The sequence below is a fragment of the Schistocerca gregaria genome, chromosome 2, assembly GCF_023897955.1.
Source record: "Schistocerca gregaria isolate iqSchGreg1 chromosome 2, iqSchGreg1.2, whole genome shotgun sequence".
Taxonomy (NCBI): Eukaryota; Metazoa; Arthropoda; class Insecta; order Orthoptera; family Acrididae; genus Schistocerca; species Schistocerca gregaria.
Window position 1 is genome coordinate 445,363,528 of NC_064921.1, and position 72,089 is coordinate 445,435,616.

The window sequence follows — 72,089 nt, forward strand, 5'->3', positions numbered from 1 at the left end:
AAACGTACCGAAGGCATCCGTCCAGGTACTCTGTCACCATAATGGCAGTGAAACAGAGAATGGTAGAAGAATGTCCGAAATACTAAACGTCTCTTAGGAGAGGAAGATCGTCCTCTAAATCGTCGCACGAAAGACAGAATGATAGGCATCGAAATAAGTGACCAAAGGATAGAAGAGCAACTGAAATTACTCAAAGAGGAAAGGCCACTGGACCTGACGGGATACCGCTTCCATTCTACACAGAGTATGCGAAAGAACTTGCCCATCTCCTAGCAGCAGTGTGCCGTGAGTCGCCTAAGGAGCGAAACGTTCCTGACGACTGGGAAAAAGCAAACCACTGTTCGAACAGGCCTTGAAGGCCTAAGGTACCGACCGGCCGCCGTGTCGTCCTTAGACCTTAGGCGTCACCGGAGGGCCATGTGGACAGCACACCGCTCTCCCGGCCGTTGTCAGTTTTCGTGAATAGACAGACGAAACTATAGTCTTATATCTCTGACGTCGGTCTGTCGTAGAACTTTGGAATATGTTTTATACTCTCGTATAAGAACATTTTCCGAGAGCCACAACCAAGTCAGCAGTAGTGGCAGCAGTGGACCAGGCTGAATCTTAGGGGGAGCAGGGAGCTTCGGAACATTAGCAATCACAGACTTTTCCGATGTTCTGGGAGGAAGTGTAGTCTATGGATAGTTTCCTCTGTAGGAATCAGCACGGGTTCTAAAAACAACGATCGTGTGAAACTCAGCTCGCTGTTCGTCCACGAGAAACAGAAAGCAATAGGCACCCAGATACACACCATGTTCCCTGACTTCCGAAAGGCATTCGATACAGTTCCACACTGCAGCCTAAGGATAAAAACTGGAGTGAATGGAAACATCAGACCAACTGTGTGAGTGCACTGAAGAGTTTATAGCAAACAGAAAACAGAATGTCATTCTAAGTGGAGAGAAGTCTGCAGACGAAAAGAAACTTTAGGTCCACCCCAGGGGACTGTTACAGGACCGTTCCTTTTCACAATACAAGCAAATGACCAAGTAGATAATGTCGGAAGTCCCATGAGTCTTTTTGCGGATGGTGCTGTTGTGTACAGAGAAGTCACGACTCTAGAAAACTGTAGCGAAATGCAGGAATTCTTGCAGAAGATCGACTCTTGGCGAGGGAGTGGCAAATGACCCTCAACATAAACAAATGTAACCTATTGCGGATACATAAGCAGAAATAACCTTTGTTGCATGGTTAAAAATTGCAGAAAAATCACTGGAAACATTTTCTTACATAAAATATCCCAGAACAAGCGCACGGAATGATCTGAAGTGGAACGACCACATAAAATTAATCGCGACGAAGGCAGATGCCAAACTGGGGTTTATTGGGAGAATCCTCAGGAAATGTAGTCCATCAACAAAGTAGGTAGGTTGCAAAACACTCGTTCGGCCAGTACCTGAATATTGCTCGTCAGATCACAGAGAGTAGTAAGCTGCGGCTGGTCCCGGCGGAGGTTCGAGTCCTCCCTTGGACATGGGTGTGTGTGTTTGTCCTTAGGATAATTTAGGTTAAGTAGTGTGTAAGCTTAGGGTCTGATGACCTTAGCAGTTAAGTCCCATAAGATTTCATACACATTTGAAGATTTTTGATTAGTAAGCGCGAAATCTGAAAGCGTCACACAGATGCTCAGCCAACTCCAGTGACAGCCGCTGCAAAAGAGGCGTTCTGCATCACGCTGTGGTCCACTGTTGAAGCTCCGAGAGCGTACGCTCCTAGAAGAGTCAACAACCAGTGTATTGCTTCCACCTACATACATATCGTGAAAGACCTTGAAAATAAAATTATAGAGATTCGAGCCCACACGGATGCTTATCAGCAATCGATCTTCCCGCGAAGTGTACGCGACTGCAACAGGAAAAGAGGGAAGTAACACAGGTACATAAAGTACCCTTCAAATAGTTAAAATGTCTCTCAGCACTATGGGACTTAACATCTGAGGTCATCAGACCCCTAGAACTTAGAACTACTTAAACCTAACTATCCTAAGGACGTCACACACACCCATGCCCGAGGCAGGATTCGAAAAAAATGGTTCAAATGGCTCTGAGCACTATGGGACTCAACTGCTGTGGTCATTAGTCCCCTAGAACTTAGAACTACTTAAACCTAACTAACCTAAGGACATCACAAACATCCATGCCCGAGGCAGGATTCGAACCTGCGACCGTAGCGGTCGCGCGGTTCCAGACTGAAGCGCCTAGAACCGCTTGGCCACATCGGCCGGCTAAAGTACCCTCTGTCAAACACCGTAAGGTGGAAAAAGTAGGAAATTTGTGGTAAGTTCCAATAGGACCAAACAGCCGAGGTCATTAGTCCCTAGTCTTACACATTATGTAAGCTAACTTGAACCAACTTACACAAAGGACAACACAAACACCCATGCTCGAGGGAGAACTCGAACCTCCGACGGGGGCCAGGTGCGCGAACCGTGACAAGGCGCCCAAGACCGCGCGGCTACCCCGCGCGGCCAGTAAGGTGGCTTGCAGAATAGAGATATAGATGTAGAAGTCATGTCGTCTTAGAGACAATCTGCTTCATCTTCTGTTTCTCTGTCACTGGTATGATGCCTTTTCTCTATCACCAATGTTGTCATTCACCGTTATGGTTGCGGGTTTGTACGGCCAGCCTCTTGAGTATTCTTGAAATAGTTTCCATTGTTCTCTCTCGGTTTGCCCGTCCGTCTGAATTCCTTACATATATGCTGTCGTGTGTCATCCTGTGTCGTTCGGTCTGTGTATGCGCGATGCAGTGTAATATTACACGATTGGAGGAGCCAATTTCCCCGCATGGCTTGGGCGGATGTTTATCCGATGTAAGTATGTTGGATAAGAACCATGCCCGGTTAAGAAATCCATCATTCCGCGGTGTAGGCGGTGTGTTTTACTCATAATCTTTTCCTTGTGTTTGGAAAGAAGTCACAGGCTTCCCGGTGCTTATTGCATGCTTCCCACTCCCTTTGCCGTGTGCACAAAAAAAGGCACTAAGCACCATGGAACTTAACATCTGAGGTCATTAGTCCCCTAGACATAGAACCTAAGGACATCACACACATCCATGCCCGAGGCAGGATTCAAACCTGCGACAGTAGCAGCAGCGCGGTTCCGGACTGTAGCGCCTAGAACCGCTCGGTCACAGCGGCCGGCTGCCGTGTGCACAGCCGCCATCTTTTAACATGGCGTTTGTCGGGGTTGCCTTCTTCTGTGAGGGCTCTAATTTTATCCCTGGAACCTGTTTTCCTCCAATATGTTGCATCGTGCTACCTAATAGTAATTTCGATTGGAAAGGGCTTGAAGGGACTTAGTTAAAGACGCCTGTTAACCGTAGGAGCACACCCTTCTTTCTGCTCCGTACAGAAGTTCTGTTTGACACCACATGAAGTTTGTGTGTCCATGTGCTTGATGCAAAGCATATAATGGATTCAAATATTTTTCAGTGGTATTTTCTCTTGTGTGTTAGTGGAAGTCTGTAAACTGTTGTGTTCATTCTCGCCAGTTTTGTAGCAGCATTTCGGTCTTGTCTGCTATAGTGATCCTTGAAGGAGAGCCCTTTATCAGTCGTAATTCCCAAGTATCTTGTCGTCTTTTTTCTCGGTAAGTTTCTGTTTCGAAGTTTCACCGACTCGTTTTTAAAGAGTCTTTCTTCAATTAAGACCTAAAGTGCTTTGACTGAGGAACTCATCAGTTAATCTAGTGTCGTTAATATGTTGTAGAATAGCACTGGATTTCTCCCGCAGTTGTGCACGGGATTTGCCGAGACTAGCACCAGCGGGTAGACGGCATATGCCATGATTCCGTCGGCTGAGTCAAGGCTCTCCACGAGATGTAACAGAGACTCTGTTGCTATGTCCGAGAAGATGGGCTCACAGATCTATCCCTGTGAGCGTCCATTAGTGCATATTTTGAGCACATTCCGGCTGGATGCTCGCCACTCATCACCTCTGATCGTGCAGTAATCCTTCAGGCTGCGGTTCGGGGTGGCCGGTACGCGCAGCTCCCTAAGACGTGCGAACGTTGTCAAATGCGCCTGCGAAGTTTGTCATTATGGTTATGTGATATTTCCGATATTCTTTTTCTATTATGCCGAGGGACTGATGTATCGTTTAGTCAATTGTCTTGTTTTTCAGAAACCCATACTGATGTCGGCTAATTTCCAGTAGTTTCCTGTCTGTAGTCTGTCTCTGGGAAGGCTTTCCTGGACGCTAGCAAATGTTGCTATTTGGCTGGTATGATTTTGGGTCTTTCAGGTCTTGATTCGCAGCGCTCTTGAGGACTACAGTATTTGCCATTTTCCACAATGTGGGTATTCTCCCGAGCAACATGGCCTCGTTTAGAGTCTCGGTTACAAAGACGTGACGAGCGGCGCTATCTCTTGTGGGACTTCCGCGTGGATACCACCAGGTACAGGGACCTTTTTTCCTCTTTAGTCTTGTTATCACTCGCGCCAACTCCTCTCGCATAAGTCAAGTTCGATTTATGTTCGTAGATTAGTGATTTCCTGTAGATCTGTGTTTTAATCGTCATCAGTGCCTCCCACCTGTGCATTCATGTGTCGTCATAGTGGTTCAGCATTGAAAGGACGAGTCAGCTTTCATTTTTTCTCCTAAAGTTTTGAAACGGAATTGTGTTCGTGTAATTTTGCCGCAACGTTACTCCTCTGTGTGAAAAATGAGAGCTTGTTATCTGTTTATTGCCTGTCTGTATATCTTAAGTCTCACTTGTCTTACTCTAGCATTGTTTGCTCGTTGGCAGGACTTTCCAGTTTGTCTAGCTTGTTTGTGAACTCGTGTGACAGTGATATTTTCGAGCGTTGTTATGGTTTTTGTGTGGTATTACTGTCTTTTATGGCGTCTGTTTCAGTTTAGTCCATGCTTCCTGATATTTTTAATCTGTTATGATTTCTCGCAGTCTATTCCAATCTGTTTTATGGAGTAAGAGTCATCTAATAAGTAGCGTGACTGGGTTTTCATTGTGATGAAATTGTCATTTTGAGTGCAGCCCTCTTAAATGGTCCAGTTTCCTCTATTAGTCAGGGCCTTATTATTTACAGTAGAGATATCTATTTTCCATGATATGTTGGTGATTGTCATTTCACGTAAATAATTTGGAGATTCTGTTCATGTACTGTATCGTTCACTACTCTTCCTCTATGGTCAGTTGTGAGTGAATGCCACAACATCGATTTTGTGTTATATCTGCACATACTAAAAATTTTTTTGTGTCTTGCACCTTGTGCAACGTTCCTAACGTAGTGAACGTAAAGCTATATGTTGTCGAGGTATTGTGCCTAGAGGGATAACGCAGTTGGTATGTCCCCATGCGAGTTCTACTGTTACTATGTTCTTGTCAAAGTGTTTGGTTACTACAATGTCTTTATGCAATACTGTTATGAAGCCATTGACGTTTCGTCATCGGTAGTTCTTATTTTTCCTGGAGAATGACGTGCGAGTCTCACATCTTTGGAGTAATGTTCAAGGACGCAAATTACGTCTGTATCGAGTTCCGCCGAAACTTGTGCTAATTCCGTGCTTACTAGCTTCTTCCCTCATCCATTAAGCTGCATTATTTTTGTCACAGGCAGTTTGTAAAGACATAGTAGTGCAGATGTTGTCTTGGCGTGGTGCGCGTACAAGATTTTTCATATGCCTTCCTGATTAAGTCTCATAATTCTCGTGCGTTTGTGTGTAGGTTTTCTGCCAGTAGTAACGTTCTGTTTGTCTGCTCGGTAGAAGATTAACAAATTTTCGTCACGCTGTGGATATGTTAACCGTATCGCTGGTCTTTAGAGAGCCTGGCAGTCCTCTTAAACTTCTAGTCTTGTAGTTGTAACTCTTCTTCTAAACTGTCATAGTCCAGGCTGCCTGTTTTTTTCTTTTTTCTTTTTTGTGGTTCTGGGTTTGTGGTTGTGTCTTGCGCCAGTAGGCTGGGTGTTGCTGTATTGGTGACAGTACATTTCAGTACTGGGATTAGCAATATTTCTGTATGGGCAGACCCGTCATTTGTGTTTGTGTCATGTGTCTAAGTGGAACAGCCTGACGCATATCTAAGAGGCGTGATGTATTTTCTGCATTTTGTAGAGTCGCATTGCTACTGGTCCTCTATTTTCGGTGACGTTCTGCTACTGACACTTCTCTCTGAACTATTATCACATTGATTAGCCCTGCGATTCACTTTTGGCAATTCGACACTTCTCGGTATTTTCAGACCCATAGTCTATGCTTAGCAGCTCCACTTCAACCTCTTCCTCCCTATTCATTACGTTTGTTTTGAGTGTGGTGCACTCGAAAAATTTACGTTTTAGGTTGCGAGGTACTAGACACTCTATTGCGCTTTTGATTTTTATTGCGAGAATGGATGTTATAACTGGAGCAGTTTTCTTTTCCTGTTCGTTTCCTATAGTAAGGCGTATTTACTGACGCCGTGGCATGGCTCTGGGCCACGCTCGTGTCTTGGTCGATGGGGACTTATATTTTTGTTTGTTGCTGGTGGAGTATTGGTTAGTGGTGTTCGTTTCGTGACCTGTGTGACTGTTTTGTTGTCATTCCGTTTCGTAGAACTTAAGTTGTTCTGAATGTTCTTCGGTGAACCATACGTGAATGGAAAGAGAAAAAGTTCTAATAACTGGTACAATGGAAGATATCCCCTGCTGTATCCTACACACTAGCTTGCAGAGTATGGATGTAGATGTAGATGTAGAACAACTTTCCTTGCTCAGATCACTTATATCCTGTAATTTTCCTTGTGTGCTGCATCCCAGCATCCGTCACAACTGCCGATTATTGCGCGTGGATCTAAAAATGTTAATACATATGAAACTGAAAGAGTAAGTGATCTATCCAGTGATGCTGGTGATGTATCGTAGCATGTACGCAAGCGTATAACATGTTATTTCCTGCAATAGTGCTCGTGTCTTCTAGTACGCCACAGCATACAAGAAATGTGTTTTGAGGCGGGGTAGGGCGAAGTTGCTGTACTGTGCCACAAGACTGTAGCTGGCCTTAAAATCACCACCAGTACCGTCAAAATCGCTATCGTGGCCACTCCGATGCAGCGATGGTGGACCCTGCGGTGACACGGGTATCACATTGACGATTATACTTAGATACGAATACTGATCTAAAAGTACACCAGAGATTAGTAATAAATGTTTCTTAGTTGATATTTTAGTTGTGGTTATAATGGTAGTTGCTGCATTAGAGCGTTGAAGCGTATAGAGTTGACGTTACGACACACTGCTGGAAACTAGAGAGCGAGGAAAAATGAAACGCAGAAATGGAATATAAACACCAGGCGAATGTTCCCGATCACATAAAAACCACTGTGCTCGCGTAAGAAAATGATCTGGATTTCTAAACTTTTCTACAACATACCCTGATTCCAAAATTATATCTTATTAGATATTGTTTTCTATTTCGTACCGTAAAAAATATGTTTAGAAGTGGAGGAAGCGGGTTGGGAGTAAAACTGCGTTGACAGAATTCGTATTTTTTTGCTGCATATCAGGGTTGTGGAGTATCCAAAAGAAGAAAAGTAACTCGCAGCGCAGTGCGTCGTGATTTGTTTTTGCAAGGAATGTTTTACTTGCATTGGTAGTTACTAATCATACATTGACCTGTGTATATCATAAAACGACTGTGAGCAACGAAAAATTTTAATTCTGCATTGAAAACTAAATACTTGCACCTTGATGTTACTTGCAACAAGACACCGTTAACCTGGAGCGCGACTCGATGAATCCGGCTGTTTACCGAAAGCAGGTGCGAACCCTTTAGCGAAATACGGTAGTAGGAAAGCCAGAATTCAACGTGCCGTTGACATGGTGGCCATCTTTGTCGAGTTCGAGTCTCTGTCTGACATAAGTTTTTCTTTTGTCTCTAGAAAACGTACTTATTATATTTCACTGTCAGCATATACTGTTTCAACGATTTTCACTGTTTTTATTTCGTCTCACTGAATCTTCATTGATGTCACCCACACTGACATCTCCTTCATTTCACTGTATTTAATTCATTTTTAGTAACCAATGACATGTGGGGTTGCCTTGTTGAGCGTTCCAGACACAATCTCCAGTTCGTTCCTGCATGTAACAAATTTGTCTAATGGATAAGGATTTGTAGAGACGCCTTAATTGGATATTGTTGAGACCGTGTTGTCGCCAGCCCCATGTGCCCGTACAAAACTGGATTCATACTTTCAGTGCAAACAAGCAATACTCCTCAGCTTCGTAATCATATCTTCCTCAAATTAGTGGGCTGCAGTTAATTTTTGCGTACCAAAAGCAGCAAGGAAATATCCTGGACGTAAAATGCGTGTTAAAACTCGTTGATTGTAATTGTGATTTTTTTAGTAAAAATACACTCCTGGAAATGGAAAAAAGAACACATTGACACCGGTGTGTCAGACCCACCATACTTGCTCCGGACACTGCGAGAAGGCTGTACAAGCAATGATCACACGCACGGCACAGCGGACACACCAGGAACCGCGGTGTTGGCCGTCGAATGGCGCTAGCTGCGCAGCATTTGTGCACCGCCGCCGTCAGTGTCAGCCAGTTTGCCGTGGCATACGGAGCTCCATCGCAGTCTTTAACACTGGCAGCATGCCGCGACAGCGTGGACGTGAACCGTATGTGCAGTTGACGGACTTTGAGCGAGGGCGTATAGTGGGCATGCGGGAGGCCGGGTGGACGTACCGCCGAATTGCTCAACACGTGGGGCGTGAGGTCTCCACAGTACATCGATGTTGTCTCCAGTGGTCGGCGGGAGGTGCACGTGCCCGTCGACCTGGGACCGGACCGCAACGACGCACGGATGCACGCCAAGACCGTAGGATCCTACGCAGTGCCGTAGGGGACCGCACCGCCACTTCTCAGCAAATTAGGGACACTGTTGCTCCTGGGGTATCGGCGAGGACCATTCGCAACCGTCTCCATGAAGCTGGGCTACGGTCCCGCACACCGTTAGGCCGTCTTCCGCTCACGCCCCAACATCGTGCAGCCCGCGTCCAGTGGTGTCGCGACAGGCGTGAATGGAGGGACGAATGGAGACGTGTCGTCTTCAGCGATGAGAGTCGCTTCTGCCTTGGTGCCAATGATGGTCGTATGCGTGTTTGGCGCCGTGCAGGTGAGCGCCACAATCAGGACTGCATTCGACCGAGGCACACAGGGCCAACACCCGGCATCATGGTGTGGGGAGCGATCTCCTACACTGGCCGTACACCTCTGGTGATCGTCGAGGGGACACTGAATAGTGTACGGTACATCCAAACCGTCATCGAACCCATTGTTCTACCATTCCTAGACCGGCAAAGGAACTTGCTGTTCCAACAGGACACTGCACGTCCGCATGTATCCCGTGCCACCCAACGTGCTCTAGAAGGTGTAAGTCAACTACCCTGGCCAGCAAGATCTTCGGATCTGTCCCCCATTGAGCATGTTTGGGACTGGATGAAGCGTCGTCTCACGCGGTCTGCACGTCCAGCACGAACGCTGGTCCAACTGAGGCGCCAGGTGGAAATGGCATGGCAAGCCGTTCCACAGGACTACATCCAGCATCTCTACGATCGTCTCCATGGGAGAATAGCAGCCTTCATTGCTGCGAAAGGTGGATATACACTGTACTAGTGCCGACATTGTGCATGCTCTGTTGCCTGTGTCTATGTGCCTGTGGTTCTGTCAGTGTGATCATGTGATGTATCTGACCCCAGGAATGTGTCAATAAAGTTTCCCCTTCCTGGGACAATGAATTCACGGTGTTCTTATTTCAATTTCCAGGAGTGTAGTTGTTATTAATCAATTATAGTCTCTATCTTAACATCTCTGGCTCCATCATCATGAAAATTAATTTTTACTGCATCGTGCCAGTTCAGTCTTAAAATTCCTCATTCACTTAAAATGTATTTATATAACAGAATCAGCCACCGATGATGATGTGAGTCACAAACACACGAACGCGTTTCTCCATAAATAGTTATTAATATCTTCAAAGTTTCTATGTACTATTTTGCTATGAATATTTACTAGGATTTAAGAAATCGGAAGTCTATTAGCAGTATTTTTACTTTGCCTCATCAAAGTTAACAGTAAAACTCCGATCACCCATTTCGTAGCTGTGAGTGCTATTACTTGACAAAACATACTAAATTCTCTGGCGTTAAATCATTGTGCCTCCAACACATCACTGAAACCTTTCATTACCAGACAACTCTCCAGAACCACGTAACGAACTACATACATTTCACGCTAGCAAAATCTGGTAAAGGCAGAGATATGATCTTACATTTTGCGTTCGTAATAAGTCATGCCTAAGAATGTTCGCATTTCCTGTAAGGTGTCAGTATGAGAATATTCTCTTAAAGCTTCGAGAAAATTAACTCTCGAAGTCTATCGAAACTAAATAACTTAATAATTTTTTGATTGTATCTGCTCAGCGCTTCGAATTTCCACATTGTTTATCTTCCAAAACCATCTTCAATCACCACTAGTCATAAGACGAAGATTTTCTTTCTTTTTTATTTCTTTTAATTTTTTTTTTTACAAAGAACAACTTTTAAACTACTTCAGATGCAAAAATATTGAGAACGTTATTTCAATTTTAATGAAAGGAAAAGCACAACAATGTGTTTCATCTTCGCAGGAGCTCGATGGACGCTGGTCCAACTGCAATATCGTCCAGCTATCTCTGCCGCAGCAGCGCCCATAGCCGGCAGGAACACCTTGTCGTCTCTCGTTATTGGACATGAAACAGGTGCAGCACATACACAAAATCAGTACAACAACTGCAGTAACATTAACAATGTAATTACACAAACGTATATCAATACTTAGATGGTGTCGTTCTCCGGAAATTTTTTACTAAATATGCTATGAATGTTTCCTTTGTAAACATTTTGGGTTTTACCAGTAATAACTCCTCGATTTTCTAAGCCTGCCACTTTAAACAAGTTATACACGCGCGAACAAAGTTGACACTCGGCGCTGCGACTGATGGGGGCGACCGTGAAGGCATTTCCCATTTACAGTCGCTCCCATCAACCAACGCGCAGACTGTGAACTTTGCGCATGTAGTACACTAGCCGGGATGTCAGTTTAAACGACTTGCACGACTGTAATGTTGGTTGCCTGACTCTCAGCAAATTACCTGCTCGCTCTCTACCTAACAGGTGATTTCTGTGATAACTGTGAGCATTAGCTGTTATTACGAAGACGATTATTTCTGTTACTTTTAGCGTATTGCTTGGTAACCCTTTGTGTAAACCACCTTCAAATCCAGGTTTAAAAATGTATAATTAGTTTGTTACAGGAAGGGATGTAGTCACCGCAACGCCTTGTGTAGTAACACGTGTGGTGAACGTTTGCATGTATGCCAACTTTCATTATTTTATCGTAAGTGGTGTCCAGTTTGTTGCTGAATAAGTACAAGTCGACACCATTAGACGTACACAGGTTTGTCAACAATCTATTTTCATTTCAAATTGTAAGTACACAGATGATCCAAAAGCGATAGTGCGTGGCATGGATTGGACAAGTACGTACTTGCTAAATTAATAGATATTAGATGTCTACGCTCAGGTCACGCAATATCCATGAACTACAAGCCAGTGGTTTGCTGACGCGAGATTACCATTCGACATCGTCCCAGATGTGTTCCATCGGTTTCAGATCAGGCTAATCTGGTGGCCATCACATTAACGAAAGTTCACCACCGCGCTCATCAAACCATTGTAGCGCCATTTTGGCCTCATGACGGGCACAGTTGTCCTGCTCCAAGATACCATCGCCACCGCGGAACTCGTCAAGCATGAAGATATGCAGATGGTCCACAGTAATATTCGCGTTGACCACAGATGTCACAGTGCCTTCGGTTACTGCCACATCTCCCAAGGCAGCCAAGGTGAATTACAGCAACGGCACATTTCTGCCTCCACCTGCGTGCGTTCGGGTGGATGTCGGCCTATCTGGACATGATCAATGACAAGAAACCTCAGTCGACCAACCGGGCAAGACGTTTCTATTGGTCTCTTGTCTAATTTCATCGATTCAGTGCACACAGAAATCGTAATTGACGATGACTCGTTAAGTCAACATGTGAACACGTAGGGGTCGTCTGCTGCAGAGCCCCATGTTCAACAATGTGCACTGAGTCTCATGTTCCGAAACATTTGCGCCTGCACCAGGATTGTAATCTATCGTCAGATATACTATAGCTCGCGACCTATCCTTTTTTACGGAACGGACAAGTTAAAGTTCTGCGAAGAAGTGTGAAAGTCCAACATCTTTCGATCTACTCGTAGTTTCACCGTCCTTCAACCACTTTCCATAGGTAGTCACGCCAACAACACGCAAACAGCCAATCAGCTACGCCGTTTCCGAGACGTCCGTTCCCAGGTCCCGGACCAAAACGATCTGCCATTACTTGAAGTTGTTTATGTCAGACCGTTTCCCCACACGTGGCCTGTATCGTCGTTACACTGATTCCCCATGTGTCTCTGTTCAGCTTACATACCTTCCTTATCGCTTCATGTTCCTACAACACCAGCAGGCGGCGTGCAGCCTCGTGGTAGGCAGTGGTCATCATGTTTTGAGGTCATCAATAAATGTTTTTACGTGTACTCGCTGTTTGGACTCCAAGGAAATGGTGAAGTGGAATACAGACGTACAAACATCAACATCCAAGATTGCTAATTGTAATTTTACTAGCTTAGCGCCCGCGTCTTCGCTAGCGGAGACTGTATTTTCTGAACAGAATTTTTGTTTTTCTTTCTTATACGAATCTGTATTTTGTAAAGCCGATTGCTCATGTGCACATCTACGCAGTATAAAAACGTTAGTGACCCTTTACATGGTTTCCAATCTTTGCACAATTAAAGTGTTCCATGATATTTGATTTAATTGCATGTAACCAGCAGTCAAAAAGCAAAGATACAATTTGAATAAATGGTTCAGTAGTTATTAGCGCCAGTCTTACACCATGTACTGACCTCTCTCTCATCTCAAACGGGTATTACTACACACGGAATCGCATTTAAAAGTGGTATCTACTTGATTATCAGAAATGATTAACTTGCGTAGTAATTACAATAAAAATAGTTTTATAAACGTATATTGGGCCTACTCAGAAACTAATGTGTCGAAGATTCTTTCCTCTTTCTACGCCATTCTGACAAAGGCTATTCGTCGTGGTTACTGTTAAATAGCATTCTTTGATATAGTTCGCAAATTGAAAAACTGTTCACGCTAATGAAGGCCATAGGAGTGTGAACTTTTCCGAACCCGCTTCTAACCACAAAGCGATTCTACTTTCATAATGAAATATTTTTCATAAAAATTTTCATCTCGTGTTTTTGTAAAAACACCGAAACACCTTTTTCTTTTTGTTTGTAGCTGAGAATTCAAATACCAATTATCATTAGGTAGCTTGAATAATGTTTTAGTAGTTCTTTAATAAATAGTAATTTAAAAAATCTTTCATCTACTGTTTCAACCCCTTTGGGGCTGAATTTCCAAAAATTCTGAAACAAATATTTTTTTATTTGTGACTGACAAACCAAACAGAAATCTTCTTAGCTCTGGCTTCAAATTGCGTGAAGAGCGACATATTTTCAAAAAAGCCTCTGATCTCCTACTTCATCCCCTTAGGCGTGAAATTTTGAAAAATCCTTTTTTAAACGATGTTTACAGTATAAGTTCAACACCCACTGCGTTTTAACGTAACGAAATATTTCCATAAAATTTTTGATCTTTTGTTTCACTCCTTTAGGTGTTGATTTTCCAAAAACGCCGAAGCACGTAATATTCTTATTTCTAACGGAGAAGCTAAAAAGAAATTTTCGTAGTTCCAGCTTCAAAATTGATTTGATAGCGATATATTTTCAAAAAACATTTCATCCTCTATTACAGCCCTTTAGAGGCCAAGTTTCCAAAAACGATCAAACATGTATTTTTTAGTTTTAACTGAGCTGTCAATTTTCATATATGTAGCTTTAAAAATGCTATAGCAGTTCTTTAATAATTACTTATATTCAAAATTAACTTCCACTCACTATTTATCACACGAGGGGTTGAATTTCCAAACTTGCTGAAACAAATATTTTTGACCGAGGAACCAAATACCAGTTTTCGTAGTTCTAGTTGCAAAATTGACACAACAGCGACACACGTTCAAAAAAACCTTTCATCCCCTATTTCACTCCTTTGGGGTTGAATTTCCAAAAATAATGAAACATGTACTTTTTTAAATTTCTAATCGAGAAGTCAGATACCAATAAACATAGATGTAGCTTTAAAAAGGCGTTAGCAGTTCTTTACTAACGATTTATTTTCGGAGTAAACTTACACCCACTATTTACATCTTAAGGGTGAATTTCGGAAAACTATGAAACAAATTTTTATTTCTGTACAAGAAACCAAACACCAATCTTCGTTGTAAAAACTGCAAAATTATCTTAATAGCGACATATTTTCGAAAAAATTTCATCCCCTATTTCATCTTCTTAGGGGGACGCGTTTAATATAATTTCAAGTTTCCACCCTTAGCGGTTTGGGCTAGACGGTAACGAGTCAGTCAACCAAGACACTGCCAAATCGCAACACCAGGAACGAGTTTTGCGATATAAACGGAAGTTGGTAGGTATCTTTCCACATCCGAAAGATGACGAATACTGAAATTTGGCGCTAATGGTGCCACTATGAGGATGCAAATCAGATTTGCTTTAATACGCGCTGTTCCGGCCATGAGCGTTTGTCACCTTTGAGACTGGAAGTAGTGAGCTGATATTACTGAAGAATGCTTTTAAGACACCGACGACGCCATTGTCAACAGCTCACTGAGGTTGAACGAGGTCGTGCAAAGAGGCTAAAAGAAGCTGGATGTTCCTTCCGCGATATTGCAGAAAGATGTGGCAGAAATGTAACCACTATACACGGCTGCTGGCAGCTGTGGTGAAGGGAAGCTACGGTAGCAAGAAGACCAGGCTCCGGATGGCTGCCGGCCGGAGTGGCCCATAGATGGCTACGTGGCACTACCGAGGGGGAAGACCGTCGTGTTCGGCGAATGACTGCGGCGAATCGTACTGCACCTGCAGCAATAATTTGAGCAGCATCTTTTACCACACTGACACGATGAACTGTTACAAATCGGTTACTTTAAACACAGCCCCTAGCCAGAGGCCTTGTAACGTGCATTCCACTGACCCCAAATCTCCACCATTTGCAACTTGAGTGGTGTCAAATGAGAGCATATTAAAAGGTAGACTGGAGGTCTGTTGTCTTTTCTGATGAAACCAGTCCTGCCTCGTTGCCATTGACGACCGTCTGTTGGTTACGAGGAGGCTAGGTGAGCACCTGCGACAAACCTGTCTGTGGCCTAGACACACTCGACCTACACCTGCGGTTATGTCTAGGGTGTGATTTTGTATAACTCTTGTGGTTAACCCATGCACCCTGACTGCAAATTTGTACGTCAATCTGGTGAGTCGACCTGTTTTGCTGAAAATCATGAACAGAAAAAACGTGGGAAAAGGGGGGGGGGTGTTTTCCAACAAGATAACGATTGCCCACACACTGCTCTTCAAATCCAACATGCTGTCCAGAGTGTCGTTACATTGCCTTGGTCTGCTCGGTCACTGGATGTCACCAATCGAGCACATAAGCTACATCGTCGGAAGACAATTCCAGCGTCACCTACAACCAGCATTAACCATCCCTGTACTGATCGACCAAGTGATACAGGTCTGGAACTCCATCTCATGAACTGACATCCAGCACCTGTACGACACAATGCATGCACGTTTGCATGCTTGAATTCAATATTCTGGCGGTTACACCGTTTATTAATGTACCACGATTGCACATATGCAATGGCTTATCTTTCGCTTTAATTACCCTGTGATATTGCAAAGTTAATCACTGAAATAATGTTCATAGACAAATGTATCCCGAAATTTCATTACCCTATATTACTTTTTTCTTGGTGGTGCGACTTTTTTTCGTCAGTGTAGACAGATTTTTGATGGCCGGTTTCGGCAAATCCAGATTGCCATCATCAGATCTGTAAAGCATATTGATAGCATATTACAATCACAATCAGATCAGATACAATTAGGTGGGGTGCATTTTTTCATAAAATAAATACGTGCAACATACTTCACGCAATTAGCTCGCAGTACATCTCCATCACATGTACAGTCATGCTAAAAAGTATCCGAACGACCTGAATTGCATTTTGCCTGATTCGCATGCAACCCACATAACGCAGCTGTCTAGCAGGTCCTCTAATCGCTCCTTGGTACAAATGGTTCAAATGGCTCTGAGCACTATAGAACTGAACTGCTGAAGTCATAAGTCCCCTAGAACTTAGAACTACTTAAACCTAACTAACCTAAGGACAACACACACATCCATGCCCGAGGCAGCTCCTTGGTACAGTCGTTTGACCATTGAAAATGGTTCCAACAAGTCACCACTAGAAAACACTGCTCTGTATCGCAATACTATGATACTACAAATATCATGGAACACCTTATCACAGGTAAGACTGTCCTTAAGGCTTGTAAGCTCACATTTATTACAATAAATGGCATACCTGAAATGTTACCATTCTCATTATTACGTCAGATAGGTAATGCACGTAATAAGTTCGTCGTATTAATGATTTCCTCTTCAAAGTAACATACCGTACTTATTATTTAACACAAAATGACATTAAAAATTTAAGTTATTCACGAGCAGCTAGTTGAGAATATGTATGAACTTCAAATGACACGACGAACCATCTCGTTCTGCATATGGATTCAAACCCAGGTCATGCAGACTAAGCAAAGATTTCGTGACTGAACTCAAACTAACAGTCATTCCTGATTAGGCATACAGAGAGTGATATACCTCGATTTTAGACAGTATCAGTTAGCAAATATCAACTTTAAATTACATAACGCAACATTTTTAACGGACGCGAAGTCCTACCCAGCACCTAATGTCCGTGTTAACGAAATACGAGAGATGTTAAATACTGCTTCTTAACAAGTAACTTGAAATGCCGGGAGGTAAAGCTTTGTGTTGGACAGGGATTCGAACCCACAACCTAATAAGATATCGAAGCACAATCAACTATGACATATCGCATTTTCTCGGCAGTAGCTAGATGTTTTTACTGAAATGACGAGACGAAACATTAATTTTTTCCTTCCCAGGACTCCAACCCAGCACCTATCGCTGTTTTATTACAGAGAAAACGAACGTTAAATATGGTTTGTTGCACCAGCAGCGACATGTGAGCATGTTTGAACTACAAATAATATGACGAAGAGTTCAGTGCTGACTGGGAATAGAGCCACACACATATCGTTGTTGACTACACACAAAGACGCGTCAGCTACCGAATTTTTCTCCGCTAGCAGCTCGGAATAACATCTTTAACTTACAATGATCTCGCAAATAGTTCTGTGTCTCACTGGGAGGCAAAAACGTCAAATATCGTTAGTGTTAACAACGAATGAAAATACATTAAACATCGAAATTATTATTCACCAGCAGATACGTGTTCTCATGGTAGAGCGTGATAATAAATAATGAAATCTTTAGTGCCGGGCCAGGATTCGAACCCATTCACGCGCAATATGTGGAGATGTTGATGAACCTGCAGTTTTGAACAAACAACAAATTGTAGCCGAGCTGTATTGTCACGAAGGGCACAAACTTCGCTTTAAGGGCGGTCTGAGTTGCATTCCCAGATCACAAACAATTTTATCGACATACAGAAGCTCGGATAAAAGATGGAATAAGTGTCCTGTGAGCCTACATAGCGTTTGTTTCGTCACTAGAAATCAATAACTAGTATTAGAAAGGTTAGTGGTGATAGAGTATCTATATGTCGCCACTCCAGACTTTATTGTGGCTCAACGTAACGTCTACTTGGTAGAGAAGGAATATCATTTTTAATGTGAATTTCAGACCACAGTGCCATTAAATCTTCTTCACTTGGTGTAGCTAGAAATGAACGGAATCTGTCTCTCCCTATCTAAAACCACTGACCGGAGTTGGAATCGAACCCAGACTATAGAAATATGAACCTATCATCAGCCCAACAGGCCACCAAATCCTCTTCTCAGTGGCTCATTTTTCTATCATAACACTGTTGTGCCACACTGGCTGAGAATTCTGACACACAAGCTCCCTGTATCAATTTGCAGCATGTTCAGTAAATTCATTTACTTGGTTGACCTAATCACAATGAACTAGCTGCCTCAGCCACCCAGCGCATACATTCAACTTTATTTTGTAATCACCAAAATAAAATCACGTAACTGCCACCAACGCAGAATTGCCAACAGTTTAGGATGCAGAAATTTAAATAAGTAGTGTTCCTTTCCACTTGAGCTACTCTATTGCGCTACCTGTTTGTTGAAACCGTCGTTCAGTGGAAAAGAAAAGGTATAACTGTTTGTCTCTCATACGTATTGACCTGGCCATATGCATTATCCCACAGTGCTGTGGAATGCAGAAGTTCTGGAGGCATTGTTGTTGACTTCTGGAGCTGTTACAGCTCCGTGTCAGCCAGTAGCGTAATGATAAGTATCGCGCATGGTAGACAAGATGTCGCGAGTTTGAGTATATTCGCTGCTATATTTTTTAAAAAGCAATTCTGCTGTCTACTAAACTTATTAATCTAATGGAACTAGTAACATAATTCCCTTCACTTCTCCACCTAAAATAGTAGTATGTAGAAAAAGGGCTAATTTCTGCGACATTTTATTCTTTTCAGGTTTAATCGACAACCAAGCAACAGAGGCATCTCGAAACTTTTGTATTATGTATGGGGAGAAGGCATCGTGCCAAAATACGCCGGAAAAGTATTTTCAACATTAGCTTTCGCCTGGTAGTGGCATTTTATTCTTCTTCAAACCTTGTTTGACAGCTTTAACTCAGAACAAGTTTTCTACATGCATGTCATCAATAAACCGCATGTGCATTTTCAGACTGTTATAGATAACATCAAAGAATTCGCTTATATCATTGATGATTAAGTTGTCTCTAATGTTTACTATTGTTTTAACAACACTAAAGGAAACCTTACGAAAATTGTGAGCAGTATTATAAGAAATGTAATAAAACTACTCACACTAAGCTTACAATGAAAGTTTGTTTTAATAAAATTGAGTATCTGTACACAAGCGTGCCTCAGTCGACACGAATTGGTAAAATACTACGCACTTAGATTTTGATTGGGTATGTGTTTTATTGGTATGCTGTGTCATACTCAAGAGGTATGCAAACATGGCATTTCATAAATGAAGTTATGTATTCCTAGAAACCCAAAATTTGCTTGTCAGCAGCGGCAAGAGGCGTTACCTGTTGTGCAGCATTGTAAGTTTTTCACCATTGCGCTATGAGCGGAAAGTATTTTCTTGCGATTTCCTTATCGATGTTTGATCTGACTGTTTGTAGCTCTTACACAGAAGGGATAAAAACGGTAAATTTAATGAGACTCGAACCATAAGAGTCGCTTTTTTACAGGTCAGCACGTTACCACAGAGCTGGCGAAAAAGTCTGTTTACTAGCTCTCTCTTACGAGATCATAGCGGCTAGAACTCGTAAACAGCTATTTGAAGGACGAGATTAGTTGCGATTTCCACGTGCAACGACTTTCCTGGGCTGAAAACCGTAAATTTACAATCTTTTGTTACACCTCAAGCGATAATAACTCAGATTCTTCAATGGAAATGACAGGTACAATCAAGTGAACTTTGAGGCTTAATTCCGCGCAGAGCAGTAAGTAACTCGTCGGTCACAGAGTTGCCAAATGCGTCTGATTCGCATTTCTGTAACTAGGTTTAGGGAGTGGAGCGTAGTTACTAATAATAATCAGAACTGAGTGCAAACTAAGCATCATAAATGAGTAACTTTCATAGTTGTTTTTATATTTCTCTCGTAAGTGTACTCAAAACTAATAAATTCATTCACAGACGACAGACGTTTTCGTGCCTCGTCGATAGTCGAGCACAACAAACAAATAAAAATAAAAAAGAATGTGTGCATGTGTGTGTGTGCGTGTGTGTGTGTGTGTGTGTGTGTGAGAGAGAGAGAGAGAGAGAGAGAGAGAGAGAGAGAGAGAAATCAAAAGGAATGAGAGAGGGAGGAGAAAGTTGTAAAGAAATTGAATCATGGTATGTAAAGAAATCATTCATTAAAATGACATGTCCCACATCATTACGAAATATCGTATTCATGATCTATGGAAGAAGAATTAATCTAATGTAATCTAATCTAATCATATCATATTAATGACTAGTCATGAAGAGTCATAAATTATTGAAATTTTTGCTAACACCAGTAACCAAATCTAAACTTGTAAATAAAAGACGACAGTTTTTGTAATAAACCGGGACTTCTATCAAGACCCTTTCGTCCCTGTTAACTAACCACGAAAGATGTCTGATATATCTCTGTTCTGAAGTAACATAGTGTGCATGCATTTAAAGATGAAGTGCGTGATGGATATACGAACCCAACACGTAATCGAATTGTTAACTAAGTATAATCAAATGTTTCGTATCGGTTTTTCTTACCAGCTGCTAGGTGTTTGAATCTAAAATAAGGATATAAACTTTTGTGCCTAAGTGACAATCCAACTGCACACTTACCGTGCATCCACGAATATAGCTTAAGTATCAGTTTCTTACTCACCAATAGTAAGATTTGTGCGTGTTTGACCAGAAATAACGACACCTATTGCGACTGTTGGCAACACATGAACAGACAATAAAAATCTACGTTAATTTTCACTGACATGCCGGTGTTCACGTGATAGGGCTTGAAATCAAATTATGAATATTTTTGTACTGGATCAGGATTCGGACCTACATACTTAACTTTGGAGGAGACCTAGAGAAGATTGCAGTCTTGAGAAAAGGAACGAAATGATCGAACTATACTGTTCCGAGAGATTCAGATACTCGAAAGAGAAGATACGAATTCGAATCACAGTCCAGCACCAATTTTTTCAACGTCTCTAGTTCAATCAAGTACAAGTAAAGTAAAGAGTCCTGTTCCCTTAAATGGCTAACGGTTCATCAAATAAAATAAATTTTCTCATGTAAGTAAGTTTACTTGCGACTGCATTTCTGTTTTCATGACTTCCGCTATGTCATTTACCAACGTAAACCTGCTCGGCACAGTTGGTAATTAAGGAACGTGATGTTTAATGCGGATTCTGGATTATAACGTCTTTCTCTTGATGTTACCAGGGGTAAAGTAAATCTGTTTGTGCCTCTGAAAAGTAAGTGCCTGAACCCACGCGTTGCACCTGTGATAGTTCGTTCCGCCAGACCATTGCGGCCACATTTCCCAGCCCCAGGAGTGTGCTGTAACAGATGATGTGCTTGGCTTACAAAATTAGTCACGGTGGAAAAAAAACGCGAGTCTATTAAATGGTTAAGTAGAAGCGAGCTTCTGAAGCGGAGATTATGCTATTGTCATGTCAGCAGGATGTAAAGACTCTTCTAGGCATCATAGGCTCGAGGTGAAGCTATTTTGAAATTTTCACAAATTCAGCAAACTTCTTAGTTCGAGAAAATCCACTGGGAAGTGGGAAGTTACAAGATGATTCGATTATTACCGTCATTATTACTATCATTTTCTTCATACCGCTGTTGGAACACTGTACTTGAAGATCATTTGATGCCTTTTCGTCACTATAGAAGTAGTTTCCCAAGAACAGGTTCCTTTCCTATCTACGGAATCCTTTTCATATTAATAACAAACATCAGTAATTACTCGTAGATTACATTAACACTAAAGTAATTTATGAAGACGTTACTTGATAACAAAAACGCGCTGCCTTTCTTCATTTACTTGCGCCAAGAAATGGCTATCGAGTACTGCCAAACCAAAAGGCAAGAGATCTTACTGCCTTTGTATATTCGTCTCTGTCAGTTCTTCCATATGATTTGGTCGAAATGACCTGTTTCAAGTTGTGTATGACAGACCATGTTGTAGAAAATAAATTGTTTTTCTTTGCTATAAACAGAAAGATTTTCATTCTAAGCTATCTAAGTAGAAAATTTTCGCAATATAAGTTCAAATTTAATATTCGCTTCTGTAATGTAGGAAAGTATTTCACAGTTGCAAAACTCGCATCCGACTCTGAGCTAGAATTTATGGTCAGCGACTAAGCATAAAGTCAATGAGTCGGATGCGAGTTTTGCAACTGTGAAATACTTTCCTACATTATAGAAGCGAATATTAAATTTGAACTAATATTGTGAAAATTTTGTACTTGGCTAGCTTAAAATGTAAATCTTTCTGTTTATTGCAAAGGAAAACAATTGATTTTCTAAAACATTGTCTGTTCAAAAATTGTTCAAATAGCTCTGAGCACTATGGGACTTAACTTCTGAGGTCATCAGTCCACTAGAACTTAGAACTGCTTAAACCTAACTAACCTAAGCACATCACAAACATCAATGCCCGAGGCAGGATTCGAACCTGCGACTGTATCGCCTAGAACCGTTCGGCCACTCCGGCGGGCAAACATTGTCTGTCATACACAACTTGAAACAGGTCATGTCGACCAAATCATATGGAAGAACTGACAGAGACGTATATCGCAAGGCAGTAAGATCTCTTGCCTTTTGGTGTGGCCATACTAGATAGCCCTTTCTAGGCCCAAGTAAATGAAGAAAGGCAGCGCGTTTTTGTTATCAAGTGACGTCTTCATCAATTACTTTAGTTTTAATGTAATGTACGAGTAATTGCTGATGTTTGATATTAACATGAAAAGGATTCCGTAGACAGGGAAAGAACCTTGTTCGGTTCGTATCTCTGTCACAAAACTTCACATCATGCACTTCATCTTTAAATGCATGCACACTTTCTTACTTCAAAATAGAGGTATATCAGACTACTTCCGTTGTTAATTAACGGGGACGAAGGGTCTTGACAGAGGTCCTGGTTTACTACAAAAATTATCGTCTTTTATTTACAAGTTTAGATTTGGTTACTGGTATTGGCAAAAATTTCGGTAATTCATGACTATTCATGGATAGTCATCAATATGATATGATTAGATTAGACTACATTAGATTAATTCTTGTTTCATAGATCACGAATACAGTATTTCGTAATGATGTGGAACGTGTCATTTTAATGAATGATTTCTTTACATACCATGATTCAATTTCTTTACATCTTTCTCCTCCCTCTCTCATTCCTTTTGATTTCTCTCTCTCTCTCTCTCTCTCTCTCTCTCTCTGTCTCTCTCTCTCTCTCTCTCTCTCTCACACACACACACATACACACATGCACACATTCTTTTCTTTTTATTTGTTTGTTGTGTTCGACTATCGACGAGGCACGAAAACGTCTGTCGTCTGTGAATGAATTTATTAGTTTTGAGTACACTTACGAGAGAAATATAAAAACAACTATGAAAGTTACTCATTCATGATGCTTAGTTTGCACTCAGTTCTGAGTATTATTAGTAACTACGCTCCAGTCCCTAAACCTAGTTACAGAAATGCGAATCAGACGCATTACGCATTCCAAGCAGTTGCAGCCTTGACTTGGAGACACCAGCTATGGTGACTTCCCAGCCCGCTGTAAGATCACATCGGTTCGTCTTCTTCTTGCTGGTATTGTAACTGAGATTTGGCAACAAGGCAATGTTTGTTTGGCAACTCTGTGACCGACGAGTTTCTTCCTGGTCTGTGCCGAATTAAGCCTCAAACTCCACGTGATTGTACCTGTCATTTCCATTGAAGAATCTGAGTTATTATCGCTTGAAGTGTAACAAAAGATTGTAAATTTACGGTTTTCAGCCCAGGAAAGTCGTTGCACGTGGAAATCGCAACTAATCTCGTCCTACTAATCTCGTCCTTCAAATAGCTGTTTACGAGTTCTAGCCGCTATTGGTCTCGTAAGAGGGAGCTAGTAAACATACTTCTTCGCCGGCTCTGTGGTAATGTGCTGACCCGTGAAAAAGCGACTCTTATGGTTCGCAGTTCGAGTCTCACTAAATTTACCGTTTTTATCCCTTCTGTGAAAGAGCTACAAACAGTCAGATTAAACATCGATAAGGAAATCGCAAGAAAATACTTTCATCTCATAGCGCAATGGTGAAAAACTTACAACGCTGTCGCTGCTGACAAGCAAATTTTGGGTTTCTAGAAATACATAACTTTATTTATGAAATGCCACATTTGCATACTTCTTGAGTATAACACAGCATACCAATTAAACATCGACCCAATCAAAATGTAAGTAAGCAGTATTTTACCATTTCGTGACGATAGAGACACGCTTGTGTACAGATACTCAGTTTTATTAAAACAGACTTTCATTGTAAGCTTAGTGTGGGTAGTTTTATTACATTTCTTATAATACTACTCAAAATTTTCGTAAGGTTTCCTTTAGTGTTGTTAATACAATAGTAAACATGAGAGAGAAATTAATCATCAACGATATATGCGAATTCTCTGATGTTATCTATGACACCCTACACTCTACACTCTACCATCTGGTGAACAAGATGTATGAGACGAGCGAAATACCCTCAGACTTCAAGAAGAGTATAATAATTTCAATCTCAAAGAAAGCTGGTGTTGACAGATGTGAAAATTACCGGTCTATCAGTTTAATAAGTCAGAGCTGCAAAATACTAACACGAATTCTTTACAGACGAATGGAAAAAATGGTAGAAGCCGACCTTGGAGCAGATCAGTTTGGATTCCACAGAAATGTTGGGACACGTGAGGCAATACTCACTCTACGACTTATCATAGAAAATAGATTAAGGAAAGGCAAAGCTACATTTCTAGCATTTGTAGACTTGGAGAAAGCTTTTGACAATGTTGTCTGGAACACTCTCATTCAAATTCTAAAGGTGGCAGGGGTCAAAAACAGGGAGCGAAAGGCTATTTCCAATTTGCACAGAAATCAGATGGCAGTTATAAGAGTCGAGGGGCATGAAATGGGAGCAGTGGTTGGGAAGGGAGCGAGACAGGGTTGTATCCTCTCCTCGATGTTATTCAATCTGTATATTGAGCAAGCAGTAAAGGAAACAAAAGAAAAATTCGGAGTAGGTATTAAAGTCCATGGAGAAGAAATGAAAACGTTGAGGTTCGCCGATGACATTGTAATTCTGTCAGAGACAGCAAATGCCTTGGGAGAACAGTTGAACGGAATTGACAGTGTCTCGCAAGGAGGATATAAGATGAACATCAACAAAAGCATAACAAGGATAATGGAATGTAGTCGAATTAAGTCGGGTGATGCCGAGGGAATTAGATTAGGAAATGAGACACTTAAAGTAGTGAAGGAGTTTTGCTATTTGGGGAGCAAAATAACTGATGATGGTCGAAGTAGAGAGGATATAAAATGTAGACTGGAAATGGGAAGGAAAGCGTATCTGAAGAAGAGAAATTTGTTAAGATCGAGTATAGATTTAAAGGTCAGGAAGTAGGAAGTCGTTTCTAAGAGTATTTGTATGGAGTGTAGCCATGTATTGAAGTGAAACAAGGACGATAACTAGTTTGGACAAGAAGAGAATAGAAGCTTTGGAAATGGGGTGCTACAGAAGAATGTTGAAGATTGGGTGGGTAGATCAGGTAACCAATGAGGAGGTATTGAACAGAACTGGGGAGAAGAGGAGTCTGTGGCACAACCTGACAAGAAGAAGGGACCGATTGGTAGGACATGTTCTTAGGCATCAAGGGATCACAAATTTAGCATTGGAGGGCAGCGTGGAGGGTAAAAATCATAGAGGGAGACCAAGAGACGAATACACTAAGCAGATTCAGAAGGATGTAGGTTGCAGTAAGTACTGGGAGATGAAGAAGCTTGCACAGGATAGAGTAGCATGGAGAGGTGCATCAAACCAGTCTCAGGACTGAAGACAACAACAACAACAATCTATAACAGTTTATTCAATACATGCATGTAGAAAACTTGTTCTGAGTTAAAGCTCTCAAACAAGGTTTGAAGAAGATGAAGTTGCCACTACTAGACGTATTTTGGCACGATGCGCTCTCCCCATACACAATACAAAAGTTTCGAGATGCATCTACTGTCTGGCTGTCTGTTAAACCTGGAATGAACCAAATTTCGCAGAACTTAGCCCTTTTTCCACGTACTACTATTTTGGGTTGAGAAGTGAAGGGAATTATGTTACAAGTTCCATTAGATTGATAACTTTAGCAGGTATTTGCTAACTGATACTGTCTAAAATCGAGGTATATCACTCTCTGTATGCCTAATCAGGAATGACTGTTAGTTTCAGTTCAGTCACGAATCCTTTGCTTAGTCTGCATGACCCGGGTTTGATTCCATATGCAGAATGAGATGGTTCGTCGTGTCATTTGAAGTTCATACATATTCTCAACTAGCTGCTCGTGAATAACTTAAATTTTTAATGTCATTTTGTGTTAAATAACAAGTACGGTATGTTACTTTGAAGAGGAAATCATGAATACGACGAACTTATTACGTGCATTACCTATCTGACGTAATAATGAGAGTCGTAACATTTCAGGTATGCCATTTATTGTAATAAATGTGAGCTTACAAGCCTTAAGGACAGTCTTACCTGTGATAAGGTGTTCCATGATATTTGTAGTATCGTAGTATTACTTTACATCTTGAGCTATTGCGATACAGAGTAGTGTTTTCTAGTGGTGACTTGTAGGAACCATTTTCAATGGTCAAACGACTGTACCAAGGAGCGATTAGAGGACCTGCTAGACAGCTTCGTTATGTGGGTTGCATGCGAATCAGGCAAAATGCAATTCAGGTAGTTCGGATACTTTTGAGCATGACTGTACAGACAACAAGTGTCGGTGCAGTTGTTAGATCGGTTACTGCTGCTATAATGGCAGATTACCAAGATTTAAGTGAGTTTGACAGTTGGCGTTTCGCCTACAGCGTACCTGAGGCACCAGTATCTGTAGTCCTCTCCTTACCGGCAATGAATGTCCGCTGCAGCAGTGGCATCCTAGTTCCGTTAACCTTGAGTGACTATTTCATTTAACAAGGAGACACCCACAGTGCTAACGACTAGGGAAAGGCTCTCCGACGATAGTACGACAGGCATGTACACTGGGGTACAAAACTTAAGGACGAAAGTGACTTTTGCGTGATATGTCACGTCCAAGTAACATATCTCGATGAAGTCTGGGCCATACTTAGGCAGAACTGCTACAGTATAGTACAGAAGGTAACTGAACGAAATACGAAATGAGACGAGCAGAAACGACACAAGACAATAATTACGCTGAAGTCTCCGCGATTAATGATACTTCCTTGAACGTAACGAAAGAAAGGACTTGGTTCTTAGCACTCACGGCAATGCATGCTTTGCAACACGCACCCATGCTGACCCCAAGGTTGGTAGGGAGTTCTTGTGGTAGGACATTCCATTCCTTCGCCATCGTCGTTAACATCTGCTGGATGGCCGTTGGTGCATGTGGACGAGCTGCTATACGTCTCCCCAACTCATCCCATATGTCCATGACGGGAATGATGTCTGCGGAACATCTACATCTACATCCATACTCCGGCGGAGGGTACTTTGAGTATCTATATCGGTTCTTCCCTCTATTCCAGTCTCTTATTGTTCGTAGAAAGAAAGATTGTCGGTATGCCTCTGTGTGGGCTCTAACCTCTCTGATTTTATCTTCATGGTCTCTTCGCGAGATATTCGTAGGAGGGAGCTATATACTGCTTGAAGGTATGTTCTCGAAACTTCAACAAAAGCCCGTACCGAGCTACTGAGCATCTCTGTTGCAGAGCCTTCCACTGGAGTTTATCTATCATCTCCGTAACGCTTTTGCGATTACTAAATGATCCTGTAACGAAGGGCGCTGCTCTCCGTTGGATTTTCTCTCTCTCTTCTATCAACCCTATCTGGTACGGATCCCACACCGTTGAGCAGTATTCAAGCAGTGGACGAACAAGTGTACTGTAATCTACTTCCTTTGTTTTTGGACTACATTTCCTTAGGATTCTTCCAATGTATCTCAGTCTAGCATCTGCTTTACCGACGATTAATTTTATATGGTCATTCCATTTTAAATCACTCCTAATGCCTACTCCCAGATAATTTATGGAATTAACTGCTTCCAGTTGCTGACCTGCTATATTGTAGCTAAATGGCAATAACAGCGGTTCAAGACATCATGTCAGACGGAGGAAGTGAGTCTCTTATTCGGGAAATGTGAGATATCTGACGCTCAGTTTGCAACTGCATATTTCCCGTGTGCAAGAATCGCTTATTTGACTTGCTGGAAGAGGGCGCTCCAGAAAGCCTGCTGGGCAAGAGACAGATTATGGTCTTGAGAGAACGTTCGAAATGCAGCGACAGCAACTGGAGACCAACACATACGAGACATGAAGGCTATAAATTTTTCAAGAATGCATTTGCAGTTGCTCACTGGCTACTGCTCAGGTTGTCTACTGGTCAGGTTTAACTGTTTAATTGGAAATGCCATAAATGAAATTCCTATAATAAGCACATGTTTCTTGCTAAAATCGCATATCTTCGTCATAGTAAATTATAACTCGACACCTTTTGGAATGCAGATTAATGCCAAAAAATTACCTGCCGTAAGTCTGTGCAGTTTTCTGATAATGACCTGAATATGCATAGTTTCTTTACCGTTTTGACGAACGAATCCACTAGAATGAAAACGACTGCGAAATTTAGGAGAACGTTTATCAGATTATATAATCGAGTGTAACAGTAAAGAAATAACAGGCTGACTACTTTGAAATTCAGTTGTTTTTCTTCTTCAGAAAGTAGCGATAGATACGTTCTCTTATCTCAGAAAAATTATACAACTACCAAAAACACGGCTGGTCCGGGAGGAGGTTTGAGTCCTCCCTCGGGCATGGGTATGTGTGTTTGTCCTTAGGATAATTTAAGTTAAGTAATGTGTAAGCTTAGGGACTGATGACCTTTACAGTTAAGTCCCATAAGATTTCACACACATTTGAACATTTTTGAACCAAAAACACGGTAAACACACACATGTTGAACACAAAATTTAAACTGCAAGTGGTGTGTTGAAACAAATGCGAGAGAAATAACGCCGGAAATCATCCAACTGGAGCAGGGAGACTAATGAACACATCTCCAGAACCACATACATGATCTAACAGCGCTAGGAATCGCAGTGAAGATGCTTCACAAATAAAAGTAGCTAAACGTGAATGGCAATAAATAAACTGCCTTCAATTAGTTGGATAAACGGAACATACCTCCATAAATACTAAAATAAAGTTTCAGAGAGTGATTAAAAAAAAAAAAACTCGCCCCATCTTTACTTTTCTCTTATACCGTTACTCCCAAAACCTATGAAGTAAATTCATTTTAAGTCATCTGAATGAAATCGTGACATATTTCTTTTTCACGTCTTTTGCGTTAAAAAATAACCAAAATAACATAAAAGACGACTATGTCATAATTTCACTTGTATTAGGGTGAGAAGAAAGAGCTTTTTTTTGCACTTACTCCCTCCTCCATATTCCTTCATAACTCCCCCCCCTCCCCCCCCCCGACTTCCTCTTTCCCAGCTCTCTCTCTTCTGTCTGTATCCTTTCCTCAATCCTTCAGCGCCCGCGAGCGCCCACACACACACACACACACACACACACACACACACACACAAGAGATACGAAGGTATAAGAGAGGTCTTAGCATCCAGAGAGGTGCAAGCCACAGTGATTAGATGACACATCGGTTTCTCAAGAGATTTATGGGAATTGGAGCATTCTGGTAATTTGCAGTTCGTTCAGAGAAGAGGAAACATGCAGAGGCAGTGTAATAGTCCTTAAACCAGTTTCGAAGCAGCAGGTAACACAGCCATCGCTTCCAACTGCTGCCACATTACCACTGAACTATCAAACCACTACCGTGATCTCTGTTCTTTTGTTGTCATAGTGTTGACTAACGTGAAACACGAATTGAACTCAATGTCATTAATTTAGTAACCTGATGTCACGCCTTACGCAAAATTACACACATTATTTAACGGAAATGAGTAGAAAATATCAACTGAATTTAGCTGAAGAATTCTGTGCCACTTCAGGAAGTGAATCGAATATCACAGAGCCACAAAGATGTTCTGAAATTCTGTCCATTAAACTAGATAAAGGAAGAAACGTTTCCACAACCGATGCATTTATTGTGCGGGCTTGTAAGTAATGAGTGCAGCTCGCGTGTTAAAGATGTGGTCACTGAGTTTACCTAGGACCGAAATACGAAACGTACAAGCCAGTGGCTTTTAATTCGATTTTTGAAAGTAGACTTAGAGTTAGGGTGCAGACACTGACAACACTCAGATGCACTGACAACAATCTGAATAGCATAAATCAATAGCTGTCATAGCAACTACTGTTTTCTTCAGAGTACTGGAAACTGAAAAGCTCATTCACCAGGCGTAATTTATGGATAATAACTTTTACCCTTAACGATCGCAAAACAGTTTATGAAAATGAAAACCTTCTCATGAATGAGCTATTCAATTTGCAGTTCGCTTATTACTGAGAGACTCCGAAATAGCGAAAAGGGTTTCACCTAGCTGAGCGTAGAGCACGTTTTCAAATCAGTGCCTCGTAGCTGGTGCAATTGGACATTGTTTATTGCTTGGTGGCTTCACACCAACGATGTCTCTAGACTGTTACAATATGTGTATGAGATCATCGAGAAATAATTGATAGATCAGACTGCCACGGGCTATGTGACAATTAGCAAATAAGGTAGTGTTAATTTTTTTATGTGAGTCCTTGAAGCGTGCCGATAAGCAGAATCCCATGCATTGCGCTGTATTTGCAGATGATTAGCTTATGGAAGCGGTAGAATATCCAGAAGATTATCAACTTTATTTGTGAATAAACCGGTATATTTATAGTATTATTTACCATTTACTTCATTATATTTGTTGCTAGTCAACATCAAGTACTTTTATGGTCTGTTGTGTCCTGCTGTGTACATGTATGTGTGGGATCCGGTTTCACTTTCCAGCGGAGGGTGCACTGAACTGCAACTTGTTCGCAAATTACAACTGTGTGGCAATTGGTGTTCGAACCCACAACCTTTGTACTACGAGTGCAAATACTTTTACCGATTGAGCTATTCAGTCAAGACTTAAGACTCACCCTCAGAATCTTGCTTTCACAGTACCTCTGCAGCGAAAGGTTCGAGTCCTTGTTTTAATCTGCTCTTCATGTTCTTACACATTTATTTAATCGGATGCAACAATTGTGTAGTAAGGTGCTGGGCACACAGTAAGTTCTCGCTCTAGCCGAACCACAAATTGACGTTGTCTAACTATACTGACAAATTCAAAGTATTGATTCGGGACTTTGTGCGAATTCGATCGTCTTCGTTGACGACAAATCTTCTCGCAAAAATGAAACGTCTGTTTGCGATTACTGATTCGCCACAGCGTTTTAATCTCTAAGCAAGTTCATGGACAATGTACGAGGGTGAGTCAAATAAAAACCTTAAATTTGTAATAACAAATCGAAATTTCGCGCCGTTAACCTGTAAGTTGGTAAGCGTGCTACAAAGAGCGTGGCTGTAGGTGGCAGCATAGTGCAGATGCACACATACCGTCGCAGTATCAGTATAAAGATGGCCGTCCCCACTTGCGACTTGCACCAGGGAAGAATAGAGTTCTATTATTCGGTTTTTGCGTGTTGAAGGTGTGAAACCTATTGAAATTCATCGACGAATGAAGGTTCAGTACGGTGAAGCATGTTTGTCACAGCAGCAAGTCTACGAATGGAGTAGGAAGTTCGCAAATGGTGGGACTTCAGTGGAATATGCTCCTCGTCCAGGTCAGGCACGAGTTGTGACTCCACAGAACATTGCAGCATTTGAAGCCACGGTGAAGGAAAACCGCCGAGTGAACTGAATGACATTGAAACATGTTTACAGATTAGTCATGGGTGAGCACACCACATTGTGCATGATGTGCTCCAGTTTCACAAAGTGTCTGCAAGATGGGTGCCACGGCAGCTGACTCCTAAAATGAGAGAACGACGTGTTGATGCTTCTGAAGAACGTCTTCGGCGCTTTGAACGAGAAGGTGGTGGCTTCCTTGCAAGATTCGTTACTGGGGACGAAAGCTGGGTTCACTTCCACCAACCGGAAACGAAGAGAGCGAGCAAGGAATGGCGCCATTCCTCATCACCAAGTGATTTCCATATGTTTGGACCACTCAAAGACGCAATGGGAGGAAAGAAGTTCCGTTCTGATGAAGAGGTACGCCACGTGGTGCATGAGTGGTTGTGCGGACTACCAAAAGAATTTTTTTCTAAAGCAATTTATGTACATTGTGAGCGCTGGAGGACTTGCATTGAGCGTGGGAGAGATTATGTTGAAAAGTGATACAGCTTTGTACCATTTCTGCACAATAAATAATATTTAAAAAATATTTAAGGTTTTCATTTGACTCACCCTCGTATATTAATTTAGTGAAGGGAGAGATCGCTGTGTAATACTATAATGGGCAATCAATACATTTCCATTTTTGCAGCAGCGTATATGCAACGTAGTATCACTCTGGTGTGGCTGTTTAGGCACCAACATGTAGGCAAGGAATTAGTGTGGCATTCGTCTCTTTCAATCATGCATGCGGTAAATGCGCAAACGTGAACTATGGCGATGTTATTTCCAAACGCTTCCCAACAGGACCAACGTGCTGTTTCCTTTCTTGGCTGCCGAAGAACAAACTCTAGTGGACATTCGTCGGAGAATGAAGAATGTGTACGGGACAGCACATCTGCTTAAATCTACCATTGCGGAATGGTGCGCCAAGTTCGTGCTGGTCACGATTGGACGCAAGACGTAGGTCGATGTCGCAACGCAGAAGTCAACGCTAACGTAAATGGGAGACACTCCAGCACCCGCCCTGTAATCCTGATCCCTCCTCATGCGATTATCATGAATTCGGTCCCTTTAAAGAGGCCTTTGAAGGGTCGTCGAGGACGAGAATGTGCAGCAAGAGGCAGTTACGGACTTCTTCTCCCAGCAGGACACGATGTTTTACCAAAGGGTAATTTGAACCTGATGCGTCGGTGGGTGATTGCTTCAAAGCTCACAGCGAATTTGCCTAATTGGCATACCGATTCTGGACTGCACGGCCTTCGAAGGGAAAAACTTATTGATCGTCTCTTACACAAATCTTGAAAATAAATTGTTGATTGCGTGAATACCACAGTAAACTTGCGAAGGATGCAGGATGACTCGTCTCGTCAACGATGAGGTGTTAGAACACGGAGCATGATTCCATTGAATCTCAGTTTGGCGTCTGTCTTTCCTTCAGTTACTTTTCTTTATTCATGCCACTTAAAATCTCTCCGCACGCATGCTCCCAGATATTTGATGGATGTGAATGTTTCCAGCGATAGTTCACCAATCATGTAATCATACAATAACGGATGTTTCTGCCCACGTCTGCGTAATACGTTATTTCAGTTGGGCGTTAATGGCAATTCCTGCAACCTGTACGTCTTCCTGCATGTCGCTACAGCTTTCTAGCGTTACGAGCTCTCCATACACAACAGCATCATTCGGGGACAGCCTCCCGGTACTCTTACAGTTATTCACTGGATCGTTTACATAGTTTTTTAGGAGTAGAGGTGCGAACGAAGTTATTTTTACAGGTGAAGATTTATCTCCATAATGAATGACATGCTGTCCAGTCCACTCTCAAAACTGATCTGATGTACCATACCCTCGTATTTTGTTCATTATGCGGCAATGCCGAACTGTAGAAACAGCTCGAGCTCAGATTCTCGCGATCGCTGTTTGCGGAATGCATTTTGGTTACTATAGGGGAGTTTTTCAGCGCTCAGAAAGCTCATAGCAGGCTAACATAAAACGTGTTCAAACATTCCGCAAACAACTGTCAGCGATATAGTCTTACAGCTGTGTGAATCTATCCTGCGATCATTCTTGAAAACGGAAATGTCTGCAATTTTGCAACCTCTATAAGGGGCTTCGCTCCTGCAGCGACTTGCGGCACACTAGTGCTAGAAGAAGGGCAAGTTCTTTCGTATACTCTGCGTAGAATTGCAGAGGTACCGATCAGGCCCAGTGGCCTTTCCTCTGTAAAGTGATTCGCTCGATGTGGTTATTTCGGAAGCACGAACTGCGCACTGTCGCCATCTGCGATCGACGCACGTGACTGTGCTGCGAAATAGACAACAAAGGGAGTGAGGGATGCGATGGCGGCCGCTGCAGCTGGCGGGCCGCCACGAAACGAAGCCAGGGCCAGGTGCGCCGCTGCGAATGCTTCGCGGGACGCTGGGCCGTCGCCCTCCGCACGCACAACAGAGGAAGCGCCTTGGCTGCTGACCAGCGATGGGAAGCGAACGTCGATCGTCAGCGTTCAGGGCGCTGCTCGTCAGTCTTCCGAGGGAATGGCGTAACTACACCCACGTCTACACTCCACAACCTTCCTCATTGTACAGGACGGACGACACTTCTGGAACCACTATCTTTTCCCCCTACCTGTTCCATTCCATTCCTTTTGGATCCCTACTCATCACTGTTGTCGCCACCTCCCTATACACGAGCAGTCCTTGTGCCCAAGGTCCTTCAGACTCCAAACCCATTTTCTCATTCCTCACACACCTTACTAAATTTATCCTAACCCACAACTACTTCTCCTTTGGAGGGAAGGTATACAAACAAATCCACAGCACAGCCATGGACACCTCTATTGGCACCCTCCTATGCCAATCTGTTTATGGGCCATCTAGAGGAGACCTTCATTGCCTCCCAAAACACGAAACCCCTAGCCTGGTTCAGGTTCATCGATGATACCTTCATGATCTGGACCCATGGCCAAGACACCATATCCTCATTCCTTCACAACCTCGATGCCTTCTCTCCCATACACTTCATCTGGTCCTCCTCAACCCAGTGTAACACATTTCTAGACATTGATCTCCTCCTCTCTTATGGTTGTATCCACACCTCTGTCCACATCAAAACCACTAACAGCCAACAGTACCTTCATTTTGCTAGCTGTCTTCCCTTTCACACCAAAAAATCCCTCCCATGCAGTGTGGCTACCTGGGGACAGCATATCTCCAATCACTAGAACTCTCTTTCCCAGTATGCTGAGAGTCTCACAGACAGCCATTCTCTGCGAGACCTAATCCACAAACAGATCTCTCTAGCTATTTCCCCTCACAACCCCAGTCTTCCCACCACCCCCAAGAACCAGCCATAAAGAAGTGCCCCCTTTGTCATCCGGTACCACCCTAGACTGGAACATCAGAACCACATCCTTCGCAAGGGCTTTGATTATCTATCATCAGGTCCTGAAATGGACACCCTGCCTGAGATCCTTCACATTCCTCCTTAAGTGGTGTTCTATCGCCCACCCAGTCTCTACAACATCCTAGTCCACCCCTATGCTACTCCTAATCCCAGTCCCTTGCCATAAGAAGCATATCCCTGTTGAAGACCTAGGTGCATGACCTGCCCAATCCATTCACCCAGAACTCCTTATTTCAGTCCTGTCACAGGTTTATCCCACATGGCAGAGGCTGGGCCACCTGTGAGAGGAGCCACATCATACACCGACTCTATTGCTATCATTACACAGCTTTTTATATTGGTGTGACTACCAAACAGTTATCCACTAAGATGAATGGCCACTATCAAAATGTGGCCAAAATGAAGGTAGACGATCTTGTGGTATAACATGCAGCTGAACATAACGTCCTTGATTTCAATGTCTGCTTCACTATCCAAGCCATCTCGATCCTCCTGTCCACCACCAACTTTTCTAAACTGCACAGAGTTATTCTTACAACACATTTACCCTATCATAACTACGAAGGTAATCCCAAAAGTAAGGTCTCCTATTTTTCTATAAGTTCAGAACTCTCTTTGTGTGGCAGTTGGACACACTGTTATGAAGAGTGCTTCACGCGCTGTGTGTAAACATGCGCACGCCGCGCTGAGGCGCTCAGTTGGCAGCCGTTGAGAATGGAGCTCCCGTTGGATGTTAACGCCCGGTGCGCACTGCGCGCAGTTATTCGGTTTTTGAACGCAAAGGGCTCTACGCCGATTTAAATCCATCGCCAGTTGACGGAAGTGTATGGTGAGTCGTGAATGGGTGTCAAAAATGTTCGTAAGGTGTGTAGAGATTTCGCAGTCTGCCGGTAAAGACATGACAACCGTTTTTCGGGATCGGAAAGGGGTATTGTTGGTCGACGTTATGCCCACTGGGACCACAATTAACGCTGACAGGTACTGTGAGACTCTAAAAGAACTCAAACGAGCAATTCAGAACCGAAGAAGAGGAATGTTGAGCAAGGGCGTACACATTCTCCATGACAACGCTCACTCACACATCGCTCGGCAAACCGCTGCTCTCCTGCAACAGTTTCAGTGGAACACATCATCCACCCACACTTTAGTCCTGACTTGGCGCCCTGTTCTTTAGGTTAAAAGAACATTTGGCCGGAAAGCGATTCAGCTCCGACGACGAGGTGAAAGAAGAGGTTCATAACTTTCTTAACAGCATGTAGAGAGTTTGCAGCTGGTCGGACAGAAATTCACGACGAACATAGGAGCGGGAGACCGTCAATTTCTGAGGAGACAGTGTTGAAGGCTGAGCAAAGCATGCGTGAAGATCGGCGCATCACCATGGACGATCTCTGCACGTTGGTTCCTGAGGTTTTCGGAAGCACGGCTCACAGAATTTTAACGGAAACATTGAACTGCTACCGGAAGGTGTGTGCATGATGGGTGCCACGCTTGTTGACTGAGGACCACATGCGGCAACGAGTTGATGCTTCCCGCGCATTTCTTCACCGTCTTGCAGCCGAACAGGACAACTTTTTTGGGCTCAATTGTCACGGGTGACGGAACCTGGGCATACCACTTTAAACCTGAGACCAAACAACAATCACGCCTGGGGCGGCATCCTTCTTAGCCAAAGCCGTGGAAATTCAAACAAACAGAGTCTGCCGGTGAAGTCATGACAACCGTTTTTTGGGATCGGAAAGGGGTATTGTTGGTCGACTTTATGACCACTGGGACCACAATTAACGCTGACAGGTACTGTGAGACACTGAAAAAACTCAAACGGGCAATTCAAAACCGGTAAAAGGAATGCTGAGCAAGGGCGTACACATTCTCTATGACAACGCTCGCCCAAACATCGCTCGGCAAACTGTTGCTCTCCTGCAACAGTTTCAGTGGAACATAATCAGCCACCCACCCACAGTCCTCACTTAGCACCTAGTGACTATAACTCGTTCCCTAAGCTAAAAGAACATTTATACAGAAAACGATTCAGCTCCGACGACGAGGTGAAAGAAGAGGTTCGTAACTTTCTGAACAGCATGGCGGCGAGCTGGTATGACATGGGCATACAAAAACTGCCACAGCGTCCACAAAAATGCATCGACAGAAATGGTGATTATGTCGAAAAATAGCTAAATGTTCAAGCAGTAAACTGATGTAAATCATTGTAGAAATAAACAGGTCTATGTACTTATAAAAAAGTAGGAGACCTTACTTTTGGGATTAGCCTCGTATCCTGGCCTCAACCTACAGTGAACATGGTGCCCCACACCCTCCCAACAGTTTCCACCCCTCTGCCCTATCACCTCTTCCCCATTCTCATCTCTTACACTCCTTGTGTGCCACCCTCTGCCACCGCAACTGCCTGGCTTTCCCCACTTCCCTCCTTTTTCACTGTGTTTTGCCCACGTCCCTGCACATAACCTGAAGCTGCGACCCTTGGCATTCTAGTCCCTCTACACTCCGCCAGATAGCGCTCCGTTCCCCACCCGTACACTTTTATCCCTTCCCCATCCACTACCGCACCCCCCAGCCCTAGATTACTCTACCATCCCACGTGACAGTTGCATTCTAGTCTGAGCTGATGGAGTTGGAGATCACGTGTGCGTGAGGCGTGCTTGCTTGTGTGAATGAGTGATGTGTGTTTCTCTCTTTCCTACGAAGGCTGTGGCCAAAGGCTTATGTGTATGTGTTTTTTAATTGTGCCTGCCTGCAACTTAGCATGTTATCTTATCAGTAAGTAGCAATCTATCTTTTCCTACATTGTTTTTACGATGGTAACTGGTTTTCACACAACTGAATAGCTCAAGTACAAGGGGTATAAGTTACACTGCACAATAAAATGATCGAAATGCACACTGTAAAGTTAAAGTGTTGATTTCCATTTAGAATAAAAGAAGTACAAGCGATTTTCTGCGTATTACCACACTGTGTGATGCTAAAGTTTAAGCTCTAAGTCAATGCCTGGACTGCATTTAGACTACACTAGTATAAGTGAAATGGTGGACTGAAGATTCAGATAAGTATGTTTTTGAAAGCACAGCAATAGGCTAACGTAAACGCTTTTAAAAGTACTTACATTAACATTTAATGCGTGTTTACAAAAATCATATTTTGAGATGTGGCTTGTACATCTTGAGACAAAGTCAGATATTGACACAACATATCACACGGTCCTTCAACCTTGCCATACACTGCGATTAAGATTTTAGTCTCTCTGAAAAGACAAAGATAGAGTGGAAGCAGTGAAGCAGAAATTTTTCCGTAGTGCAGCTGAAAACAAAAACCTTTCGTTCAGTTAAAGTCGCTTATTCCGTAGCAAAAGATACAGTTGCTAAAGACACAGAAGGAAACAAAATAGAACGGAAGAATAACAAGTCAATCTGAATCAGCAAAGAAAAGCCTCTGACAACTCTAACAATATAGTTGAAGTATTCACTAGTTCGTGATCTTGAGTTTCTAGAAGCTGATTTTAGGAGGCTCAATACTGATCCGCCGTCAATGACTCTTCTGCAGACTTTGAATAAAGATGAATTTGAAATGCAATTTGAGAAGTGGAAAAATCTTCAGGAGGTGAAGAACTACATTCTTCCATTTTAGCATGAGTTCTGTAATAATGTTTCCCATTCCCAGATAGCGATTTCCAGGGCTGTAAGAAGAGGAAAAATTTATGAGCCGGTCAAAATACAGACTGAACAGCTAAAAATAAGATTGCTAATCATTTGACCAACGAGCTGCGAGCTGATCTAGAAACCACAACAAGCGAAATTACAGCCTTGAAAGGCGCCATTAGAGGTATTTCTGAATCTGTAGAGAAATTGACTGAAAATCTTAGTATTTTGCAACTAGAGCAAGAAACGTCGAAATCCACCCCTCAACAGGTAGTAACCCAACTAGAGCATCTCTACATTGGCTATGAAATGAAATTAGATGATTTTTTAAAGGAAAAAGATGAACAAATTACTGGAAGATTGGAATCAGAGTTATGGAAAGCAGTGAAGCAAACTATTACCTAAGTGTATGCCGAAAAGTGCACTCCAACACAAGCTGTTAGAGATGAATTAGGACACATACCAAAGGCCTTAACACAAGATCTGCCTAAATGGCAGGAAAGGGTCCATACTCGTCTTAATCATCAGATATGTAACGTTGAAAAGAACTAAACATAGTACCGAGACAGGTTAGGAATGACACAATCCCGGCGGCTTAGGTAGCTAATACTTGCGATGTTTATCATAGTCCAGTATCCAATAAAAATACTTACGTTGATGAAATGCATTATAGTAATCTATCGTCACATCTACGACTGGGTGTATGGGAGCAGAGCCAACTTTTGCTGTTATTCTACCAGACAAAAGTCTACTCATGGACAAACGATTTCGCAAGTTCACCGTCATGACAGCAGCAATAATGACAATGAGAAAAAATTCAACAGCAGTTGTGATGCAAGTTATTTCTTGCAGCTGCATGTTTTGTTGGCGCACTACGTCACAAGACGAAGACGTAAAGTCTGTGACGCAAGTGATCACTGGTCCACTACCTTATGCTCGACACACAAGAGCAGCCTTCTTTGTGTGAATAGAACAAGATTGACGGTAACCCTAACGGCTACCGTCCTCCCAATTATGACACAAAACACTGAAATGACATACTACACATGCTCGTATTTAATGGCAAAAGGGTCCTCTACGCACAATGAGATTTTAAGAAACTTTTCCATACAATACAAAAGTAGCAAGTGAACAATGGGTTAAGAAATTACAACTCATTATATGAGGACATACTTACTACTTGTTCAGTTAGGCATCGCCGAATGCTTTCAAATGATTTCTGAACTATGGCAAAACAAATGTGGACAGTTATTGACCTACTCTTAGGAAGTGAATAACGTACTTGGTTGTCTCTGAGATGCTTTACCTATATTCTGCTAAATGAATCTAAGTACTGTTTTGTAAGTAACTAGAATACATTGATGACTGCTTGCTGTTATTCAGTAGGAACACATTTGTTGTAGTGAGCAAGGATAGGGATACGACCACTGTAATTCTTAGGATAAATTTTTAAAAGGGAATCGAGGTCAAACGACAAGGCTCAAATAAGTGTTTAGGCGCAGATTGGTCGAGAGTATGAAATATATGGAAGGGACGAATAGATCAACCTTCCACAAAGAATGGAACTTAACAAATGTAAATAGGAGTATAACGATCTTTATGAAATGAGTATGTAATAAGACAGATATTGTCTCATGTAGAACAGGTAATGGCATCTACGTATGTTTTCTAAAACAGAAATACTAGCAGTGTCAGAGGTCTGAATGAGTAAGTAGTGTGGTATAGCAAACGCCTATACGGATTTACGTTTTACTGTGTCAACTGATAAAACAAATGTGAATACTCTAGTCTGAAGCCTTGATCAGGAACTTCAAGCATTGCTCATTTTTCGAAAATATTCCATTTCTACATTATAGATCCAGGCAAGCTTCTTACCACATAATGACGCAAGTATAAAGCCAGTATAGTGGGAATAACTTAATGAATGGAATGTGTTCTTATAGTGATGTAATGATTCGTTTCTGTAATATATAAGTGACTACCTCATGTTTACAAAGTTGAAAAAGCATTTCTAATGAACCCTGCCAATAATCTGTTTGTCTTAGTAATGTAATTATAATCTAAAAGGATTTTAGACCTCAAAGTGGCCGAGAATATACACTCTTCCAAGAAGACTAAAGCCAAAGAACTCTATGCTACGAACTTAAAACGACCTTATTCTGGTGGAAATTTTGGCCACAAAATGGTCTGAGGACAATGGACATCATAAAGAGGTATCTTCGCCGGATAATCTCACCTCCAACACCGTATACAAGAGGCGACAAAAAACTTTTCAATTAGTGTCAGGTAGTAAACAATAGTATGATGCTTGTATAGTACTGTATTGAACTGGAGGACTAGAAACGACGGAGAGGCTTCGTCCCCTCCGCAGCCCGCAGTGGTTCACAACTCTACAACAGGCTACAGAGGTCCAAGCACCCCACCGCCGCCCCACACCGAACCCAGGGGTACTATGCGGTTCGGCCCCCCAGTACAACCCCCGGGAACGTCTCACATCAGACGAGTGTAACACCAATGTTTGCGTGGTAGAGAAATTATGGTGTTCGCGTACGTGGAGAAAGAGTTTGTGCAGCAATCGCTGACATAGTGTAACTGAGGCGGAGAAAGGGGAACCATGCCCATTCGTCGAGGCAGATGCAAAACCGCCTTAAAAACCATCCACATACTGACCGGCACACCGGACCTCCACGCTAATCCACCGGGCGGATTCGTGCCAGGGACCGGAACGCCTTCCCTTCCGGAAAGCAGTGCGTTAGTCCGCACGGCTAGCCGGGCGGGCTATGATGCTTGCTATGTTACACAGATGCTTCTGACTAAATTTTCAAGAAAGTGTGATATTTTGAATAGCACAAGAAAACTGGACTAAGCCTATTGTCCTTAATTTCATTAAAATTTTATAAATATATACACTAATGGCCATTAAAATTGCTACACCAAGAAGAAATGCAGATGATAAACGGGTATTCATTGGACAAATATATTATACTAGAACTCACATGTGATTACATTTTCACGAAATTTTGGGTGCGTAGATCCTGAGAAATCAGTACCCAGAACAACCACCTCTGGCCGTAATAACGGTCTTAACACTCCTGGGTATTGAGTCAAACAGAGCTTAGATGGCGTGTACAGTTGCAGCTGCCCATGCAGCTTCAACACGATACCACAGTTCATCAAGAGTAGTGACTGGCGTATTGTGATGAGCCAGTTGCTCGGCCACCATTGACCAGACGTTTTCAGTTGGTGAGAGATCTGGAGAATGTGCTCGCCAGGGCAGCAGTCGAACATTTTCTGTATCCAGAAAGGCCCGTACAGGACCTGCAACATGTGGTCGGGCATTATCCTGCTGAAATGTAGGGTTCCGCAGGGATCGAATTAAGGGTAGAGCCACGGGTCGTAACACTTCTGAAACGTAACGTCCACTGTTCAAAATGCCGTCAATGCGAACAAGAGGTGACCGAGACGTGTAACTAATTGCACCCCATACAAACACGCCGGGTGATACACCAGTACGGCGATGACGATTACACGCTTCCAATGTGCGTTCAACGCGATGTCGCCAAACACGGATGCGACCATTATGATGCTCTAAACAGAACCTGGATTCATCCGAAAAAATGATGTTTTGTCATTCGTGCACCCAGGTTCGTCGTTGAGTACACCATCGCAGGCTCTCCTGTCTGTGATGAAGCGTCGAGGGTAACCGCAGCCACGGTCTCCCAGCTGATAGTCCATGCTGCTGCAAACGTTGTCGAACTGTTCGCGCAGATGCTTGTTGTCTTGCAAACGTCCCCATCTGTTGACTCAGGGATCGAGACGTGGCTGCACGATCCGTTACAGGTTGCGGATAAGATGCCTGTCATCTCGACTGCTAGTGGTACGAGGCCATTGGGATCCAGCGCGGCGTTCCGTATTACCCTCCTGAACCCACCGATTCCATATTCTGCTAACAGTCATTGGATCTCGACCAACGCGAGCGGTAATGTCGCGATACGCTAAACCGCAATCGCGATAGGCTACAATCCGACCTTTATCAAAGTCGGAAACGTGAAGGTACGCATTTCTCCTCCTTACAAAAGGCTACACAACAACGTTTCACCGGGCAACGCCGGTCAACTGCTGTTTGTGTGTGAGAAATCTGTTGGAAACTTTCCTCATGTCAGCGCGTTGTAGGAGTCGCCACCGGCGCCAACCTTGTGTGAATGCTCGGTAAAGCTAATCATTAGCATATCACAGCATCTTCTTCCTGTCGGTTACATTTTGCGTCTGCAGCACGTCGTCTTCGTGGTGTAGCAATTTTAATGGCCAGTAGTGTACATATAACTATCTGTAGTAATAAGTGAGAATCTCATATAAAATAGTTTTTAGGACATCATATGATATCTGAATAAGAAAGAAACAAAGTTATGGTTTCAAAATGCCAGCTGAAGATAACCAGAGAAATAAGAAATGTACACTTCAATCTAAATGTCAGATTTCTTTCCATGGGCAAATAAGTGAATGAGAGGTGCTATAGAACTGTGCACTGAGGTGACAAAAGTCGTGGGATACGATGTGGACGTGTGCATATGGCAGTAGTATCGCGTACGCAAGGTATAAAAGGCAGAGCATGGGCAGAGCTGTCACCTGTACTTCGGTGATGCACGTGAAAAGATTTCTGACAAGATTTGGCGGCACGGCGGGCGCTAATATGCTTCGAACGCGGAATGGTAGTTGGAGCGAGACGCATGGGACATGGGACATTCCATGTCGGAACTCATTAGAGAGTTTAATATTCCGCGACCCTCAGTGACAAGAGTGTGCAGGGAATAGCTGTCACAACGGACAAGACACGGGCCGACGGCCTTCACTTAATGACCAAGAGCACAGGCGTTTCCGTAGAGTTGTCAGTGCTAACAGACAAGCAACACTGCGTGAAATAACTGCAGGAATTAATGTGGGACTCACAATGAACGTATCTGTTAGTATAGTGCAGCGAAATTTGGCGATAACGGGCTATGGCAGCAGACGACCGACGCGAGTGCCTTTGCTAGCAGCACGACAGAGCGCTCAGCGCCTCTCCTGGGCTCGTGACCTTATTGGTTGGACCCTACATGGCTGAAAAACTTCAAAAAGATGCTGGGTTCGCCTACTGTTGAGTATTAATACTAGTGAGAAACGTCTCAGGTGTTCATATTCACTGTTAACATATTTATTCTATACTTTCCAAATGATTGTACTTCGAAGAAACAATTATAGACACAACACAAGATGTGCGTCAAACAAACCCTGCTCCCACATCTTTGCCGCCAACTATGTACAACTCAAACTTCCGACAACTAACTCAGAAGAACAAAGATAATATACCTATTAAGGAAACTCGTCTTTTAACAAATGAATTTCGTATCGATAATTTTTTTCTTTGGAGTTTTTTTTTAAGTTTATAATCAACAATCGCAATATCGATGGCTAAATTTCGGAATAAATCCAGTATATGAGAAATTATCAAGTTTTAGAAAAATAATAAAACTAATATTATTTGTGTTATATCCATGTTCCAACACATGTTCTGTATATAAAGGTACAAAAAAGACAGTTTATTGGTGTCGTAAAAACTACACGCATTGCGAAATTACAATTTTGAACTAGTCTGCATCGTATAGTAAATTCATGGAGTGTATGGAATAATCCCTTTTTTAAATATATCGACAAGTATAAGAGGCGATCAAAAAGTTTCCTTTTGAGGTGTTGCTGCAGGTTATATGCAACGTAGCGCGACTCAGTTCGGGCATATACACACCGACATTTAGTCAAGGGATTGGTGTGGTATTCGTGTCTTTCCAACGTGCGTTCGATGAATGTGGATACGTGAACAATGGCGATGTTATTGCCAAATGCGTCCAAAAAGAACCAACGTGCTGTTACTCTTTTCTTGATTGCCGAAGCACAAACGCTGATATACAACTATCGGAGAATGAATAATAGATATAGGGCAGTGGTGTCGTCTGTCGTTTCCTCGTCCCGAGAAGTTCAGCTATCTACTGGAAAGGTCACGCTTACCCCCTTTTTTTCATTGATTACTGGGGTCCGTTGCGTATTGATTTCAAGGAACCTGATGTCTTCATCACTGGGGAACGGTGCCCATGTGATTATCACACCTTCGGACCGCCAAAAAATGTCTTGAAGAGTCGACCACTCCTGTCGAACGAGGATGTGCAGCAGGCAGGCACAGACTTCTTCACGCAGCAGGACACGGTGTTTTACCAAACGGGTATCTTCAACCTGGTGTGTCGTTGGGACGATTCCCTCAACGGTCATGGCGATTTTTCCTGATTGACGTTCCGATTCCGGACTGGACCACATTCCAACGAAAACTTTTTGATCGCCCCTTACTCTAAACATAGCGGAAGATGAACTGTTGATCAATTCCGAAGAGCAGTGCTCGCATGTCTGAACGTATATGTTTCTTGTTTGTCGTACAGTCAGGAATTTTATCGCATGTCGACTGGCCGATGAATCACTCGATCTTAATTCCATGTAAAAGGTCAGAGACTGTTTGTAACAACAAGTGAAACACAGTAATCGAAATCCCCCAATTTGATAACTTTACGGCATCAAATCGTCAATGTGTGGCTACAGTTGTGTATGACAAAACTGAAGAAAGTTGTGAACTCTCTTGCTCGCCAGAATGAAATCATTATTCGGGGCTAGGTACTGACGTCATGTCTCCTGGGTGACTCGAGCCATGGTGCCTGCAGAAATCCCCACGGCCACAGCAGTTTGAATATCAGAGGGTTCATACAGCACGTACAACTCTTCGTGTAGTATAGTATGGGACTGAAACGTGTATGAAATGTAGAGCTTTAAGCATATATTATCTTGCTTGTCATCTCCATCTGTCAAGCTTCGAACTTTCATTTTTTATTTATTTCAGTCATATGTTAACGTTTGGACAAACAGACGGAGGAAGGCAAGATCCGTAGCTATCAGTTATTTAACTCAGATGGGAAACAGTACTCCTTCACGTCAATTGAGAGGGCTTGACTAAGTAGCTTAGTAGGGAGCAAGAGGAGCGCTCAGCCCAACGTGCAAACGCGGCAGCGACCACGTCCGGTGCAGCGCTCCGCCACGAGTGCAGATAAGGCGAGCAAACAGCGGGCGAGTGGAGGCGGCGGTGGGGTTACGCCTGGCCGGATGCTGGCGTACGGAGAGATAAGCACGTGCTGGAGCGAGACGCAGGCGCTTTCCTGTAGGTAACGAGTCCTCTGTGTGGCCGCTGTATTCAGCCCACCGGCGTATGAATTAGTCTCCTCATACACTATGCTACGGCTCAATATCTTTGGCAGTAGTACACTGCCGTATATGAACAGAATGCACAACATATGCCTCTGCTGACGAGGCTACATTTTATGGCTGGCGACACTACCAGCGGACAAGTAGGACGCACCGATGAGCGTGGCGAGGGAGCAGAGATGGTCCGGTTTTCTGAGTACCATTTGGATTGAAGCTGCCTGCCGGAAATGAGAGACGCCAGGCGAATGGTTGTGCCCGTGCGGTGGCAGCCTCTTCTTGTGTTCTTTTTTGTACTAATAACCACGGTACGCAACACATTACAATTTGCACCTATGTGCCATCGCCGAAATTGCACGTAGTCACAACGTTATAACTAAGTGTGACCAGTAACGCTTATGCGTTGTTGCCGCTAAAAACAAGACAATGCCCCTGCCGGTGTAAAAACTCTCTCAGTTTCGAAAATTCCAGAAGCCAGCGATGAGTAAGGAGAGGGATATCACTATAAAAAATGGTTGAAATGGCTCTAAGCATTACGGGACTTAACATCTGAGGTCATCAATCCCCTAGACTTAGAACTACTTAAACCTAAGTAGACAAGACATCTGAAAAAAGATATGTGAATGGTGCGAAAAGTGGCAGTTGACCCTAAATAACGAAAAGTCTGAGGTCATCCACAAGAGTGCTACAAGAAACTCGTTAAACTTCGGTTACACGATAAAAATAAGTATAATCTAAAAGCCGTAAATTCAACTAAACTCGTAGGTATTACAATTACGAACAACTTAAATAGCAAGGAACACATATAAAACGTTGTGGGGAAGGCTAACCAAAGACTGCGTTTTATTGGCAGGACACTTACAAAATGTAACAGACCTACTAAGGACACTGCCTACACTACGCTTGTCCGTACTCTGCGCGATGTGGGATCCTTAGGACTGGCGGAGTATATCGAAAAAATTGAAAGAAGGGCAGCACGTTTTGTACACGCCTGGACATTGAAATAAGAACACCGTGAATTCATTGTCCCAGGAAGGGGAAACTTTATTGACACATTCCTGGGGTCAGATACATCACATGATCACACTGACAGAACCACAGGCCAATAGACACAGGCAACAGAGCATGCACAATGTCGGCACTAGTACAGTGTATATCCACCTTTCGCAGCAATGCAGGCTGCTATTCTCCCATGGGGACGATCGTAGAGATGCTGGATGTAGTCCTGTGGAACGGCTTGCCATGCCATTTCCACCTGGCGCCTCAGTTGGACCAGCGTTCGTGTTGGACGTGCAGACCGCGTGAGACGACGCTTCATCCAGTCCCAAACATGCTCAATGGGGGACAGATCCTGAGATCTTGCTGGCCAGGGTAGTTGACTTACACCTTCTAGAGCACGTTGGGTGGCACGGGATACATGCGGACGTGCAGTGTCCTGTTGGAACAGCAAGTTCCCTTGCCAGTGTAGGAATGGTAGAACGATGGGTTCGATGACGGTTTGGATGTACTGCGCACTATTCAGTGTCCCCTCGACGATCACCAGAGGTGTATGACCAGTGTAGGAGATCGCTCCCCACACCATGATGCCGGGTGTTGGCCCTGTGTGCCTCGGTCGTATACAGTCCTGATTGTGGCGCTCACCTGCACGGCGCCAAACACGCATACGACCATCATTGGCACCAAGGCAGAAGCGACTCTCATCGCTGAAGACGACACGTCTCCATTCGTCCCTCCATTCACGCCTGTCGCGACACCACTGGAGGCGGGCTGCACGATGTTGGGGCGTGAGCGGAAGACGGCCTAACGGTGTGCGGGATCGTAGCCCAGCTTCATGGAGACGGTTGCGAATGGTCCTCGCCGATACCCCAGGAGCAACAGTGTCCCTGATTTGCTGGGAAGTGGCGGTGCGGTCCCCTACGGCACTGCGTAGGATCCTACGGTCTTGGCGTGCATCCGTGCGTCGCTGCGGTCCGGTCCCAGGTCGACGGGCACGTGCACCTTCCGCCGACCACTGGCGACAACATCGATGTACTGTGGAGACCTCACGCCCCACGTGTTGATCAATTCGGCGGTACGTCCACCCGGCCTCCCGCATGCCCACTATACGCCCTCGCTCAAAGTCCGTCAACTGCACATACGGTTCACGTCCACGCTGTCGCGGCATGCTACCAGTGTTAAAGACTGCGATGGAGCTCCAGATGCCACGGCAAACTGGCTGACACTGACGGCGGCGGTGCACAAATGCTGCGCAGCTAGCGCCATTCGATGGCCAACACCGCGGTTCCTGGTGTGTCCGCTGTGCCGTGCGTGTGATCATTGCTTGTACAGCCCTCTCGCAGTGTCCGGAGCAAGTATGGTGGGTCTGACACACCGGTGTCAATGTGTTTTCCATTTCCAGGAGTGTATTATCTTGAAATATGATAGAGGGTGTCACAGAAATGATATAGGATTTGGGCTGGAAATCATTAAAGAAAGGCGTTTTTCGTTGCTACGGAATCTTCTCACGAAATTCCAAATACCATCTTTCTCCTTCGAATGCGAAAATATTTTGTTGGCACCGACCTACATAGGGAGGAACGATCACCACGATAAAATAAGGGAAATAGGAGCTAGTACGGAAAGATATAGGTGTTTATTCTTTCGGAGCGTTATACGAGATTGGAATAATAGAGAAATGTGATGGTTGTCCCATGAACCCTCTGCGAGGCACTTGAATCAGATTTGCAGAGTATCCATGTAGATGTAGATGTAACTAACCTAAGGACAACACACACTTCCATACCCGACGCAGGATTCGAACCTGCGACCGTAGCAGCAGCGCGGTTCCGGATTGAAGGGCCCAAAACCGCTCGGCCACAGAGGCCGGCAATTTCACTACAACAAGACACCATAGACAGCAGTACGACTGTAAAATAGTGTAATTCGTGGTATGAATAGTGACTTGTCTTCTTCCTTTATGGGTAATGTTTCCACTTCTACGATGTTTTTTGCAAGGTCATACTTGAAAACATGAGGTAATTTAGGAGTGCTGTCGGGAAATTTATGCTTTGGTCTCCATTTATCTTTTTTTTAATGGATTTAAAGATGCTTTCCTCCCTTGCTATCATATCTTTATTCATTAATTTGTTTGTTGACAAAGTTTTTTTTTTTTTTTTTGCTAAAATTGTTCGCACACACGACCGTTCTTTGTAAGGTAGTTTCTCGCTGTAATCGGGTACACTTTTTTGACCCAACTATGTTGCACAGCACGTAGCTTAAGACTTCTTCGTCCGACCACTAGATGTCAGGAGATGTGGACGTGCCGATGTAAAAGAAAGCGGAGAGTTTTCAGTAGGCAAATAGTAATGCCGGAATGGGCAGTTCAGAAGAGCACATTGACATAGAAAGTCGACTAATCGTTGGATGTTATCAGAATTAAAGATCCAACAGCGGCGTATAAACCTTTCTAAAGCTGCGCAAGCCGACTGTTGATGATTGACTGTGAAGTGGAAACTCGAAGGAACAATCACAGCTAAACAAAGATCAGGCAGACTTCATGTATTGACGGACAGCAGACCATTGTTGCAGAAAATCCCTTGAAATCAGCGGAAGAAATGTCTCTCGAGTTCCAGAGTGCTACAAGCAGGCCAGCAAACACGATGACTGTGCGCAGGCAGCTACAAAGAGTGCGGCGCAATGGTCGAGCTGCTCCTCAGTAGGCACGCATTTCTGTAGTCAACGCTGAGCTACGCTTGAAGTGGTGTAGCCGGCCGGGGTGGCCGAGCGGTAGAACCGCGCGACCGCTACAGTCGCAGGGTCGAATCCTGCCTCGGGCATGGATGTGTGTGATGTCCTTAGGTTAGTTAGGTTTAAGTAGTTCTCAGTTCTAGGGGACTGATGACCTCAGATGTTAAGTCTCATAGTGCTCAGAGACATTTGAACCATTTTGAAGTGGTGTAAAGAACGACGCCACTGGACAGTAGATGACGGTAAACGAGTAATTTGGAGAGCTGAATCACGCTGTACCATGTGGCAATCCGAAGCAAGCGTCTGGGCGTGGCTATTGTCTGGAGAAAGTTGGCTGCCATGTCATGTTGTGCCAACAGTGAAGCACGGTGGAGGTGATGTTACGGTCTGAGGGCGTTTTTCGTGGTTAGGATGGGGCCCCTTTATTGTGCTTAAGAGAACGCTAGATGTAGGAGGATATGAACACATTTAATAGAACTGCGTACTGCACAGGAACAATTCCGAGACGCCGACTCTATCTGCACCATATCATGAAGTAGTAGTTGTGGTTTGTCGACAACAACATACCTGAAATGGACTAGTCTGTCTAGAGTACCTACCTGAACCCAATGGAACTGCTTGGGGATGAATTAGAACGTTGACTTCGCTCCAGACCCCGCAATCAAACATCAATACCTTCGGAGAGGAATTTCGCCTTACGCAAGACACTTTGTTCAAAAAAATGTGTGTGTAATCTTATGGGACTTAACTGCTAAGGTCATTAGAACCAGAGCTTACACACTATTTAACCTAAATTATAATAAGGACGAACACACACAGCCATGCCGAGGGAGGAGTCGTACCTCCGCCGGGACCAGCCGCACAGTCCATGACTGCAGCGCTTTAGACCACCCGGCTAATCCCGCGGGACACACCATTGTACTTTTGTTTTCGTTCAAACATGTTTCAACACATTTTGTGCTGTCTTCAGTGAGCCGGCCATGGTGGTCGAGCGGTTCTAGGCGCTCCAGTCTGGAACCGCGCGACTGCTACGGTCGCAGGTTCGAATTCTGCCTCGGGCATGGATGTGTGTTAGGTTAGTTAGGTTTAATTAGTTCTAAGTTCTAGGCGACTGATGACCTCCGAACTTAACTCCCATAGTGCTCAGAGGCATTTGAACCATTTTTTTGAGAACCTTCTAATAAACACACCGCCGCGTAACCGGCTGATTCAGCAGCTGTCTGCACTATTCAAGGGCACCAGAGGGGGTTGTCGGCATTCGGTTCGACCGATTGGGCGTTCGGTCGCTGTCACATCGTCATCAGTGACGCTCTCCCCGAGGACTGGCCAGCGGAGGGCGTTGCCCGCTGCTGCACCGGCGACTCCCGGCGTCGTCACGAGCCGCCGCGTCTCCAGGGGGCGAGCTGGGCCTTGCCTTGTGCTGCTAACCTCCTGCACAGCCGCTGAACGAGCACGGCGTCGCGTTCTCCGGGCTGTGTGCATCGCCACGTCTCCACCGCGACACGAGCGGTAGGGCTGAGCTACCTGAAATGTATTGGGAGAACCGACAATGAAGAGGAAGATTGCTAAAAACAGCCACCTTCTTCTACCCAGCCACGCTCTAGAACTCCGAGCACGTCACCCGCTCCGGTCATCCTATTACACCAACATTGGTGTCCACTGACACGTGTCAGGCTCACCTTCATCAGGTTTCGTTACAGCACGCTTACGATGCAAGTACAGGGTTAACGCTTTTTTCCCTTCAGGACCATCTTGTGGTTGAGACGTCTCTCGCTGTGTTTTGTGTGTCTTCCAGACAAAACAATGAGGCAGGCTTGCCCTGGCGAGGGCCGGAGCGGCCGCGCCACTTGGCGCTCGCCGCCAGACGCTTGGGCACCAGGCAGCGGGCAGGCAGGCCGGGCTCTGCGGAGCCGGAAATAACCGGAGCTGCCGGCACGAGGCGGCTGCCAGCTCCCGGTACACCCCGGCACGTGATGCTCGCCCGACAACACAGCGGCGCAGCGTGCCCTCCTGTTGTCTGCACTCACTGTGTACTGCTTCCACGACAGCTCACCACCATGAGCACTATTAACAGGCTCTGCCTACGAGGATGTATTTTAAACCAAATCACACCTGTCCACTCTTGGAGTCCGATTGGCGGTCTATCTGTTCGACGCCGTTTTTCACGCTACGTTAACCCTGTAGGACAGGGGTTCCCAAAAATTTTTTCTGGAGGACTCCCTCATCGAACATGATTAGTACCTTGTCATATCACTGTATCAAGTACCTAAGAAAACCCAATTAAGAGTCTTTTTGTTTGTTTTCTATTTTTGGTACTTAGAAAAATCATTGACATATTCATTATTGAAAAAATATTGAGTTTAAAACTTTCTTAATTTATCCATCATTGTTATTGTTAAATTTTTGATTATTGCTCAAAATCTATGTCTTCAAATCTGGGTGTTTAGTGTAAAATACTCCTTGTTGTTGTTGTTGTGGTCTTTAGTCTTGAGACTGGTTTGATGCAGCTCTCCATGCTACTCTATCCTGTGCAAGCTCTTTCATCTCCCAGTACCTACTGCAACCTACATCCTTCTGAATCTGCTTAGTGTATTCATCTCTTGGTCTCCCTCTACGATTTTTACTCTCCACGCTGCCCTCCAATGCTAAATTGGTGATCCCTTTCTAGTCAAGTTGTGGCACAGACTTCTCTTCTCCCCAATCCTATTCAATACCTCCTCATTAGTTACGTGATCTACCCACCTAATCTTCAACGTTCTTCTGTAGCACTACATTTCGAAAGCTTCAATTCTTTTCTTGTCTAAACTATTTATCGTCCATGTTTGACTTCCATACATGGCTACACTCCATACAAATACTCTCAGAAACGACTTCCTACTTCCTGACACATCTATACACTATGTTAACAATTTTCTCTTCTTCAGAAACGCTTTCCTTGCCATTGCCAGTCTACATTTTAGATCCTCTCTACTTCGACCATCATCAGTTATTTTGCTCCCCAAATAGCAAAACTCCTTTACGACTTTAAGTAATTTTCAGTCCTTTATGAGATGAGTTCAACCTGACCTTTGAGTCCATTATTTCTGAAATATAGAGTGTGCTAGTGTCAGTTGGATATAGGAAGACGCTAGACGCAGAAGTTAGCGTCCGCTAAAGCTCTGCTCATGCAGGAAGCGGCCAAAATAAAATATTTGTTATCATACGAAATATATTTAATATATTTTTTATTCTAATAGCATCTTGCGTACCCGTCTGGCATAGCTGGCGGACCCCTGGGGGTCCGCGGGCTACCTGTTGGGAACCACTGCTGTAGGACCAGCAAACCGCAATCAGTGCTACTTTGTTACACGTCAGACTGTCTGGGCGCGAATACGGAAATATTCAACGTTACTGACCTTCATTTCGTACTGTACTGGCTAAGAGACTCGGTGCGACGTCGCCTGGACCACATTCACACAGGATTCCAGACAAGGCACTTTGTCAGCGTACTATCGCGATTACTAACACATTATGCCTTACAGATAAATGGGTCATTGTCATCCTACCCTTGTAGCTCAAAGCGCAAAAACGCAACGCGAAATGACGTTTTTCGAAAATGAAAATCTCCTTTCAGAAATAAACACGTATTTTGCAACCAGAGATTTTGCGAATCACCGTTTGCTCTGTTCATCCATGAAACCCAGAATGTCATAGATAAAGGCATCCAGATTGCTGTTGTTTTCTTGGGTTTCCAGAAGTTATTTGATACAGCCCTGCAAAGTCGTTTATTGAACAAAATATGATATTACCGAGTAGTGGATCAGATTTGTGACTGGATTCTGGACATCCTAGCAGACAGGACTCAATACGTTGTTCTTATCTTGACGAAATCGACAGGGAGACGGGAAGGTAATTTCTGGAGCAGGCCAGCCGCTAAGCCGTCCTCACACGGGTCGAGGCAGCTGACGTTGAAGTGGACGCGGACGAGATTCCCGACTTCACGAGGGAAGCCGCCGTCGGCACACTGGACGGGCCGGTTAACCTGATATCCGCCCTCAGCGCTCTCCAGCGACCGCTGTCGGCGTTATTTGGCTCACAAACCACACATTTTAGTTAGGAAAATGGGCGCGTGTAAAATAACTGCCGATTGTCAAAAAAGAACGGAGAAAACAACGAAGAAATTTTGGACTCGTCGATGGCATGAACAGCGAATTGCTGATAGAGGAACACTACATAACATTGCTCAACGATCTGAGATAAATACTAGTAGAAGTTGTTCGTTACTGTTAACTCAATTGAATTTTCATCCCAATTTCGGTTTTAAATTGATTATGGATAAACTGTAGCGTCTAATACCAGCCTGCGCTTGCATAATATCCATATTGTCGATGTTGTACTGGACTGCCAACATTGTGAAACGGCGTACTTCATCGCATAGATTTCAAGATCCAGATTCGTTTCGTAATTTAATTCAAATGGTAGAGGAGATTGTTTCGAATCTGCTGTCCGTAATTGAAAAAGATATGTACCCGCAGGATACATAAACCCAGAGGTAAGTACAAATGTTTTACAGAAAGTTTCGCAATAGCAAATCTTCAGTGCGTAACTTGTGTTTACTTTCATACACTGGTGGTCACATTAAGATTTCTGGCGACTGCGGAAACATTTCCAGTTGTTTGCCTCTGCAACAAGGATTGCACCAAATACATTACTTGTAATAAATAAGCCCGCGTCTCGTGGTCGTGCGGTAGCGTTCTCGCTCCCCACGCCCGGGTTCCCAGGTTCGATTCCCGGCGGGGTCAGGGATTTTCTCTGCCTCGTGATGGCTGGGTGTTGTCTCATGTCCTTAGGTTAGTTAGGTTTAAGTAGTTCTAAGTTCTAGGGGACTGATGACCATAGATGTTAAGTCCCATAGTGCTCAGAGCCATTTGAACCTTTTTTTGTAATAAATAACATCGACTTTCGAGTAAATACTTCTATTATGTGATTAAGAAAGATCAAGAATCTTTATGAAAACAGAAGGTTAAGAAAGTTGGAAGGCGGTGGTCGCGAACCTGCCACCCTTCACTTCTCAGCTGCAGAGCACGCGTCGCTATCAGCTGCGCTACTGATTTTTTCTTCCTTTTCCTTAAGAGTTTATTCAGCAAAAGTTACCACAAAACTTTTACAGTGGCTTTGACGTTGCAACCGGGTCTCCGTATACGGCATACATTGCCTAAAGATTGTATCGACAGATGGCATTATTTGACATTTAATACGCAAATTTTACTAAAAAGACCCGCTTTTGGTAGACCATCATTGTGCGTGAACACAGAAACGGTTTACTTTCATACTACACAACCTATAACCCTAAAAAACATGGGGTACCTGAAGCCTTTACTTGCCGATACGTAGTTTCCTGTCGTTTTATTGTAACATCGTAGCTAAAGTGACGCGTTTTCGAGAGATCTTCAATTTACTGATGGTTTGAAATAGCTTATGCAGTAGAGTCTCGATTATCCGACCTAAACCGACCGCGGTAAGGTCGGATAAGCGGGAAGGTCCGATAACACGGAAAATAATAAAAAAAACAACAGAAAAATTAAGCTAAAGTAGGCCAAATGAGTTAAACATTTAATACAATACGAATCAAATTAGACTGAATAGATATTTACTGTACGAAGAAGTTAGAAATAAATGGGTTGTTTGGGGTAGGAGACCAGACAGCGAGGTCATCGGTCTCATCGGATTAGGGAAGGACGGGGAAGGAAGTCGGTGTGCTCTTTGAAAGGAACCATCCCGGCATTTGCCTGGAGTGATTTAGGGAAATCACGGAAAACTTAAATCAGGATGGCCGGACGCGGGATTGAACCGTCGTCCTTCCGAATGCGAGTCCAGTGTCTAATCACTGCGCCACCTCGCTCGGTGGTTAGTAATTGTATTTTGTTTGTCTGCTGTTCCTCGGTAGACAATGTTTCCTCCAGTTGCTCTACATATTTTAAAGCAGTTTCTAAGGCCTTGTGTCTTTCGTTGTGAGAAATCTTGGGCGCACTTTCCTCCACTACATCCGCTTCTTCGTCTTCTACTTTTTCGTTCACCATGTTGACTATTTCTTCATCTGTCACTTCAAATTCTTCGTCTTGGACAATCCATCTTTTGTGGCGTCAGCAGATCTAGGAACTTTTCGTAACCACGGACATTAAGTTGCCGAATTTCGTATCTTTTCTTCCATCTATCGAGCCAACCTACACTAGCTGTGAAATCAGGTTTACCTTCGTTTAGTTAGTTACGAAACTTTAAGGCTTTTTCCTGAAAAATAGGTCCCGACATGAGTACACCTTTATCTATATGTTGTGTAAACCATAGCAACAAAGCTTCACTTACTTTTTCATAATCACATTTTTTCATGATTTTCCGATCTTTCAAAACAGCAGAGGTTGCTCGCTGAGAACACCACTTCACAATTTCATTGCGGTTCCTTTTCCAGTCTCCAACTGTTGTTTTCCCGACATTATAATCTTGCGCCACTTTTAATAAAGTTTCACCATTGTCTATTCTTTTTAAAGCATTATAAGTTTTTCTTCCATTGAAACGACCACCTTTTTCCGTTTGGAAGCCATCACCACAAATTTTTACACTAAACAAAGTGCAACATGTCCACTCCACTACAGATCTAAGCTAGCACTGAGGAGTGAGGAGTAGCAGACAGCCACAATGAACTGAGTGTCAACAAACAACACGTCAGTCACTGACCTGTCGTCGGCTGGCGCAAGGCCGGCGCGGTGGAAGGATCGGAGAACACAGAAGGTCGGATAACCAAAGGTCGGATAATTGAGACTCTACGGTATTCATAATACCTACTCTACCAGAAAGAAAGCCTACCAAATACGATGCGGCTCCTATGTTTTGCTTGTGACATAAAACGATGAAGCATCTCATTGCACACGTTGCTCTCCACGAGGCAAAAATCTTTAGTGCCAGATTCTTTATTTTACACTCGGCCGTGTAGTCGGTTGTGGGATCCCACGCTGTCACGTCAACAGCTTCTCGTCCACGTGCGTTTTTCACGTTCCGCTAGAGGGCCTTAGAGAGCGTTACACGACCATTACCGTTCACAGTATATATAAATAATCTACCGGATAGCTTGGGAAACTCCAGGGGGATGTTTGAAGAAGATACTGTGGTCGACAGGAATGTTGCCACAACAGTAGGCAGTACCAAATGCAGAAAGATCTGCAGAGGATTGACGAGGTACTGGGACTGCAAGTTGACCATGAAGATAAGTAAATTAGAGTTTTACGCATAATAATTACTCTTAGACAGATTACACTATCGGCGATAAACCACTGGAAACTACCGTAAATACCTAGGAGTAAGCATCTGGAGCGACCTAAATGTGGAAAGTTGTTGTTGTTGTTGTTGTTGTTGTGGTCTTCAGTCCTGAGACTGGTTTGATGCAGCGCTCCATGCTACTCTGTCCTGTGCAAGCTTCTTCATCTCCCAGTGGAATGATAAAATAAAATTATTTACAGAAAAAGCAGATGATGAAGAAATTGATTAAATGATGAAATAAAAGAAATTATTCAGGTAGTGAAGGGAGACGAAAATTTAATAGTTATTGGTGACTGGAATTCGACAGTAGGAAAAGGGACTGAAGGAAACGTAGTAGGTGAATATGGATTGGGCTAAGAAGTGAAACAGTAAGCCGCCTGGTAGAATTTTGCACAGAGCATAACTTAATCATAGCTAACACTTGGTTCAAGAATCATGAAAGAAGGTTGTATACATGGAAGAACTCTGGAGATACTAAAAGGTTTCAGATAGATTATATAATGGTAAGATAGAGATTTAGGAACCAGGTTTTAAATTGTAAGACATTTCCAGGGGCAGGTGTGGACTCTGACCACAATTTATTGGTTATGAACTGTAGATTAATACGGAAGAAACTGCAAAAAGGTGGAAATTTAAGGAGATGGGACCTGGATAAACTGACTAAACCAGAGGTTGCACAGAGTTTCAGGGAGAGCATAAGGGGACAATTGACAGGAATGGGGGGAAAGAAATACAGTAGAAGAAGATGGGTAGCTTTGAGGAATGAAATAGTGAAGGCAGCAGAGGATCAAGTAGGTAAAAAGAAGAGGGCTAGTAGAAATCCTCGGGTAACAGAAGAGATATTGAATTTAATTGATGAAAGGAGAAAATACAAAAATGCAGTAAGTGAAGCAGGCAAAAAGGAATACAAACGTCTCAAAAATGAGATCGACAGGAAGTGCAAAATGGCTAAGCAGGGATGGCTAGAGGACAAATGTAAGGATGTAGAGGCTTATCTCACGAGGGGTAGGATAGATACTGCCTACAGGAAAATTAAAGAGACCTTTGGAGAAAAGAGAACCACTTGCATGAATATCAAGAGCTCAGATGGAAACACAGTTATAAGCAAAGAAGGGAAAGCAGAAAGGTGGAAGGAGTATATGGAGGGTCTATACAGGGGCAGTGTACTTGAGGACAATGTAATGGAAATGGAAGAGGATGTAGATGCAGATAAAACGAGAGATATGATACTGCGTGAAGAGTTCGACAGAGCACTGAAAGACCTAAGTCGAAACAAGGCCCCGGGAGAAGACAACATTCCATTAGACCTACTGACGGCTTTGGGGGAGCCAGTCCTGACAAAACTCTACCATCTGGTGAGCAAGATGTATGAGACAGGCGAAATTCCCTCAGACTTCAAGAAGAATATAATAATTCCAATCCCAAAGAAAGCAGGAGTTGACAGATGTGAAAATTACCGAACTATCAGTTTAATAAGCCACAGCTGCAAAATACTAACGCGAATTCTTTACAGTTGAATGGAAAAACTGGTAGAAGCCGACCTCGGGGAAGATCAGTTTGGATTCCGTAGAAATGTTGGAACACGTGCGGCAATACTGACCCTACGACGTATCTTAGAAGATAGATTAAGGAAAGGCAAACCTACGTTTCTAGCATTTGTAGACTTAGAGAAAGCTTTGGACAATGTTGACTGGAATACTCTGTTTCAAATTCTGAAGGTAGCAGGGGTAAAATACAGGGAGCGAAAGGCTATTTACAATTTGTACAGAAACGAGATGGCAGTTATAAGAGTCGAGGGGCACGAAAGGGAAGCAGTGGTTGGTAAGGGAGTGAGACAGGGTTGTAGCCTCTCCCCGACGTTATTCAATCTATATATTGAGCAAGCAGTAAAGGAAACAAAAGAAAAGTTCGGAGTAGGTATTAAAATTCATGGAGAAGAAATAAAAACTTTAAGGTTCGCCGATGACATTGTAATTCTGTCAGAGACAGCAAAGGACTTGGAGAATCAGTTGAACGGAATGGACAGTGTCTTGAAAGGAGAGTATAAGATGAACATCAACAAAAGCAAAACAAGGATAATGGAATGTAGTCGAATTAAGTCGGGTGATGCTGAGGGAAGTAGATTAGGAAATGAGACACTTAAAGTAGTAAAGGAGTTTTGCTATTTGGGGAGCAAAATAACTGATGATGGTCGAAGCAGAGAGGATATAAAATGTAGACTGGCAATGACATGGAAAGCGTTTCTGAAGAAGAAAAATTTGTTAACATCGAGTATTGATTTAAGTGTTAGGAAGTCGTTTCTGAAAGTATTTGTATGCAGTGTAGCCACGTATGGAAGTGAAGCGTGGACAATAAATAGTTTAGACAAGAAGAGAATAGAAGCATTCGAAATGTGGTGCTACAGAAGAACGCTGAAGATTACGTGGGTAGATCACATAACTAATGAGGAGGTATTGAATAGAATTGGGGAAAAGAGGAGTCTGTGGCACAACTTGACTAGAAGAAGGGATCGTTTGGTAGGACATGTTCTGAGGCATCAAGGGCTCACCAATTTAGTACTGGAGGGCAGCGTGAAGAGTAAAAATCGTAGAGGGAGACCAAGAGTACATTAAGCAGATTCAGAAGGATGTAGGCTGCAGTAGCTACTGGGAGACGAAGAAGCTTGCACATGATAGAGTAGCATGAAGAGCTGCATCAAACCAGTCTCAGGACTGAAGACCACAACAACAACAACACAGAAAAAGCAGATACCAGACTGAGATTTTAAGGAAATGTAACTCATCACAAACGAAGTGTCTCACAAAGCATTTCTAAAGCCGTTTGTTGAGTACTACTCATCAGTGTGGGTCTCTTACCAGCTTTCATTAATAAAAGAGATGGAAAATATCCAACGAAGAGCGACGCGTTACGTCACGGAATCGTCCAGTAGCCGCTAGAGCGTTACGGAGAAGCTCAACAAACTGCAGTGACGGGTGGTACAATAGAGGCGTTGTGCACCTCGGAGAGGTTTATTGTTGAAATTCCTGGAGCGTACGTTGAGAAAATAGTAGAGCAACATATTACTTCCCCCCATATATGCTTCGCTAAGTGGCCAAGACGAGAAAATGAGATAAATTAGAGCTCATACGGAAGATATCGACAATTCTCCTCACACTTGATCCGCAAATGGTACGTCATAAAAATGGCTAACGAATGCTGCCACTGCCTATACCACATATTTGTAAGAAGAAGCACATGCGGATGGTCAGATGGTCACCAGAACCATACAGGAAGGTTTACCACTAGGAGATTCCTTAAGCAGGCTGCGTTTTAATCTGTCCGCTGTAGACGTTGGCGAACTTAAACGGTTTCTAATCACGCAAGCATCTTCCTTATTTATACCACGAAAAAGTTTGGGGATTGTGCCTTCAGCTGAATATCAGGAAGGTATTAGAGAAGTAATATTTGATTTGTGCTATAAAACAATGGAGGAAGTGCCTTAGGAATGTCAAATGGTCATTTTCACCAGTCACAGGGTAGTCCCAGACATGATATCTTTACAAATCAAGAACTATAGCATAATGCTACTGTATGTCCCTGCACGTTAAATTATGAGCACGTTGCCTGACGTTCAAGTGCCATTGGGAGAGACCTGTTAAAAAGCTGCAACAAAACATCTTCAAGAACGACTTACATTTTAAATGTTTATTAAAAGACATGTCGCTGTACTCCATGAGCTGATGTAAAATGTTTAACTGCCAGACCGGTATTCGGATAGGGAGCCAATCATCAGTGGAATCTACAACATTTTTATCCCTACATCTGTAAAAAAAGATCTATGTATGTGTATATGTTCCACATCTCTTCTTAAGCCACTGCACAGATTTCAATTCGCGATAAATTTCGCAAACAATATTCACTTACGGCGCTAAATGCGCCTGCAAAATAATATCATCGTACCACACATAATTCGGGAGATATGACGTCATAAACACTGAAATGCTTGAAAAACTTCCGCACTTTCCATGATGTTTAAATTTATTACTTCTCTGCTACTAACTTTATTAGCAACATATTTCACAGACAGTATCCACATTTGCCGCTCAATGTACCTGCTTAAATATATCATTGTACAAAACGTAGTACAAGAGATATGACGTTGTAAACACTGAGAGACGTTAAAAATTGCCGCATCATACATGCTGTTTTAATACATATAGTCTCTACCACTAAGACACTCGTACAGCCGAGTCAAATTAAGGAAGCCTCTGACATCTGGTTGCTCTTTTGACAGCTTCCAAGTGTGAAGCGCAAACGGCTGTAGGCGGAAACAGTAGCCGTCTGTAGAACTATGAAGAGGCGTTGCCATAGAGACGTTTACAAAATCGCGTTGTAGACACGCAAAGCAGCTGCGCCCAGCGTACAGGAACTGACCGGGTCATTTTTCTTAATTTGGATACTGTACTTATACATTTGTGCGTTTTGCATATTTCTTCTACCATCGTTTCATAATTTCAAAGGTGTTTTCAAGAATACATGGAAATGATATTTTTTCGATTCGTGACTACAAACACAGTTCATTTTTTGTTTTTGTTTCTAATAGAAAATTAGAAAAATCAATACATTGCAATGACGGGTTTGTTAACTAATATTTATGTCCATAACAGTGGATTCATAAGTTTACTTACATATTTATACATTTCCAAATCAAATGGCGTGCATGTCAGTCATAAAATCTCCATGATGTCAAAACTGATGTGACTTCGGGCTGTCCGCCAGTTCCATTCCTTCATTCCGTGTAGAATGTAGTGTGACCCGGAAGTGATGTTTAAAGGTTTCTCATGTGTAACATGTACGCACGTCGACCGGTGTCCTATGAGCTCGGACAGAAATTGAATCATCCCCTTATCACACAGACCTGGTTGCAATTAGACTTTAAATATACAGGGCTTTATACATCTTCAAGGTTCACATCAGTTTTGACATTATAGAGCTTTAATAAATGACAAGCGCGTCGTTTGATATGGGCGTGCTTAATATGTAAATAACATTACCTTACTACCGTTATGTACGCAAATGCTGTTACGCTGTAGATACCGGTATGCACAAATTTTATTGTTGGTCTTCGGATACCATTGACGACGGGCTCTATGCCCGAATAGCGGTCTGACAGTTAACTATTTCACATGCAGCTCATGATCTACACTAAGGTCTCTTTTCAACAAATGCTTACAAGCACCAAGCACAAGACTTCCACGTCTTAAGTGTTCTAGCTTATTACTGACGGGATATCAGATCCTGCGGCCTTCTTACACCTTTACAATATGGTTGCGGCCTACATGATTCTGCTTCTACTTCCGTACTGAAAGTCTTAGATCGTCGCCAGCCACCGGTCTGCTCGTCTGTGGCGGCTGTATTGGAGCAACGCCGATTTCAGTGATGCACGAAGGGCTGGCTATCCCACTAATCTAGTCGAGGCGGAAACTTGTACGTAGAAGGTTCATCTTGAGATTAGGATCATCATTAAATAATTTCTTGCAACGGAAAAGGTCCAGGTTACCATATATTGTTGAAAATAAAGGATTTTGGAAGAAGAAAGGTAAACTATTTTTTCACCCTCGAACTGCAGGTAATGTCGGGGATATTTGCCAACCCACTCATTTATCGGAGAGACATGGTGCAAATCAAGCGATATTCAACCTCGTTTTCATTATTCCGTATCCGATTATGAAGGTAGTAGAGAAAACAGTATCCGCAGGCGACTTAAAGCTCTCAAGCCTAATTAAATTGTATTGCTTCTAGAACGGCTAGCACAAAGCATTTAAGAATGTACTGCAAATCGGGACATCTCTGTGGAAGTTGCATTCTGGCATGAGGTAGAAGGACATGGCCGATCCTTCCTGCATCAACGGGAACTTTTTCTCTAACAGCTGAATTACTCGTTGTCTTACAGGCTATACTATTTGCAACAGAGATAAGAATCGACATAATCCTGATATCTAACGATTCCATGAGTGCTTTGTTATCCCCTACAGGACCAACTTCGGGGAACACTGCAAGCTATCTAGTGCAGAATATCCTTCGGAATCGAACGACCTCCATAAATTGATCTGTTTTCAGTGTATACCGGAATACATCGGCATCAGGCGCAATAAAAGTGGTTACCATTTTGCCCCAAGAGGTGCAACAACTCGCACCCGTTACCCTCAAAAACACTTGGTACTGTGGTATCCAACAGCACATACCTCAGCCTTAACTGGCTCAGCAATCTTGTGCAAAACTTGCTGCACAACTTGGTTTCTCTATAATTACAAAATCGCGGTCGCAGCTTAAAAGGCCGTGCCCATTCACCAAAAACTAGCACGTTATCTCAGCAAACCATCCCAAGCTACATGGCGTAGGCTTTGACGCAAAACGGTTGAAACTCCACTGGAAAGCACTGTGTTGGACTAACAGCAGCTAGTAATGGATGTCTGACACATTTTCTCCATGATTTGAGCGCGGGAACAAGACTAATGACATCCTGCAGAGTACCAAGAACTCGATAGCACTGATAGCTCTTTCCATGAAGAAAATGCCACTTAGAATTTTTTCCACTTCACTCTTCAATTGGGTGATACACTTACATCTGAATCCATGTTAAGTTTATGGGGACTGAATTTTGTAAGCTGCAACTGCCCTGTTCTAAGTAATTCGCTTAGCTACAATGTTTCCTGACTCCTCATCTAATTAGGTGCTCTTACTTTTACACTCTATCTTCTAACTGCTTGTTTCATATTTATATACATAATGTATAACTGCCACGGAAGTCACCTTTTAGCCATCGTCGAAATTAGCCTTAAAGTGTTACAGGGAAATGAAGTAGTGAAAATCCAGCTACAGTTATTTCAGAATGAAAACTAAACTGTGACGGATGGTATAATATGGAAGCTAGCAGACCATATTAAAGTTCGCTCAACAATCTGGAGACAAACAGCCAAGATTGATACAGTGGGAATGGTATGATTTTGGAAATCGCCGAATAATGCTGAACTGTGTCATGATTTACTCTGAAAATTTTCTGAGTGGAACCTGAATGACATTTTAAACGTAATATGAGGGTCACTGCAAAAGTAATGCACACTATTTTTGTGTATGTGTGAAAGTTTTACAGTGTGTAGATACATCCTTCCCGCTTGTTTTCAAACTTAGTTCAACCTGTTCTCGTGAGTGGCGCCGTTACAGCACGTCTTCAAAATGTCTGCCACACTTGACATTCGTCAGAAACAATGTGCTGTCATAGAATTCCTCTGCTGTGAAAACGAGACAGTGGGAAACATCCACAAGAGGTTGAAAAATGTGTATGGAGATGCTGCTGTCGATCGCAGTACAGTTAGTCGGTGGGTAAGCAGGTTACGTGATGAAAGCAGGCACGGCAATATTGAGGATTGTCCTCGCAGCGGCAGGACTCTTACTGCACACACTCCAGACAATGTGCAGAGTGTTAACGAATTGGTGACTGCTGACACACGCATCACAGTGAACGAATTGTCACGCTACGTTGGGATAGGGAAAGGAAGTGCTTGCAGAATACTGAAAGTGTTGGCGTTAAAAAAGGTTTGTCCTAGGTAGGTTCCCAGGATGTTGACAGTGGCTCACAAAGAAACAAGAAAAATGGTATGCAGCGAAATTTTGGAACAGTACGAGAATGGTGGAGATGAATTTCTTGGAAGAATTGTGACAGGTGATGAAACATGGCTCCATCATTTTTCACCAGAGACGAAGAGGCAATCAATGGGGTGGCATCACGCAAATTCACTCAAGAAAAAAATTCAAAACCACACCTTCTGCTGGAAAAGTTATGGCTACTGTGTTTTTCGATTCCGAAGGACTCTTGCTTGTGGACATCATGTCAAGTGGAACCACCATAAATTCTGATGCATATGTGACGACACTGAAGAAACTTCAAGCTCGACTGAGTCGTGTTCGTCCACATCGGCAAAAGCAGGATGTTTTGCTGTCGCACGGCAATGTGCGGCCACATGACAGTCAGAAAACTATGGAAGCGATCACGAAACTCGGATGGACAACACTGAAACACCCGCCTTACAGTCCTGACCTGGCTCCATGTGAATAACATCTCTTTGGGAAACTGAAAGACTCTCTCCATGGAACGAGGTTTGAAGATGATGACTCCCTTGTGCACGCTGCCAAACAGTGGCTCCAACAGGTTGGTCCAGAATTTTACCGTGCGGGTACACAGGCGCTGGTTCCAAGATGGCGTAAGGCAGTTAGAGGGATGGATATTATGTGGAGAAATGAAAATATTGTTCCTAAATGATGTATCTGCCCACTGTAAAACTTTCAAACACGTAGAATAAAAGAGTGTGCATTTCGTTTGGAGTGACCCTCATACGTAACTGATAAGGAAACAGCATTCATCACTTAGTTTAATCATATGAAGGTAGCTCAACTGCATTTCTTTTAGTTTCTAGATCACCGAAGTTAAGCACTGTTATTAAGCTTGGCTATCATTTGGAGGGGTGACCGTCCGGTCTGCCGGGCGTTGTTAGCAAGCGGGGCGCACTCAGCCCTTATGAGGCGAATTGAGAAGCCACGTGACTGAGGAGTAACGGCTCCGATCACGAATGCTGACAACGGCGGTGAAAGCGATGTGCTGACCACACGCCTCTCCATATACGCATCCAGTGACGTCAATAATCTGAGGATGACACGGGTGTCAGCCAGTACAGTGGGGCTTTCTGAGGCCTGTACAGGCGGAGTTTTTAGTGTTTTATAAAAACAATATATGTTTTTGATACAATGTTATCAGTGTATTTGTAATGACTGAAATCTGTCTTCTACATAACTCGTCAATTTGTTTCTTGCTGTTCCAGAAAAAAACTTACTTTTTGATGTATAATTACTGTATTTTGTTCAATGTTTTAGCATCACTGTAAAGTTAAAAAATACGCAATTCGAATGTTGCAATTTAAATAAAGTTATCTATTTTCGTTCATGTGTAGTTTAGATTAAATTTCGAGAACGACAAAATACAGTAATATTTATTTATTTGTAATTTCTGCTACCAGTCACTTTTTTAATTTTTTGTTTTATGTTTAACATAATACAATGCGTTTCGAAGATGTTCTGTTCATCTTCAGGCATTTACAGGAACATACATACATACAGAGAAATCTTACTTAAAAATAAACCATCTTAAACTAGGTTAATCTAGAACCCTTCGTCCATTCTTTGTTACTGTAGCGGCTGGTATGGCATTTGGGGGGGGGGGGGGCAGTGGATGGTCAGAAATTGAAGTCATTGATGTATTCTGCTGGTTTTCTTCCTTGTAGTTCACTATCTATGATATCACAGCCTGTAGAGTATGCAGATGGTTTTGCATCAGTTGTGTGTTACCAAAAAAAGTGTGAAAGACTTTTATGTGGCAGTTGATCACTTACGATTTTATTACCTTCAGCTTCACTTGCATCACTGGTGTAATGGCGGGGCTGTTGATTAACAGTACGCTATTGCACATTGTATTTTGTCACTGATTTCCAACGTTCTTCACTGCACAAATTGCTTCGACAAACATGTAAACATTATGTACGTAACACAAGATGGCGAACTTGTAGAATTTGAGTCAGTATCGATTATCGAGGTTTTGTATCGATATTCTTGGTACTGACAGGTTTTTAGTCAGTTATTTAATAAAATTATAAACAGCCGACCAGTTGCAATGGATAAAGAATTCTTTATGTAGGTTTCGACAAATATATATTTATCTTCTTCAGAAGGTGGCAATTTATTTAGACTGACACATCTTGAATCTATTGATTTAGAACTGGCTTAAGACTGTTGAAGAATTTTGAGTTTTTGAATTCGGTTATCTCATTAAGAATTTTATCTCCGTGCTTTGTGTTACGTATGAAAATTTCCCTTTCTTCCATGATAATATCCTAGTGAGCTGGCGACTTAGTTTCGAATACCGGCCTTGGCATAAATTTCATTCATGGCTTCAGTCTGCATATACAAAGTGCCCTAAAATTTCCCTTACGAACTTCTAGAACTTACAGGGGAGCTGAGTAGACAATATTTTGAATGGGAATCATTTCCGGAATCGGTACAGCCGTTTGAAAATGTGTTCGCTAGGTAGCTTCAAAATGATTCAAATGATTCTGAGAACTATGGGACTTAACACCTGAGGTCATTAGTCCTCTTGACTTCGAACTACTTAAACTTAACTTACCTGAGAACACCACACATCCGTGCCCGAGGCAGGATTCGAAGGTGAGACCGTAGCAGCAGCGCGGCTCCGGATTGAAGCGCCTACTACCGCTCGGCGACAATGGTCGGCCGCTAGGTAGGCATGCAATATGGTGGTCATGGAATGAGGTGCTTACGTAGGATCAGCTAATGTCATTTGACTTCTGACCTGGTTCGAGCCTCATTAACGGGTTGTTAGAGCAACATGGTTGAGTACCCGTTTACAGAATACACCGATATGACGGTTTATGTTTAACTGTAAACAACAGCGTTTGTGGAAACAGTAAGTTTCCGTTCTCTTTCTTTGGTTGTTAATCAGTGGAGCTGTAAAACAAGTGACGTACTGAGTCGCGTCTAATAAATTAGTTGTAAAATGGTCGCGTTACCGCGCGACCTTTACGGCCGCAGATTCGAGTCGTGCCTCAGGCATGGATGTGCGTGGTGTCCTTAGGTTAGTTAGGTTTAAGTAGTTCTAAGTTCTACGGGACTGATGACCCTAGAAGTTAAGTCCCATAGTGCTCAGAGCCATTTGGTCACGTTACCAACATGGTTGAAATGACGTGACCAACATGGTTGAAATGGGTTCCAACTCAAAATATTGTCTATTCTCTCTCAAGTCTTAGAAGTCCGTACGGGAAATTTTAGAGCACCCTAAATACATCAAACATACAAAAGTCTTGCGACGGCTCACCGCAGTTGGTTTACGACTTGCGATCTGATAGGCGGGAAGCAGCTGTGGTACACTTTCGCCAACAGTCGCCTCCGGCTGAGTTTCCACTTGGCTGTATAAGCGTCTGACGAAGTTGGCATAGGCTGCGGAGCGTACGGAATGTCCACTGTCCATTTCTGCAATGGCAGTTTTTAGACCAGCAACAGAAATAATACTGTTGTTGACTCCGCGGCGTAGCCCTCTATTGTTTGAATAGGATAGGTTGGGACCAGGATTAATTTTAACAGCCTATGCCGGCCAGTCGGCCAAAGGTGAAACAGTCATGCCATTCAAGGGATCCCGGCACCGCTTCCAAAGCGTTTTGGCCGTGGAGTTGCGCCTAAAAAATTTCACCTGTACTTGACACAAAAAATAATCATGGTAGAAAAATGCCATCATAGATATTCGGCGCAAGGTCTTATTTCAGTTGCAACAGAATTTCACGACCACCACATACCGTGTAAACGATAATATTCTGCAACGTTTGCTACCACCGGATAAGTCAGAATAACCCTGTATTTTGTTTCTGTTAGTAATCAGTACCGGCTGTGAACTTATTTTCAAATCTTTGTGTAGTAAGTTATAATCCATAAGAATGGACATAGTTCTGTTAGAGTCAATACTCTAGCTAAATCACACAGAACTAAAAGCGTAGATGGTTGTCCAGAATTCACAGTTCAAAGGTGGAAACGGAGAAAGTTGTAAGAGATTTCTCACATTTCACAGGAGAATCCAAAAAACTGAGTAGCTACTTTCATAATAGGGGTATACGCTGCTCAGCTCATCAGCTTATAAAATAATGAGGCGTATTAGGAAATAAATAATTTATTAAGAATGTTCTATGCGCCATATCAGGAAACTGATTGCTTCTAAGAGCCAACAGGAAAGTATTTTTTCAAGTGCCATTGATAGCGAGGCACTACCTATTATTTCTGGCGATACAAGCAAAGAAATTCAGCAATACTCTTTTAACTGTTATAATTGTAGTCAGCAAAAACCACTTCTCATTTATTTTAAATTTTTTTACAGGAGAATAACATTCTTAAATTCTAGAAAAAAATCTTTCATTGTCTACTTCTGTTCCTCGAATAACCTCATTATTGGGATCAGTTGCTGTCAAATTCACTGTAAAACTCCCTGTGCTGCTCTGAAAGAAATGGCAACATCGACAATAGGTAGTTATGTTTTGCATGATGCCATGGTGAAATCTGATCTTTCCTTTTTTGAATGTACTGATATTTTTACATGTTTCTGTTTCAGTGTAAGAATCTTTATGTAGCTAGGTATATGAGACGGATGAGTATGAGACACACTTCGATCATGCTACATTTGGAGATCTCACGCGCCTTGTCTGACAACTGTGCTTCGGCATCATTTTTAAAATAAAAAAAAAAATCGTTTGTATGCTTTGGAATTATATGATACGTGTTCAAAACTTTAGCTGACTCAACAATCTTGTGTAAGTCTTGCGGAGAGATGATCTTGCTTACCTTTCGGAGTGTGCTGATGCATTAGCTCCATACTTAACAACCATTTACAACCGTTCGCTCGACGAAAGATCCGTATCCAAAGACAAAAAAGTTGCACAGGTCACACCAATATTCAAGAAAGGTAGTAGGAGTAATCCACTGAATTACAGGCCCATATCGTTAACGTCGATATGCAGCAGGATTTTATAACATATATTGTGTTCGAACGTTATGAATTACCTCGAAGGAAAAGGTCTCTTGACACACAGTCAACATGGGTTTAGAAAACGCAACTAGCTCTTTATTCACATGAAGTGCTGAGTGCTATTGGCAATGGATTTCAAATTGATTCCGTATTCCTGGTTTTCCGGAAGGCTTTTGACACTGTAACACACAAGAGGCTCGTAGTAAAATTGCGTGCTTATGGAATATCATCTCAGTTATGTGACTGGATTTGCGAATTCCTGTCAGAGAGGTCACAGTTCGTACTAAATGACGGAAAGTCATCGAGTAAAACAGAACTGATTTCAGGCGTTCCCCAAGGTAGTGTTATAGGCCCTTTGCTGTTCCTTATCTATAAAAACGATTTGGGAGACAATCTAAGCAGCCGTCTTAGGTTCTTTGCACATGACGCTGTCGTTTATCGACTAATAAAGTCATCAGAAAACCAAAACAAACTGCAAAACGATTTAGAAAAAATATCTGAATGGTGCGAAAAGTGGCAGTTGACCCTAAATAACGAAAAGTGTGAGGTCATCCACATGAGTACTAAAAGGAACTCGTTAAACTTCGGTTACACGATAAATCAGTCTAATCTAAAATCCGTAAATTCAACTAAATACCGAGGTATTACGAACAACTTAAATTGGAAGGAACACATAGAAAATGTTGCGCGGAAGGCTAACCAAAGACTACGTTTTCTTGGCAGGCCACTTAGGAAGTATAACAGACCTACTAAGGAGACTGCCTACACTACGTTGGTCCGTCCTCTTTTAGAATGCTGCTACGCGGTGTGGGATCCTTACCAGATAGGACTGACGGAGTACATCGAAAAAGCTCAAAGAAAGGCAGCGTGTTTTGTATTATCGCGAAATATGGGAGAGAGTGTCACAGAAATGATACGGGATTTGGGCTGGAAATCATTAGAAGAAAGGCGTTTTGCGTTGCGACGGAATCTTCTCACGAAATTCCAATCACCAACTTTCTCCTCCGAATGCGAAAATATGTTGTTGACACCTACCTACAATGGGCGGAACGATCACCACGATAAAATAAGGGAAATCAGAGCTCGTACGGAAAGATAATGGTATTCATTCTTTCCGTGCGCTATACGAGATTGGAATAATAGAGAATTGTGAAGGTGGTTTGATGAACCCCCTGCCAGGCACTTAAATGTGATTTGCAGAGTATCCATGTATATGTAGATGTAGATGTACCTTTCTTCGTTTCTCTATAATTGCAAAATATCTGTCACAACTCAAAAAGCTGTGCCTACTCACCAAAAACTTCAAACCACCCAGGCTAAATGTAGGAGACTTTGATGCATGGCACTAACTCCACTGGAAGCTGTGCTTGGCACGAAGACTGTGTCACATCTATTAATGGACGCTTGGAATATTTTTTTCCATGCATTGACAGTTTGAACAAGTGTAGGGACATGCAGCGAACTACATAAAGAACAGCACTTGGAACGTCCTCTCTTCAGTTAAAGACGTGGCACCAAGTGTGTCGAGAACATCAGCAAGGTAGCTAACTACATAGCAATTTAAAATTGATGAGTTATATTAACCGGGAACCTGATTCAAAAATGGTTCAAATGGCTCTGAGCACTATGCGACTTGACTTCTGTGGTCATCAGTCGCCTAGAACTTAGAACTAATTAAACCTAACTAACCTAAGGACAGCACACACATCCATGCCCGAGGTAGGATTCGAACCTGCGACCGTAGTGGTCGCTCGGTTCCAGACTGTTTCACAGAGGAAGACTGCATTGTGCTTCCTTCTCTAGATTGTCGCAGAGTTGACAAAATGGTAGATACCGAAATAGACGACAGAGGGATAGAGAAACAATTAAAATCGCTCAAAAGATGAAAGGCCGCTGGTCCTGATGGGATACCAGTTCGATTTTACACAGAGTGCGCGAAGGAACTTGCCCCCCTTCTTGCAGCGGTGTACCGTAGGTCTCTAGAAGAGCGAAGCGTTCCAAAGGATTGGAAAAGGGCACAGGTCATCCCCGTTTTCAAGAAGGGACGTCGAACAGATGTGCAGAACTATAGACCTATATCTCTAACGTCGATCAGTTGTAGAATTTTGGAACACGTATTATGTTCGAGTATAATGTCTTTTATGGAGACTAGAAATCTACTCTGTAGGAATCAGCATGGGTTTCGAAAAAGACAGTCGTGTGAAACCCAGCTCGCGCTATT